General features: G+C 37.6%; 3 protein-coding genes and 3 pseudogenes across 11 annotated transcripts; 3 read left to right on the forward strand and 3 right to left on the reverse strand.

The window, feature by feature from the left end:
* Positions 1 to 548: 548 nt before the first annotated feature.
* LOC130733457 (uncharacterized) lies at positions 549 to 1,216 on the forward strand (annotated as a pseudogene).
* A 202-nt stretch (positions 1,217 to 1,418) lies between these two features.
* On the reverse strand, positions 1,419 to 4,524 carry LOC130733456 (serine/threonine protein phosphatase 2A 59 kDa regulatory subunit B' gamma isoform-like; annotated as a pseudogene).
* Positions 4,525 to 5,425: 901 nt separating this feature from the next.
* Positions 5,426 to 7,800, reverse strand: LOC130733458 (receptor-like protein EIX2). Its single transcript, XM_057585633.1, has 2 exons — positions 6,328 to 7,800; positions 5,426 to 5,704 (listed from the first exon to the last, which is right to left on the reverse strand). The coding sequence occupies exons 1-2, from the start codon at positions 6,700 to 6,702 to the stop codon at positions 5,693 to 5,695; spliced, it is 387 nt and encodes a 128-aa protein (XP_057441616.1). The 5' UTR covers positions 6,703 to 7,800; the 3' UTR covers positions 5,426 to 5,692.
* A 12,522-nt stretch (positions 7,801 to 20,322) lies between these two features.
* On the forward strand, positions 20,323 to 36,642 carry LOC130733459 (uncharacterized). 6 transcript variants are annotated; one of them, XR_009017476.1, is made up of 5 exons: positions 20,323 to 20,603; positions 20,695 to 20,923; positions 26,225 to 26,312; positions 26,434 to 26,476; positions 29,476 to 29,569. XR_009017476.1 is itself a non-coding variant. In XM_057585635.1 (5 exons), exons 3-5 carry the CDS (start codon positions 29,515 to 29,517, stop codon positions 35,426 to 35,428), a joined length of 693 nt encoding a protein of 230 aa, XP_057441618.1. In that variant the 5' UTR covers positions 26,238 to 26,312; positions 26,434 to 26,476; positions 29,476 to 29,514; the 3' UTR covers positions 35,429 to 36,642. The 6 variants fall into 6 exon arrangements, 5 of the variants coding, with proteins under 5 accessions (XP_057441620.1, XP_057441622.1, XP_057441619.1 ...); XM_057585635.1 differs by lacking the exons at positions 20,323 to 20,603; positions 20,695 to 20,923 and adding exons at positions 29,730 to 30,175; positions 35,309 to 36,642 and having other exon boundaries at positions 26,238 to 26,312; positions 29,476 to 29,641; XM_057585638.1 differs by lacking the exons at positions 20,323 to 20,603; positions 20,695 to 20,923 and adding exons at positions 29,730 to 30,175; positions 30,327 to 31,600 and having other exon boundaries at positions 26,242 to 26,312; positions 29,476 to 29,641.
* An 8,133-nt stretch (positions 36,643 to 44,775) lies between these two features.
* On the forward strand, positions 44,776 to 45,645 carry LOC130731576 (probable beta-1,4-xylosyltransferase IRX9H; annotated as a pseudogene).
* Positions 45,646 to 49,672: 4,027 nt separating this feature from the next.
* LOC130733460 (uncharacterized) lies at positions 49,673 to 58,994 on the reverse strand. 4 transcript variants are annotated; one of them, XM_057585645.1, is made up of 7 exons: positions 58,586 to 58,994; positions 53,850 to 54,167; positions 52,940 to 53,037; positions 52,406 to 52,851; positions 51,726 to 51,911; positions 50,357 to 50,464; positions 49,673 to 50,058 (listed from the first exon to the last, which is right to left on the reverse strand). In XM_057585645.1, exons 3-7 carry the CDS (start codon positions 53,013 to 53,015, stop codon positions 49,807 to 49,809), a joined length of 1,068 nt encoding a protein of 355 aa, XP_057441628.1. In that variant the 5' UTR covers positions 53,016 to 53,037; positions 53,850 to 54,167; positions 58,586 to 58,994; the 3' UTR covers positions 49,673 to 49,806. The 4 variants fall into 4 exon arrangements, with proteins under 4 accessions (XP_057441628.1, XP_057441624.1, XP_057441623.1 ...); XM_057585641.1 differs by lacking the exon at positions 53,850 to 54,167; XM_057585640.1 differs by lacking the exon at positions 53,850 to 54,167 and having other exon boundaries at positions 52,940 to 53,040.
* Between the last annotated feature and the right edge of the window lie 13,095 nt (positions 58,995 to 72,089).

The raw sequence follows: 72,089 nt of genomic DNA on the forward strand, positions 1-72,089 counted from the left end.
GCTAGCTTTTGGGATAGAGTTAGGATTTAGGCCTAACTCAAATTTTAAGATGTTGACAAAGCTTATCATAGATCCATTTATTGGAAAGCCCTTGGCATGCGTGGGTGTGTTGAGAATTCTCACATTGACTAGAAATATGGTCAAATGAGTGTTTATAAATGGTAGAGGAACTCTCACCTCTAAGCTAACTTTTGGGGTAGAGTTTGGTTTAACTCAACTTCTAAAAATTATAGTGGTATGTCAGTACGTGAAATTGCCTTATTGGCTTCTTAAAATTACAATGAAGTTGGATACTTTGACAATCCAGCAAACAAACTTACATAAGGTAATAGAGAGACTGAGCAGCTTCACTGCACTTTGCACTACAGAATGTACAGAAGGTTATGGCATAGTGAGTTTTTTTTTTGGTATATGGCAGTTAAAAAGTAAAAGGGATTACTCATTGGAATTGAGGAGGCAATTCAAATGTGTTGATTTCTTTTAGAACTTTTATTCAATGCTCGTCATTAAAGTTGGAGGTCTTTGAATTTCTTAAAATTTTCTTGCAGATTTCCGCTGTTTAGTAAGTGAAGCACATTGAGTGTGAACTGTGAACAGGCATGGCAAGCTTGATCACTGCATCAGCCTTCACCTATTCTCCTGTCAATGGTTCAAGGGGTTTCAGAAAGTAAGGTAACTCTTCTAGAGGAGGAGGGTGTTGCATAAAAGCAATGAAGTTGGAGAAATCCTTGGAGGAATTGTACAATGTGAAGGTGGAAAGAAAAGTTTCTCCTGAAAGACTAGCTCAGCTTGGAATTTCAAAATGGTCAGCGTGGAAGACTGGAAAATGCAAGTTGGCTTGGGACTGGCAGGTAGACCAACTGGTGTACGTAGAAGAAGGTGAAGTGAGAGTTGTGCCTGAAGGGAGCAAGCGATTCATGCAATTTGTGGCGGGAGACCTAGTCCGGTACCCAAAGTGGTTTGAGGCCGACCTCTGGTTCAATGGTCCATATCAAGAACGCTATAGTTTCCGAGCATATGGTGACGACTATTGATGATGATGCATGATGGTCATGAAATGTGTGCATCTTATTTGGTTGTTTAAAGCTATGTAATAGATTTTGACCACACAAAAAAAGCTATGTAATAGTTGAGTTTCAGAGTTTCCAGTTCTATATGTATTCTACCAATATATTTGATGAGTACTTATGATCGTTTGCTGTCATTTAAAAGAAAATCCTGAATGCTGTTTAGTTTTCCATGTTTTTGTCTCTATGCAAGGCAAGACTTGCCAATGAGTTCAGCTACACCACTTTTAAGTAATAAATAAGAAAAGGTCCAATGAAAAGCACCAAATTCTGAACATGTCATGGCCCCTCTACAAAAATGGATCCACTATGACAAACAGTTCAGCTAACAAAGGGACAACTAGCAACTGATAGAGAAAAGAGTATGTATAAACATGTCTTGAGACCTTTACCTGTAGAGGCTTAAAAGTAACAGAAATTACAAATGTTACAAATTACAGAAAGGTAGGTTGCTTTTCTATCACTGCATAATCTCAATGGCTAGAAAGCCTGGAATTATAAACAAGTATTGCCTGTTATAAACAAGTCCATTATGGTATATATATGCCCCATGGCTCTCAAGACCACAAAGGATGGAGCAAGATCTTGCAATTTCTGCCAAAACCACCATCTAATTTCTTAGTGGAGTAAAGCATGTTAGACTTCAACGCAATCCATTCACCTTAGTTCCTCATCATGGGGTCAGAACTTGCAATTTGGATCTTCCATGGCTCTTAGCTACTAGCAGCTGCTAGTTGATTTGCACTGGTACCCACTGTAACAGATGAGACAAACCTCACAAGGGCTGCCTCATTGCCTAAAGCTTTAGCTTCCGCAACACTTTCCAAATGTTTCCATATGGATTCTCGCTTCTCCTGCTCCTCCCTACCCTTGGTTTCATCTTCTTGGAATCTCATCAAGCATTCATCAAATAGTGTCTGATCAGCATCATAGAATATTTTCCTCACATTCAGCGTCAACCTCTGAATAGCTTGATTCCAATGGCCACTTACATTTCTCTCCAAAGCAGGGAAGATTATAGGCAGAATCACTTTTCTGTTTCGTAAGATCAAATTTCGAATATGATCATTGTTCCACAGAAACAGCGCCCGTTCAGCTACCTGCCAATAGAACCAAGTCAGCATCAAATTTAGCTCACAAAATCCCAGGTAAATTCTAATTGATCATTGCTTCCATAGTTACACTTCCATTGCTTCTTTGAATCTTTGAGCACTGATTCTTGAGAATAAAAACTTGTACTTAAGTATTGCATCACAATGCAACTCATAACACAACACAAAATCCTACAAATTCTATAATTGTCCCAAGTACAAGTTATATTGTAAAAAAGCCAACCATATATATTGTGGGGAACACAAGTTCAACTTTCAAGCAAAATTGAAGTATGATTCACATGAATCAAGATCAGATATCATAGAGATCTGAACTATTATATTTATATTATAGAGAGGCATAAATTAATAAGATACTCTCCGAGGTGATCATGAGATACAAAAAGGATAGTCACACATGTTTAGGTAAAAAGATAAAAATGGCAATGTGAACATACTACTGTTTGGTTTTCACGTATCAATACAACTCGTCATCAAAAATCTGAAAACAACAGTATTTACCCAGTTCAAACAAGCCTTTCACAGGTTATGAACTTGATATCATATAACTTCTAAACAAATGAGAGGATAAATTCAAGGTTGAACAGACCAACAAATTTGTCCACAACATAATCATGAACCAAAAACATCTAGAAAGAGAGCAAATGAAATAGTGTTCTTAAAACTGACTAACATCCAAATATCAGAGAATGAAAAGAATCTAATAGTAAAAAGAAGCAGAGATGACTGGTCACTGATGTTGGCAAATGCTAATTAAATGAATGCAGACATCATGTAAAAAAAATTATGTGGGGGAACTTTGTAAGCACCTGAAAGTGTAAGCTGTTCAGGCATCTTCTAATTTGACGAAATAATGGGATCATGCATCGCTGAAATTCCGCTGCTTAGTTGCCTCTAAAACTTCCTCCAACTCACCAAGGAACATAACCTGCTTTGCACTATTAGTTATTGGCCAATATTTCAAAAGGCCTCTTACCACAGTGTCAGCCAGCTTGACATCTTTCTCAAGAAACTGAGCAATGCAAAAAGCAAGTTGCTGGTGATAAAAAGGAACACACTTCGGCTTGTGAAGGGGGACCAGTGCGCGGGCAAGGAACAGCTTATGCTCTTCCTTTAAAGGCAAAGCAAATCCATTAATTATGCTGCCTAATATCTCTAGCAACTCTACAATCCCACTGTGTTTCTGTGTCTCAAATATGAAACTGTAAAAGATATTGTTGATCGCTTTTCGAATGAACGGCCGATGCACCATGAACTTCCCGTAAATTCGGTGGAGAATCTTCTTCAGGTAATCCCTCTCTCTGGGGTCCTCTGACTCAAAAAGGTCAAGCAGCCTCAACACAAATGAATGATCAATGTATTTTTTAGCAAGCTTACCATCTACCTCTGGTGAAGCCACAACTCTAAAGAGAAACTCATACACAAACTGCAGATGAGGCCACGCCGGTTCCATAACAGGTTCCTCTTCTTCAGGCTCACCAATTTCCACAAACTCGCCATCACGATTGGAAGACGGCAGAGCACGAAACAAATTCACCGCCACCATCTTAGTCATCTCCTGCAATGCTAACTCATTGAACTTCGAATTCACAGACGAAACGTAATCAATAAGCTCGAGTAAAGTCTGCCGCTTGATGTCCTTCTTCTTGAGATTCTTGGAAGGATCATTGAAATCAAACACAACACAACACATGTTCAACTTCCTAATAAAAAGATTATGCTTTTCTGAGATGGGAACATTCCTAAAACTTGGCAAAGCCTCATAAACTGCTGAAGCCATTGCAGAAGCTGATTTCTTAGCTTGATTGGTTTTGTGTAACACAATTACTTTCATTCCCAGAACAAAAACCCAAATAAACCACAATCTGAAGATTTTGAAGAAACTGAATTGGATTGGTTTCAAGGGGGTAATGGAATTGAAGCCTTAAGATGAGTTCAGTGATAAAACACCATTGATAAATCACATTTTTATCATATACAGAACGCCCCAGAAACCAGAACAAGAAAAAAACAACATGGGTATTCAAGAAATGAATAAAAGTTTCAACCTTTGACTAATAACATTATCGAAATCAAAGAGTGAAACATTTGAGAAGTTAAGGTTTAAGCATGCCCAGAAACCTTAATCAGAACAAAAAAAAAACTGAGTGAAAATCAGAGTGACAGCATGAAGAAGTGGAGAGCACTTACAGTGAGAGAGTAAGGTGGAGAAGAAGATCAGAGAGATGTGTGAGAAGAAAGCAAATGTTGCCCCTTTGTTTTTTCAATAAATCGATAATTTGGTATTTTATGGTTTGTTAAACTAATTATTTATATGATTTTATCAATTTAACTTTTAAATCTAGAAATGAATATTTTTTATTTACAATCTAGTTAAGTATAATTAGCCTTAAAAATATTGTGTAATGTTAAAAGATGACATAAAATATATTACTCAATCTTTTAATGAAGAGTGATATTATTTTGTTAATTTTATAGATGAGTTGAAGTTTATGAGTATATTGATATGATTTTAATGGATATCTAGCGACACTTTGATTGTAAACAATTTTACACCGATAATCAATTAATTTCATTTTAAATTTTGATTAAAATAAAAATATATTTTAAATTAATTGTTTCTCCTATAAAACTAAAAGCTTAATTGTTCACTTAGTTTAAGATTGTGATCTTGGTCTCCATAATTTTTATCAAGCTAATCAAGTTCATTTACTTTTAAAATTAAGGAAATTTTGAAGGATTTTAAAACATATGAGATTAGGGTTTAGAGATGTTGGAATTTAGGATTTTTTACTTCTATTGAAATTTAATACTCTGATTAGTAGTTTGTGTGGGAATAATGTCTACAATGACTATATTGATTCAATTTGTGAAGATTTTTCTTAAAAATGAGAATATGAAATTTTTAAGTAGAATAACAATGATGAGTAACTTGATTTCAAACAATTAAAAAGTTGATGGGCTAAATATGCTCAAAAAACTATTGGGGGAGTAAAATTACCAATAGTCAAAACCATGAGACTAAAAATACAATTAAGCCTAAATTAAATAACGAAATAATGATTTGTTAAACAAAAAAATGAAATAGTGGGTTCTATTTCTCTTTAATTGAAATAAGTGAAGATAAAAAAATTTAAGAAAAATAACTTTTAGGAACAAAAACCAAATAGAAGTATACTTTATAGCGACTAAATCATTTTTAAGGCTTGCAAAATTTAATTCCTGTCTATTTTTCAAATAACTTTCTTATAACTAGGCAACATGAAGAGGAGCATCTTATAATGATATTCCATAATTTCATAAAAAAGAACACAATTTTCTCAATAACAGAATAGAGAGTGTCCACCACATAAACTTCAACATTTGATAATCTAAACCATTGATAAATAGAACTCTGAATTCATTTATATTTGTCTGATCAGAGCTGCAATCTTTTCTGGTATCTTTCTTGAACATAGTTTAGTTGCAAATGGTTCAACCTCAGCTCAGGAGATGCTTTTAAGCTATACATACTTAATACTTTTCCTGTGGAAAGTATAAAATTATCAGAAGGTATGCTTGAGTTTAACATAAATAAAATAAACAAACAAATAAACAATTAAATATTAGGAAAAAAAACAATTAAATAAAAGATGTGTTTAAGCTTGAAAAGAAATAAGCGGATGGAAACATGGAGCTGGAAATAATTTGAAAGATAACACCATATATAAGCTATGTGTATGTTTTAGTAATGCAGACTTTTCATTATTCATTTAACTAAATATTCAAGTCTTAATTTTTTTTGTCTTACACATGTTCTAGCCATGAGCAAATATCTAGCTCTCCTAGCAGGTTTTTTATTCCATACACAACACTTGAACCTAATATATTGCTCAATGGTAATCAAACATCTACCAATACCATGTTCTTAAGTTTAATGTTATTTTTCTTAGAAATGCCAGAGATTTATATAAAATTTAGGTGGCATATCTAAGGAAATAACAATAAACTGGTTAACCTATCAACAGGAGCTTAGATCATTTGACAAATAAGTTTAAACTAATTCAAGTTCATGTCATTAGTTCATGAAGAAAACTTATTAATCTATAAGCAAATTGAGCATGGGTGCTTAAGTTCTACCCAACATATAGGAAAAGAAAAAATGTTACCATCAAGCCTTTGAGCCACCTTTGAAACTTAGCTGCACTCACTGCTGTAAAAACATAAACTGTGTCTATTATGTTGTTCAAGAACAACATGTATGTATGTCTCCAAGTATCACTGAGTAGCAAGGAACCCCATAGGCTCCAAAATCCTGTGATAAATCCCCATGCCACACTCAAATAAATTGATTTATTATCTTCTGGACTAGTTTCTTTATGTGATTTTGGTTCTTGGGGTGCTTCTTCATCTCCTGGACACTTTTTATCAAGTGGCTTCCCACAAAGATCAGCATTTCCTTCATAACTTGAGGCATCAAAACTCTGTAACTGTGTTCCAAGTGGGATTCTTCCACACAGGTTGTTATAGGACAGGTCTAACATGGCGAGGCGATCAATTTGAGCAAGAGTAGGTGGAATTGAACCAAAGAAATGGTTCCTAGACAAGTCAAGAAACTCAAGTGATGTTAACCTTCCAATCTTTGAAGTAATTTCTCCACAAAGGTTCAAGATTCTAAGAGAGGACCTGCAGTAAAGCACAGTAAAGATAAAAGACTAACTTGCATTGAGGATCACTTTTTTAAAAAAAAAATTGTAGCAAGTACTGCACTTGTCATTCTTAACTCCAAACCTACATTCATCTCACTATGGTAGCGAAACCAAACTGTGAAAAAATTCATTTGAACATGCTAACCAACAAAAACATGTTTTCATATATTGCTTTAAAATATCTCACATACAAAGTGGATCATCATTACCCGATCAAAGTACCATAATTTCACTATGTAAATGTGGGTTTCTTCCCAAGCATAAGTGATAAAAGATGTATTATGAACATGAAGGCAAGAGCTGAATGACTTATGCAATGCCATAATTTCACTTATCTTTACCTGATCTGTAGTGAGCAGTAATTTATCATTGCTCAGTAATGAACATGAAGGCAAGAGCTTAATGACTTATGCAGTTTTCAACTAAATAACACCATGACTACTAACATATAGTACATGTGATTAGGAATATGCTCCTTATGGTCTAAATTTATTTGCAGGGAAGCTGTTTTAACTTGCCAGCCAGATTTTTCTTGATACAGGATAGACAAAGTTATACTTTACATAAAAATGCACATTGACGTATAGAGGTTAAATTTTTTTGGGGAATTTAATGTTAGAAATTTGAGCACGAGTGATATGTGTTTTGGTAAATAACTTAATTAAGTGTTTATTGCCTAAGCTCTTTTCATATAAGATATTATTCATAAGCTAATCTAAGAAACTTATTGCAATAGGCCTAAAACAGCTTATAAGTGGATGTAAGTGTCAATTCATAAGCTAATCTAAGCAGCTTATAAAATAAGTTCGAAACAATTTATAGGTATATCATAATTTTCATAAGTTCACTCAAACACTTGCATTAGCGTTTATGTCAAAAGATAAGTTTCAGTAAGCTTTTCTAAACGTGGAATAACATGTAGATTGATGAGAAAAGCACCTGTTAATGGTGACAGTAGAACTTTAACACTTGGTGGCACATTAGCAGTGAAGAATGGGCCTGCAACGGTGCTTGTTACATCAATGCTTCTCTTTTGAAAATTTAAATGTGGCTTCCTCGGTGAGAAGCTTTGAAAGTGCATAAACCTTTGTGTATAGTACTAATGAGCAAGGAAAAGCATTAATTAGTTACTTACCCATCCACTTGCTTTTGTATGACACACATTGTCTGTTTGGATTTGACAACATTCATCAACAAAAGGTTTCCACTTTTCACTGCTGTCTTTTTTGCAATAATTGTAGTTATGGAAGATGTGAAAATAACCCTTTTCACAAAATTGGATTTCAAACAGGACTTGAGTAGGTTTATGGTTCCTTTGATTGCAGGGTCAATTATATTTGTTTGAATAAATGCCTCTGCAATTACAATACAGGCTCAGTTACCATTCCAAAATATCTAAAGATGCTTGTACTGCATAATCATGTCTATAGAAAACATGAATTCATGAAATTACCAGTGTTTTCTTGTAGTCAATTGCAAGAACAAAGAACAAATCTATAAAGAATCTGCTGCCAAAACACAGATTCGAGCAACCTCAACATCAATGAGCACCATCTTACTGCCAGATGGAGTGTATCACGAAGTTGTGACTGAAAAATCCATGAACTTGTAGTCAATTGCAAGGCAAATCAATGAAATTATATGTAAATTAAATTAATAAAGTTAAATGTACATAGCATTGAACCAAGGAAGGTCAAGTCAGTTCAAGTTATGCAATTTTGTGGGTGATCCACATAGCAGGAAAGTCATCCTGAATGTTGGAAAATGGATGACGCGAATATGGAAAACATCATCTAAATTCTAATTCAGAAGCATCTGGGTAAATATTGGGAAACAGACAACAGTGCCATGCATGTCATATTCCAGTGGCATATAGTTAACTTGAAAGAGCATTATTTATCAATCAATTTAGAATTTTGCTACATTACATTAAAGAGACCATATGACTGAAGGCAACAGAATAAAAAAATATTGCATACTGAATCTTTTGAAGAAAGAATGACATTAAGTAAGTATAGAGACTGTATGACTGAAAGCCACAGAATAAGAACATATTATGTACTGAATCTTTTGAAGAAAGAATCGCATTAAGTAGGTGGAGAGCTTCAGATTTCAAGGAATTGTGCAAGACAGCAAACTGCCTTGCTATTACTGCCACATGCAGGAAGACAAACCAAAGATATTGCTTTACCGAAGACATGCTATAGTTTTAAAAGTTTATTTAGCATGAACAAAGACTACCCTATTGAAATGGGAAAACATTTAACTCTGAAATATAAGAATTTAAAAAAATACACTCACAATAACTGAGAGCTCAGCTAAGTAATTATTCTGGATTGTGTCCAGAGATATCCTTCTTAGAATCAATTGCAAAAGCTTAACAGATATTTCCACCAGATGCGAACCTGCATAATTCGACTGTTGTAAATTATGATGCATAGATAAAATAATGAGAGCAGAAGTTCATAATCTCCACCTTGTAGATGTGTTTGCAACAGTAAGATGGCTAATAGAAGTTATCCTAGCAGACAAAAAGATCATACCATCTTGCACAGAAGACATCTGAGAAGCTAGTATCTTGATGCCTTTAGAACCCTGACTTTCACTCTCCACAGATCTCATGCAGGTATAAGGCTTCTGATCGAATTAATACCACCAGCCATCTCATAGATTGGAGGGGGGATTGTGTGAAATGTGGTGGAGTAATGGTTGTGTGAATGGTGATGGAGTGAGGGTTGTGTGAGAATTTATAGGCAAATGGATCTGAAGAAACATTCAAAGAAGAAAAGGTTGCGTAAAGAAATCAACCTATAACCCTAGATCTACAAAGCTAATCCCAACTTCAAATCAAAATGTAAATGACAGATGCATAAAAATTGGATGAACTGAAGATGAAAATGGGGAATGGTTGCAAACAGAGTACGAAATCTATCAAAAAAGGCACATCTAATCAATAATATCAGATAAACAATTTGAAAAAAGGACGAAATTAGGAGTAAACGTATGGAAAATGCTAAACCATGTAAAGAACTGCTATGGAGGCTTACCACGTAATGGTTGATGGAGCGACTTGATGGCCCACGTCGAAGAAGCCATGGGAAGGTGCCGAGTGACATCGAGCGCAGCTGGCACGGGGAAATCAGTGACGTTGCTACAGTAGGAAAAGCGAGAAATTTGGGAAAAAGGACGAAATTTACAGAGGAAGGGTGGCTGAAGGGACATGGGGTTGGTGCTTCCCCATGGAAACCGGGGAGCGGAGGCGGCGGCTCTGCCAACCTCACTCTGTGATTATTTTATTCAACGGACCAGATTAAAAGATGGCAAAAGCAGTAATAGATTTCAGCTAAAAAAATAAAACAAAATTTTTAAAAGTAACCAAAGAAGTACACATGTCGAAAGGGTCTGACTAAATTAGAAGTGAGACCCACATATTTTGTGAACCCTACTTAAATATCAAAAAGGCAGAGTGAGCAAGAACTTAGCCGCCTTGATGTATAAAATTAAGCCAAAATCCTAAAGGTAAGGTCCCTAAGAACTTAGCCGCCTTGATGTATAAAATTAAGCCCCTTTACAAGGCAAACACCTCCCCTTTTACGGTGGAAGTGCCCAAACTCTAAGTCACAAACCTATGCGGATTCTTGGGCCTTATAGATTCGGCCCACAAATCCTTACAAGCTAAAACCTAGATCTAACTTGCTTCTCCTTGAATCAAGTCACGAGGCCGCCCCTCTTGAACGCATGATAAGGGCGTCCTTGCCCCTCACAAGCGTGTGTTGGACAAGACCCTATTACTTGAGGGGTCCGCTAGTCCACAAGACATGTGCTTGAATTTTCATGCTTTCTTCAAAGGGCTCACCCTCAAGAGCGTGTGAGGAGCCCGCCTAACTAATCAATAAAAAAGTGGGCAATTTTAGCATTTTCTAGTGTTTTATCTTTTATGATCATGTCTAAATATTGAATGGGAAACAACCAACCAATTACTTTAATAATCATACTCAGAGATACTCAACACACTTTATTTTTCTCTCAATTTCTCTCTCTCTCTCTCTCCTTATCACATTTATCATATATCACTATTTTTTATTCTCCTCTTCATTTCTCACTCAAGCATACATGGTAGGTAGTCTTTGGAAAGAGGGGAATTGTCACTTTCCTTTGGCACAAGTTAATTAACTATAATATCCATGAGTTTATCAACCAAACTAGCTACATATATATCTGAATATATACATTTGTTTAATTCAATATACAAAAAAAATTATGGTGAACCATGTTATAAACTGGTATGTGCATGCATGAACCTTCATTGACTTGTTGTTTTAGTCTGTACTCTGTAATAGAACCGTAGAAATAAAAAGGATTGTAGTTTTTGTTATTTTTATCAATTAAAACCTTCTTCATGCCATTAATAACTGAAGGGAATAAACAAAAAGAAAAGAGAGAAGATTTGTTATGTATTGTTTGTTTATAAAGTATAAGTTGCTTTCTTCCTTATCTACTTTCTACTTAATTGGGGTGAAGTTAAGTGTACTTGACGATTAGCCAACTTGCTAAGTCTGTCATTTTGTTCTTGTCTTATGTTAATTATTAAAAGAATATCATAAACTTTTGCTATCATAAACTAGTTTATTAGAGCCTACATATGCACTTTTACATCTTTTGATTTCTACCTATATGCTAAAATAAATATGCTCTATATCTTTATTTTCCGCAAGACTTTTCACCTTACAAGGAACCTTGTTGATTGTGACTTGCAACATACAAGCTGCGGTCGATGGCTGGAAAGTAACATTATGCTGTGCTTATTAGGATGGACATCAATTGACCCAACTTGCCGTTTTCAATATTGGTGGTTAGATTCTAAATAAAAAAGGTACTCCTAAGTTCTACCTTTCCTACTTGAGAGTTGCTCTTCCTCAACTTTGGTTACCGGGAATGGAGGGAAGGGGAGGAAAAATATCTTGTTCGGTTCATGAGGGGAGGAGTGGGTTTTTAAAGATTTTATTTTAGTGAGGAATGGTATTTTAGTGAGTTTAAAAAATGAGGAAGGTTATTTTTGTCTAATGCATATCTTCCCTCCAGTTATCTCCACTTTTTAAAGCATCTCCATTCTCCAATGAGGATCGAAATCTAAGATCTTAAAATAATTAAGATTTGGACCTAATAAGATCCCCTATTAGAGTTGGTTGACATGAGTACATGACATAAGATCTTAACAGCTCATTTGCTCAACAACTCTTTTTTTTTTCGAAAAAGTAAAATATAAATTGATTGATGAGGAAATGTCAAGGATTTACAACCCTCCTCAAAAGGGATCAAAAAATAGTCAAGCCAACAACAACCCCACCCGCCCAAAGCACCAACCAAGAACAACCAAAAGCCTAAAAAGCCAGGGACAACCAAAAAGCCCTCAAGACCCCCAAAAGTCCAAAACCAACCACCTAAAGCTCTCCCTGTACAAACCTAAGAAGGCTAGCGCGCGCGCACGGATTCGAGCTGCAATCTGGTATTCAGCAACACCATCAGTGCAATCGAACGTCATGCCTAGGCGTTTACCCATAAAGATTGCACTTCGCGCCCTAGTCAAGATGTTGTAAGGCTCTGACAGCTCCGCCGGCAACACCATAAGCTCCTTCCCTATCGGTTCCGCAACTTCAGCCACATTTTCTGCTCTTGTAGTCCTGCTCGTCCAATTCTTCAGCTGCATAAAGTGAGATCTTAAATAAAATAATCATTGTTTATCTTTCATTCAATACTAGAATTTAAGTAAAAATAGCGAGGGAAAGAAGCTGGATGTGAAGAAACATCATTTTCATTAACTAATTTTTTTTATTATAGATTAGTTTCAAGAGAGGATCTAAAAGTTACTAAAAAATTATACATCAATGAAAAAAAAAACTCAAAAATCCTACATCAAACCCAAGAAATTCGGATATGCCACATGCAAACTAGCCACAACTGCGGTGGAGGAGCGATATGGATCGGTGCTTTTTGAAAATCACCACCTCTAATATGTAGTTGATTGAGAAAGAGAATAGAGAGCCATGAAAGGAGAGGAGATATAGGGCCATGGAGAGGAGATTTGGGGCCTGATGAGTAGAGAAGGTCCAAAAAGCGTGACGGTGTTAGGGTTGAAAGAGAAAGGTCGGTGCCAACGCTGCAAAGGAGAGAGAGAGAGAGAGAGAGAGCATTAGGGTTTCAGGCTTTCAATCGTTTTGAAGAAGATGAATGAAATGATTTAGGTTAGAGTGAGGCCCTTGTTGACCAGTTTGGCCGGTGTCGGCCCAGACTGTTGGGCCTGGGAGAAGTTATCTAATGGAATGTCACGTGAATTTTTTTTATGAGAATGACACGTGAAATTTTTTTTATGAGAATTAACCTGGTGCTGTCACGTCACTAAATCAACCTGATAGAAATTCTTCTTTTCTAATATATATTGATATTGATTAATTGATATTGATCACTATCTTGATAGTCTTATCAAATTTTAACAGCCTAGCCCTTTGAACTAAATAAAATTTACTAAAAGTGTGTGTCGTATTTATTTATTAATTTTGTTCGATTTGGTTTTAATTGTTTTCAGTGGTTTGATGATCACTCAGTTGAAGTTTAAAAATTAAAAGTATTAATGCCATCAACCAATATCATTCAGGACATCATTAAACTATTCAAAGCTCATTCAACAACAACAACAAAAAAACTATTCAAAGCTCACTTGTCGTATGTCATCCTAAGTTCCTAATTCTTGTAGCAATTTCCACACCATTTTTGTGTTGATTCAAAAATTTACCATTTTAAATAGCAAGTTGAATGAATGCCCCTTGAGAAGGTTCAAGAGTCCGATGTTTTCTTTTTTGTAATCTATTTTTTCGTTGAAAGTGATTAAAAAGTACTTCTGGCGTAAATGTATCATGTATATATACACTTTTTCTCTGTGAAAATTTTCCGTTTTTTTTTTCTAACTTTATTGAAGAAATTGTTGTCTAGTCGATGTTTTATTAGTTTTTTTTTACTTTGCTTATTATGAATCAAGAAAAATTTGGTTCATAAAGCAAAAGTAAAAGTAAAGTGATTTTTTTACAAATTTATTTTAACACAAATATATTATTTTATATTAAATATTAGTATATTTTATAATAAGTAAAAACATAATTCATTGGCGCGGATTAAATTTTAACACGGGATCCATTTTATTTATTTATTTATTTATTTATTTATTTATGTGTATTGCATATTTTACTATGAGTGATGTTGGATAGTAGGAAACAAAGAATAAGAAGATTTTTTTTTTGATAAGCTTTAATATGTAGAAATACTAGGAGTATTTCAATCCATGTACAAAGAAAGGAGATCTGACCACTGACGTGATCCTCTTTATTTATTTAAAAATTAAATTTATTCGTTTTAAGTGTAAAATAGCAACACAAAAAAAGATTGGTTAGAAACTCCCATTTCCATGGTGCAAGACAAAATTATCATTCCCCTCTAGTTGATGTTTTATTAGATTTTTTACTTAGCTTATTATGGATTAAGAAAAATTTAGTTGATAAGGTGGTTTTTTTGCAAATTTATTTTAGGGATAAACGTGAAAACCGTCCCTGAACTTTGACCGGGATTTGATTTTCGTCCCTCGCCGGAAAATCTTCCTAAAGACGTCCTCGAACTACATTTTTTTGTTGGAAACCACCCTTGCCGTCGATGAAGCTCCGGCCGCCGTGCCTAGATGTCACTTTGGAGCCGACGTGTAACTTTTTTTAAAATATAATAGAAAACATAATTTATTTTTAATTAACCCCCAAATCTTTCCTAATTTAATTTCTAAACCCTAAAACTAAAACTAACACTAACCTAACTTCTACTCTAAAAAAAATCAGATCAAAACCCTCATTTCATATCTTTCTCCTTCAGAATTCAAAACACAGAATTTCATCCATAATCCATCCTGAAGAACAGTCAAACCCAAATCCAGAACACACCAAGATCCCAAAAACCCCAAACCCCATCAAATATTCTCCCTTTCACCCTTCCAACAACCTAAAATTTTGGACATAATCAATTTCTGGGATGTGGGGGGTTTTGGGTCTGTAATCTGTTTAAGTTTTGAGGCTAGGGGAGGAAAGGGGTTGTTGCCTTGTTCTTGTTGAGGCTGTCGTGGAAGGGGTTGTTGGAAAGGGCATCAGCAAAGGCAAAAAGGGGAACTAAAGTTGCTAGGGTTCTTGAGATTGTTAATATGTTTTAATATTGTATTATTGTGTAATCTGTAATACTCTCTGAAATACTCTCCCACATTCCATGATTAACATATTTTTCTGAAATACTTTCCCACAATCCATGGTCAATAAACGAAGCTAACCTCAATTCCCACGAAATCCCATTTTCTTCAAATTCCAATTCAAAATCTCCATGATCCAAATCTGCTTGGTTCAGATTTCAGAACCAAAACTAGTTCAACTTTATGCTTGGAATAGCTTAGAATCACAACACTTACCACACTCACACTCACAGTTCAACTCTTGGAAAGCACATATTCCAGTTCTGGATTTGTTTCTGGATGGGATGAGAAGAAGATGAAGATCTTTGAAGGAGATAATGAGATGATGTTGATTATTAGGAGATGAAGTTAGGTTAGTGTTAGTTTTAGTTTTAGGGTTAGAGTTTTAATTAGGAAAGATTTGGGGGGTTAATTAAAATTTATTTATGTTAGTTTTTATTTTTATTTTTTTAAAATTTACACGTCATTTCATTAAATGATGTTGCATGTCCACATAGGCTTAAAACGGACACCTGAGTACGGTGGCCGGAGCTTCATCGACGGCAATGACGGTTTTCAAACAAAAAAACGTAGTTTGAGGGCGTCCTTAGAAAGATTTTCCGGCGAGGGACGAAAATCAAATCTCGGTCAAAGTTCAGGGACGGTTTTCATATTTAATCATTTATTTTAACACGAATATATTGTTCTATTCAAAATATTATATTTCAGTAAAAATTTAATGGCGCGGTCTAAATTTTAACACATTCCACCATTAAATTGTCATTTATTATTTATGTGTATGCATATTTTACTATGACCAATGTTGGGTGGTACGAAAACCAAAAGTAAAAAGAACTGACGTGACCTGTTAGAATAGAATTGGTTAAAAAAAGAATATTAGAATATTTATTTATTTTTATTTATTTTGATGTAATTACGTATGTAATCTCGCCTAGATTTATTCCCTAGTTTATTATTAACCTAGGACCTTTGTATATTTATACTGAATTGTTTATCAATTAAAAACACGGAATACAAGACCATCTTCTGTTTGTTTAGAAAGTTAATTAAGCTTATTAGTTTAAATGTAGAATAACAAAAAAAATTACTTGAGGCCTCTTGGCCTTGTGCTACGAGTCAGCTTAGAGGGGAAACTCTCATTCCATATTATCATGGACTCGACCGCCCGAAGGGAATGTGAAATTGAACTTTGATGCTTCCATGAATGAGGTGCATGTTGTTGGGTTTGGCTTGATAGCTCATGATCATGATGGCAAGGTTTTGGCAGCGACGTCAGCTTCCCCTTTTGATGTCCTATCGTTTATGATTGTTGAGACTTTGTATTTCAAATGAGTTATATCTTTGGCTACTTAACAAGGTTTTAGATGGATGTGCTTTAAAATGGACCACCTACAACTTTTCCAACAATGGCGTGCTTTTGCGACTGGTAGATCATATCTCCGTTCCATTGTTCGGTATTATAGGGGATTTTGCTCTTACCTTTGATTTTGTATATCTTTCTTTTGTTAACAGGAGAGGTAATTGTGTTGCCAACCTTTTAGTCAAAAAAGTTTTTCTTATATATTTCAATTCTGTTTGGATTGAGGAGATTCCTCTTAACTTCTTGAATCTAGTTCATCTTAATGTATTAGCCGCTATTCCGGTTTTTTTCACATTAATTGTTATCAAATTTTCTTAAGGATTAATAGTTTAAAACCAAAATTTTATATTTAATTTGATGTAAGAAATAAGACAAACCATCAACTATGTATTTTGTTGCAAAGATGACTAACACAACTGGTTGATTCTTTTTTTTTTGGTACAAGATGGAAATAATTGATTTATTCAAATGATATATGTTTGATTTCTTTTTAATGAAAACTTAAATTTAAATTTTATGAATGGAAAAGATCTCTCATTTACGACTTAAACAAAATTATCTCCCGATCTACATAATTAAAAAAAAAACACATGGAGACCCATCACAATTCACAATGACGTCTGTCGCAATTTCCCATCCACATTATTTATATTCATATTTTAATCGTGTTACTTTGTGCACTTTTTCAACCACTTTATTGCACTTTACATTAATTAAATTTCGCTTTCCCTGTGTCTCGATATAACGTGTCACTGTAATTATACCATACTTATAGTAAAAATCACAATGACTAATGTTTCATCCACACCTCTCTTTGAGGTGGAGAGAGGTGGAATGAGGAGAGAGATAAGAAGAAAAGAAAAAATAAGAAAGAGAAAGTATGAGATGTGATAAATGATAAGATGAGAGAGATAAAACTAAAAGGAGGTGGAGATGAAATGTTTAAAAAATGAGGTGTGTATATATCATTACTCAATCACAATATATATTTGGTGTGACATCTATTAACTCCATATATAGATTAATCATTTCCACTCGATCGCTTTATTATCCATAGGGATGAACAATGTGGAATCTTTTATTTTTAAACATTGCTTTGCCTTTATGAGTGATATTATGCAAGGAAATTAAAATTGAGAGCCTGAATAAGGGGTGAGGTTGATGAAGCTTAATTGAATATTATGGTTGAGTCCTTGATCAGCTTTGTTGAATTAAATAGAGAATTTTGTCACTCATAGTGACTTTTTTCCAACTATTATATATATTTACACTAAATATATATATATATATATATTTTTTTTTTTCACTCACTTTCTCTTTTAGCTTTACTTATTTTTTTTATTACATTATGCACATTTTGATATCTATATATCATTATTTATCTTCTATTTTTATCTCTTTCAAAGAGTGAAATTTGGATGTGAATAAATTATTTTCCATTTTATTCAGCAAGCATGATTGTCTGTTTAATAAGGTTACCCGTGATAGGAAATGAAAATGAAAATAAAAATACAAAGGCAAGTCCTACTTACAAATCTTTCCTAGTCACCATTAAAAAAACAGAAAAGGATATAAAGTGTTATTTACTGATATTTTACTGAATAAGTAAACATCACACGCCAACCTTCAATTAATGGCAGCTATAGTTATATGCAATGACATTGTTGATGAGTCCCTACATTGGTACTTTATTATATATAAAAACTAGTGACATTAATTTAGTGGATAAATTGATTACAAAATTACCTTTTATCCTAATTAATGCCAATGACTTTGTTCTAGCAAATATCATTGTTTTTCTCCACTTTTTACTTTATGGATAAGCACCATAATTTCAACATCAACAGTCTTGGACTTGGCAATAATTTTTTTTTTAAACAGACTTGGCAACAATTGAAAAGTTATTTGAGATGTTTTTTTTAACTGAAACTGTGCTTCAAAAGGAGAACAAAGCCTCAAACCAAAATCCAAAACATACTCAAGATCCCCAATGGCCAAAATATCGATCTTGAGACGAGTCTTATTAAAACCTTACTAGGATTAAGTATATGTCAAATTATGATATGAGCTCGTTTCTAATAGTTTTTAGGGTTAATTAAGTTTCAGGTCATTAAAAAATAGTGAATTAATAATTCTGATTTTTTATAAAGTTTTTTTAAAGACATTTTCAAATTATGAAATGCATATGTTTAGATCTCTCACAGTCACACTAATTAAGTGATGATGTGTATATGCACACTCACTCACCCATGTAGACAATTTTAATGAGGTGGATTTTTGTGCATATTCCACTGGAATTCTAATATCTTTCCCTTTCTTCTTTCTCTCTTAGCATCATGGATAAAAAAATCCTGATTATTATCTTCTAACCCATAAATTTATCCAAAACTTCAACCATAAACCCAAAACCCACAAACACCATCTTCCATTCTATAATAAGCTCAAGTGTTTTACAACTTTTTTTTCCTAGGTCTTGAAAAAAAAGGCATGAATTGCAAATGAGTTTTATAGCCTTATTTGGATGAATTATGGTTGTTATTTCTAAATTTCATCTCAAATGGTTTAAATTGTAATGAATGGCCTTGTTTTTTTTTTCCAACAAGGAAAGAAAATCATTTTCAAAATTACTTGGTTTTATTGGTTGATCATGTAGGGAATATGCTCAAAGGTAGAGAGAAGGGATCTCAAGTCCATTGTCCCTTGAATAAAAGAGATTCTCTATGTGAAAATTCTTGAGGAACCGTACTTTGAAAAGTTGCTTAGTTGTGTTACAAATTGGTTTTTATGTAGTTATTAATGTTAGGGCATAAGTGACAGATGTTATCACATAGGAAAAACTCAGTGGAACAAATGCTCATTTGCACAAACTAAAAAAGCCATTATCTCAAAGAAATGAAATTGATGTTCTTCACATGATTGTTCTTCGTTGCACTAATCTACAAATTGCATTCATTGACCACGTCAAAGATGCACTGCAAATTAATGGAAACCATGCTATCGAAGAAAACATAAGAGCCCTAGCGGAGGGAAGCTATCATCCCCTTAACTCTGTTTAATTAGAACAAACAACCTGAGCTTGAATCGCTTAATGACTAGTTTGCAAATTTTAATCATTTACCCTAAAGATTAGAGGTCAACCAGTCGATCACCTTCAAATGATCTGAACCATTCATTTTTAAAAAATTAATATATCAAACAGTTGTTAATATACACCCGTGTCGACCTTTTCTATCAAAGTTTTTGCATATGGCAGCACCGTATCCCCTTCGCCCTTCCTATGAAGATACCCTTGTCTCCACCAAAAACATCAATGATAAGGCAAATTGGAATACATGATCATTGTTTAGCTGAAAAAAATAAAGAAAGAGAGAAAATTCGCACTTGATTTCGAATGTTCCATGTTCAAGTGTAAAGTTAATAATTCCCATGTTGCATAAAGGATGGAATATGCGGATTACTGAAACCGGTTTCCAGCATAATACAGTGGATCCCATTTTGGCATATCCAACCAATGTCACGGATAAGACCATGTGACAAATAAAATTTGTTGACACATTATTTTCAGTATGTGGTTGGATTTCTATTGAACTTAACATGAATTTTTGTTGAAATTAACATGTTAGAATACAATTTTATTTTAATTTATATTAGACTTAATGTGTGGTTAATTCTAACTTATCTATCTTCGATACATGAAATCACATTTATAATGAATTTAATGTCAAAATAAATAATTAAATTAAATACTACTTGAAACTTGAAAGTGCTCACATCACACACACTCACAAGTCACAACTAACATATAAATAAAGAGCAAGGGAGGTGCACTTTGCATTCAGTAATTAATTCATACACACATACATAGACATGTATCAAGAATTCATCTCCACTATTCCGGCGGCCACTGGCTGGAGCTCCGACGAAGTCAGTTTTGCTGACACGGTTTTTGGGTTTTGGGAGGATGCTCATGTCCTTGTCCCACCGGGAAATTCATCAGATTCCAGCAATGACGAGTTAGATTATAATGATGAGGAAGAAGATGGGAGTTTTTGTAACCTGGAAAAGAATAAAGCTTTCTGGGAAGAACAAGAGCAACTTCTTAAGGTACATCATATATCATGTTTAGACATGCTTTAAATTCTGTCTCAAAATTGATGGCAAAATCACTGACTTTTTCTTGTTTCCTTTTTCATAGGCAACTTTGTGTAGGACTAGCTCGCGTGAGATGAAAATTCGGCAAGCTGTGAAGGAGGCTTTAGGGGAATTGAGCATATCGGAGGTGCTCTGCTTTTGCCGGAGACCGGTGGCGACTAGGAGCTGCCGGGATTGTTTGCGGAGGGAGATGTGTGATCGATTATTGAACCTTGGCTACAATTGTGTCATTTGCAAATCTAAATGGAGGAGTTCATCGGAAATCCCATCAGGTAGATTAACGATAAAGAAACCAATCAACAACTTTCATGATTTCCAACTTATTATAGAAAGCAAAATAAATCAATTCATCATTAAAGGAAATGGTTGCACTGTAGGAATGCAGTGGAGGTTGTTTGAATTAGATGATGATCAAGGATTTTGTTTAGGTTTTATATGCTATATATGATTAACGGTGTTATGTTGAATTAATGATTGTAAAATTTTGAGTTAAGGGTGTTTAGATGTCCGCTTGTAAACATTAGGATCGATTCTCTGCTGTTAAAATCAATTTTGAGCGTTTATAAATTAATGTTTTCTTTCATAATTTAATTTAGCTTCAAAATTAATGCTAATTAAAGTGAAAGTATAAATCATATGTCATGTGTACATGATCAATTGTAATTAGAGCAACTTATGAGTTTTTTTTATCACTAAGAAACCATATCTAATGTTTTTTTACCATTTGAGGAAGTTAAATGACACTCTAAAAGGCTTGAAAATAATGTGTCCGACTCTTCTATAGTGAGAGAGTTGGACACAATAGAGTAACACTCCTCCCATGATCATTTGTTTTTTTTTTCACCGCATGCCAATTCTTAGTGAGCATTCCAATAGAGTAAGGACTAAGGACACTCCTCCCAATTTAGAACATATATGGTTTCCTTCATAACATCCTTTATTTGAGTTCATGGGTTTCTTTTGATTGTTGTTTGATACCTTTGTTTTTGTTTCCTTTTCATTCAATGGTTTTGGTCGTCAATAATACTTTTAGAGGACGATTGGATCTAGATGGTAGGTAATATGCAGTTAAGTCAATTGATAGAAATTTCTTATCATGTTAGCACACCTCTATCCTTGTATTAGGTTTAAAATTTTAAAGATTTTCATGCCACTCAATTTAATTAAATAAAAAATCCACCTTTCCCACGTTCAAGAAATCCAATTGGATGATCGATGTGTAAAAAAACTTTACACCTCTCAGTGTATCAAACTTTTTATCATAATTTATTACTTTATTTGTATTTTTTTTTTGGTCAATGGTTTTGAATTTATAGAAAAAACAAAGCCACATACATAAAGGCCCAACGACCATCCTGACCCACACCCGTGAGAAACACATCAACATAACGCTTGCACAGAGGTCAAGGGCGGATAAAACTAAGAAGAGAATACAAATACCAGAGGAACTAGAAACAGGACACAGTCCTAATTGACGAAAATAAGGCTACGCGCTTTGCTTTGAGCAAGATCATGCGCATGGCTATTGCCTTCCCGCGGAGTCCAAATGAAGTCGACACCACCGGCTCCTGAGCGAAGAGAGTGGATATCCTGCAGAATCAGGGAAATCTCCCACCTCGATTTTCCATTCTTGATGAGGGAAATAATTTCTTTGTTGTCAGATTCCACTTGTGCTTGGTCTAATCCCAGGTTGAGGATGAGGGTGAGGGCCTCTCTAATTGCTATCGCTTCCGCCACTAAAGGGGAAGGGGCATGAATGCCCCGGGAATGGCTCATCAATTGGGCTCCAGTCTCGTCTCTGCATATTGCTACTACTGCTCTTCTGCAAGTAGTCTTATTAAAAGCCGCATCCACATTAATCTTCACTCTTCCTTGCGGAGGTGCAATCCAGTGAGACCTTCTGATTGATTGTTGCCCCCTAATTGCATTAGAAGCCTGATCCTGGACTTGAATGCTTCCCTCATAATCTTCTAGAATTGAACTGCTCAACTTGGCTACTGTAGCGCAGGGATTTGGAGGCCTCCCTTGGAAAATGCATTCACTTCTTTCCTTCCAAATTGCCCAAGTGGTAAGAGCTATGATCCTAAGCCCCATAGCATGGAAATCAGCCTGGTTTTTCAGAGAGTCTTCCATCAGTAATATCCAGTCTCCAAAACACTGGAAGTTATTTGAATCATGGTTAATTTGTAGTTGGGACGCGAACCAAACGGGCCTAGTCCAGGGGCAATGGAAAATGGCATGAGTTATGGTTTTAGGGCTTTGGTTGCACAGGGGACAGAGCTCATCGTTACTAATTCTCCTTCTATGTAGAGCTGCTGTTACTGGTAGCGCATTGGAGCAGCATTTCCATATGAACACTTTAACTTTCTCAGGGGCCTGAATATTCCAGATGATCTTCCAGAGTTTGTCATTCTCTAAATTTTGTCCTAGCTCAACATCTGGGATTGGATACATGTGGCTATGAGCTATCTGGTACCCTGATTTGACTGAGAAGGCCCCATCAGCAGTATAAGGCCAGCAGAACTGGTCCTCCAGACCAGCTATGCTGATTGGTTGTTGGTAAGCCTGAAGGGCAAGCTGTCTAGGAAGAAGGGATACCAGTTTGTAGAAATCCCAATGTTGTTGATCTGCTGAGAACAAAGAGTTAACTCTGGCATCCTGATCAGCTCCCTGGGGAGGAATGAGGGGGGGGCCTTTCAACCAAGGATCCTTCCATATCTTAATACATTTTCCGTTGCCAATCAGCCACCTACCATGCTGGAGTAGGAAATCCTTGCCAATGAGGATGCTTCTCCAACCCCACGAAGATCCTTTCTTGGTAGTTGCTTGTAGGAATTCAGAATGAGGGTAATAGAGGCCCTTAAGAACCTGGACCCAGAGAGAGTTTGGGTTAGTATGAGCACGCCATGCCTGTTTGGCAAGATGGGCGTTATTCATCAAGGAGAAATCTTTAAAGCCGAGACCACCTCTACCCTTGGCTTTGGCTATGGAAGTCCATTTTTTCCAGTGGATTCCCCTATCTTTGCCGGGGCGTCTCCACCAAAATCTTGCAATATGGGAGGATATGGAGCTGCAGAAGTTAAGAGGGAATTTTATAATTGCCATTGCATAAGAGGGTATTGCTTGTAAAACTGCTTTGATAAGAACCTCTTTACCGTCTTGATTGAGCAGCTTTTCCTTCCAGCCTTCCATTTTATCTAGGACTCTCATTTTCAACCAGCTAAGTGTTCTGTTCCTTGATCTACCCCACTCTGCGGGGAGACCCAAATACTTCCCGGGAGAGTCCCAAATGCTCATCCTCAAAATGCTCGAAATTTTGGGTTTGAGTCTAGGGTGGGTGTTCTTGCTAAAAACAATTCCACTCTTTTCAACACTGATTTTTTGACCTGAAGCCGTAGTGAAGCGGTTGAGCACACTGACCAGATTATAAGCTTCTTCCTCAGAGGCTTTGGCGAATAGCAGTGCATCGTCAGCGAACAAAATATGCGTAAGGGGAGGGCAATCTAGAGAGAGCTTTAAGCCTTGCAGAATCTCTTGTGAATGGGCTTGGAGAAGCATATAAGATAATGACTCAGCAGCTAAAACGAAGAGGTAAGGGGATAAGGGATCCCCCTGCCTTAGGCCACGGCTTGGAATAACCTTTGCGCTCATCTCCCCATTGATCTTGAATCTATATGACGCCCCCTTCACGCACTTCATAATTCTGTGGATCCATTTCCCATTGAACCCATAAGCCTCTAGGCAGGCTTCTAAAAAATCCCACTCCATGCGGTCATAGGCTTTGTTCATATCAAGTTTAATGGCCATAGTATCTTTGACTGCACTTCTTCCAGATTTGAGAGCATGAAAAACCTCATGAGCTACTAGGATATTGTCCTGGATTTGTCTTCCACTAATGAAGGCACTCTGGGCTTGGGATACTAGCTCATTCATGTGGGGTTTGAGCCTTGAGACTAGGATTTTGGTGATGATTTTATAAAGGAAGTTGCAGCAACTAATGGGTCTCAACTGACTTATGTTCTCAGGCTTGTCCACTTTAGGGATAAGGGCCACAAGAGTTTCATTGAGGGAATCTGGGAGAGAGCCAACATTAAAAAATTCCGATACAACTTGGCACACATCATCCTTGATGGTTCTCCAGTGTTGGCGGTAAAACAACCCATTGAGCCCATCTGGTCCAGGGGCTTTGAGCCCACCTAGGGAATCAACAGCAACTTTAATTTCCTCTTCCGTGACTGGCAGATCAATAGAATCATTGCATTGTGCTGTGACTATCTTAGGTATGGCACTACAGCCCTGGGAAATATCTCTGCTCCCCGAATGTGAGAAGAGGTTGACGTAGAAGGATTCCACTGCCTTCAGAATATCAGTTGTGCCTTCGACCCACGTGCCTGATTCGTATTTTAATCTGAGGAGCTTGTTTCTGTTCCTCCGTTGAATCGTTGTCGCATGAAAAAACTTGGAGTTACGGTCACCCCACCTGAGCCACTTCAACCTGGACCTTTGGCCCCAAAATTTTTCTTCTTGGCGCCAAAGGGTTTGGGCCTCGAGCTGGAGCGTTCTGATTTCAGTGGTATCTTGTTCATGTGGTGGGTGATTGGTGGCATGTTCTAATTTTTTCTTTATCTTGCGGATCTCAATATCTGCCTTTTTGAAGGTAGCTCTACTCCACTGCTTTAGGCCTTTGGTGCTGTTCTTGACTTTCTTCTCTAGATTCTTCCACACACACTCTGTATCCTCCTCACCTTGCCATTTGGATTTGACCACCTCACTACATTCCGCATTGTCTCCCCAGAAAGCCTCATATTTGAAAGGAACAGGGGAGCAGCCTTTGGGAGTGGTAGAAATCACGACAGGGCTATGATCAGAGCTGATAGGTGGCACTGCAAGGAACTCAGCATGGGGAAAAGCCTAAATTTATGGGTATTATCCTTCTTTTTTTACTTGGGCCATAGGCCCTTTTTTAAATAAAAAAAGAATTTCAGATGGGCAAAAACAAATTTGATTGACACTGCCCTTGGCCCTTGCACACAACAGTTTTCCTCCCTTCTCTTACAGATTGTTTGGTTGGAGGAGAACGGAGGGGAGGGGAGGGATTTTTAAAATTTGATTTTGTTTGGTTCGAATTTTAGGAGGGGAGGGGAGGGAAACGGAGGGGAGCAAAATCCCTCCAACCTCAATTTTTTGTTCCCCAAAAGTGGGGGAATTAGGAGGGAAAATAAATTTCAGACAAAAATAACCCTGTAAAAATCTAAAAATTCCAATATTATTTTATCCTAGGGTTTCTCTTCTTTTATTTCCTTGTTTCTTCATACCAACCGCCGGCCCCCCTCTCTGGCCTATCTCCGTCTTTTGTATTGGCCGTTATTGAGTTTTGGTGCTGTTTCGTTTGGAAGGGGACTGTTACGGGTTTTGAATTGGGGGACTTGAGTGTTCTGGTCCAGATTGCTTTTTGAGTATGTTTCTTGACACAGAATTGGGTGTGGTATATAACATGTGAAATCATGTTAACTTGAAGCTTCTTTTCCAATTGCTTCATTATGAAGATGATTTTATTTCTGGAAATGATACAGGTTGGTTGTCTGGTCTTTAAAAATCAAATATAAGGTGGGAGAAGCGGATCATGGAGAGGCACATATTGAATTATCATTTTGTTTCTAGGTGAGTTCTCTTGTACTTCGTCCTCTTCATTTCCTCCTCCGCCGCCGTCTCCCTCTTCGGGGTTAGCTCCATCGTGCTTGTTCCGGCATTTCATTTTCTTTTCTTGTTTTTTATATTGCAGTGCGTGCTGTGGTTTTGGATTGCTTTTGATTTTGCATCTTGAGGTTAGTTCTCTTTATTGAGACCTAGGTTTTTGTTGTTTGCAATGTTAGGGATTTGGGGATCAAAATTGAGTTTCTTGTGTTAGAGGTAGTATCATTGTTGACAGAATCGCGATTCACCTCGTTCTTTACACTATTCTATGATATGGAGCAATGTAATTCTAATTTTAACTTTCTTGTGTTAGAAGTAGTATCATTGTTAACAGAATCGTGATTCACCACGCACGATTCTATGATCCCACAAGGCCTCCCCGTGTCGAATCGGAAGCAGAATTGCAGCTTGGTGGCATCGCCGTCAAAGCGCGAAGAACCGTGGAATCGGCGTCGCATTGCCGATTCTGTTTGCTGGAAATCGGGTCACGCTGACCTGGTTTAGACTCGGTTTTTTTAGAGTGAAAACCCTAGAAATTAAAACTTCAAATTTCGCGCCTTCAGTTCTATTCGCCGCTGCTCTTCGACGACTAAGAGTCTGAGACCCTACGCACTCTTCCTCTCCTTTTTCGTCACTCTCGTGCCCCATCACCATGCTCCTCCATGCGCACTCTTCCTCTCCTTCGCGGTGTTCCCTTCCCTCCTTCGTGTATGCTCCCTCTTGTCTCTTGCTTTTAACCAATTGAGTTTATCTACTTTTAACCTTATACGGTTATACCCTGTGTTTGTCCTTTTCCTTTTTACCATGAAGTTTTCTGACGAGCCAATTTTCTTGATATTATCTGGAGATATTTATAACCTTCTTTTATTATTTGCCACCTTAATATTTAATTGTTATCCTAAAGAACATTTCAAAGAGATCAATCCTTTTTTCTCTTTATCATCTTCTACACTTTCTATATAATCAGTGACTTTCACCATTTGATACTCTTTCTCTCTGTTTTGGGTGAGTGAAGAAGAGCTTTAGCGGAAGCTTGATTTGTGTTTCCTGGAGGAATTGCCTTCAAAACGCACACGCGGTGTTTGATTTATGTCGTCTATGTTTACTCTTGGGGCTTCAGTTTCATTCTTCCAGACTCTCTTTTCCTGTATGCTACTCTGCATTCTCAGGCAGAAACTCGTTAACTCAGCTGTTTCAATGCGATTGAGGCCTAAGAGGACTTGTTCTGGAGTCGAGTGTTTGTGAGGCTTTCACATACAAAGATTTTCTCATCTTTTCTTATTCTTAAGAGGGGATCTCACCTGAAATCTTAAGAGATTTTCTTACCTTTTTAATTTTGTTGGTGTCGCTTCGATTGATTTCTCTGGAAATTTTGAGGGGGTTTTGGGAGGGTTTTTCCCCAATTTTTTATTCACCATGTCCAAGTTTCAAAAACAACCTGCAAGTAGAAGGCTAAGGCCTCAACCCTTGCCTGAGTTCAAGATGGGGAGAAAATTGCTGGTGATTTACGACGACCCTCATGCAACTGAATCATCTGATGATGAGTCTCAGTCAGTGCCAACTGAGAAGAAGCTGGGGAAAATCAAAAGATGCATCACTGAGATTCCGCTTCCTCCTCTTGTTCCTGTCATCTCTGGCTCTGCTGGAACTAGCTCCTTTGCTGAGAAGGAATCAACATGAGCAGCAAAAATGTTGAGGATCACAACAAGAAGAGGGTTTCAACCCAGAACCCTTCAACAAGTTGGCAACCCTATTGAAAACTCAGAGGTGTTCGACTTAGGAAGTCAGGGAAATGGGGTGCAGAGATTCATAGCTCGTTCTTGAAAGGTGGTCGTTCTTGGTCAGGCACTTACAACACTGCTGAAGAGGCTTCCCAAGCCTATGAGTCCACGAGGCTCAAAATTGAAGCCATGACAAAGGCTCGGGTTCCCAACAATGGATCCTCTGATAAGGGTCCTGCTGATGCTGCAGCTGCTGAAGGTTTTGCATCAGAGAAACCTTCTGCTGAGGCCAATGATATGGTTGCTGAATTGGCTGGTCTAGAAATACCAGACTTGAGTCTTCTGAACTTTCCTCCAACACCACCTGCTGCTGCTGTTGTTCCAACTGGCTCTAAGCCATACCCTGTGCTTGATATTGATTTCTTAGCTGATTATGCAGGACAGGGCTTTGATGATGATACCAACCTTGGTGGTGGCCTGGAGGATATCCCAATTTTTGGGGTTGATAACAACGAGCCTCGTCAGCTTCCTGATTTCAATTTTGGTGATTTTGATTCTGATGGGTTTGCTGGTTGATTGAGGAACCCCTCCATATACCCTGCACCTAAAGTTTTGCAGCTATTACATAGGAATAAAGATCAATAGTAATACATTGTAATTATAAGTTTAAGTTATGTTGCTTCTATTGTACTAGTTTTGTGAGATTTCAGGAACTGCAAAACCAGTTCCTGAGTGAGTAGTGGCAAGTTTATATTTATTTTGTTTTTGTTGAGAGTTGTTAATGTTATATCAGTTCGATGTACGAGAGAATCTTTCGGGTTTTCCCATGCTATTAGAGCCGTTCAGAGGGTTCAACCATTATAGCAGTATCTTGTAATTTTGAAGTTCTATTGCGGTGTATGAAATGAACTTCAAGTTTTTCTTGCAAAAAAAAAACATTTCAAAGAGATTAATGTCCATCATATGCCTAATTGGCATCAGATTTAGGTTACCAACCATGTCTGCATAATTATTATGTAAAGCTTTACTTTGGTACTTTGGATGTAAAGCTTTCTTTTGGTACATTGGGGATGTAAATCTTTCATTGGGTACATTGGGATGTAAAACTTTATTTTGGTTTTTGAGTACTTTATATATGATAATAACAATATTATGGATTATGCAAGTCTATTAAGGTGCTTGTTATTATTTAAAGTTTTTCTTTCTTATTTATGTTATGGTATTTTGTATGCATATATATATGAATTAATATATATTCGTAGAGTCGTAGCATCCGTGTTACGTTACGTTTACACGATTTTTATGATTCTGCACCCTGTCTCCGTTCTACATCGTGATTCTGTCAACCTTGGGTGGTATGCTACATATTCAGTTTTCTATGTATTGAGACGGAGCAATGAATCTGTTAGGGAGCTTGTGGAGCGCTTTTAAGGGAATCTGCTTAAATCATGGAGCTCAATTATCTCTTGCCAGCAGTTCTAGGCATAAGGGAATCTACCATGGAACCAACTTGTGCTGCTTGTGCCATGGAATGGAGCATCCAACTTGAGAAGGGCCTCCGTTCTAGTAAACCAGGTCACATAGCCATTTCTTTCTTATTTCTTATTCATTTCTTATGTTTTTTTTTATGTTTGTGTTTTCACTGAGTCTCATCTTTCATCAGGTGTACCTGTCAAAACCATATTGAAATTGGGGCCCCACCTTCAGCTATGGAGTAGAGAGTTCGAGTATGGTATTGATTCCAATGCCATATTTGGCCTTGTTCCAGGAGAAGATAGGCTGTTTGCCAATGCCATCCTCTTACGCCTTGCTGATGCCTTTAGAGGAGGTGACAAAGAAATCAGGCTTTCTATTGTCAGGGTTTTCTTGTTTGAACGAAAGCACCGTGATAATGGGAAACACAAGCAGTGTAAGGGCTTGCTATCAAAGGCCAGAGTAGCTAACCACTTGGAGATGTTGAAGAGAGTGAAATCTGTCTTCCAAAATGGAGATTCAGAGTCCAAGGCACTGGCTTTGGTTCTGTTTGGTTGCTGGGCTGATTTTGCCAATGACAACGCTCAAATACGATACTTGATACTTTCCAGCCTCGTTTCAACTCATGATTGTGAGGTAACATAAGTGTAATTTACTGTTGCTGTGGTTCTGGTGGTCCAATTCTAATTTCATAAATAACATCTGTCATTTATGGAGTATTATATGTGAATATATCATTCTGATACTTTAGCACCTAGTCATTTTTTCCTTGTGAATACACCTGCAGTATCTTTGCCTATAAAGTTGGCTGCCGTACGAGTTTTTGCAAAATTTAAGTGCTCATATTCAGTTGCGAGTAAAGCATACAAGGATGGGGATAGGCACCAATGAACGAAAACAGGATTTGCCACAAACAACCATATATTTTTCCATAAGTGTGCCAAAAGAAACACCTAAAGATCCAATTACATGTATTTTTCTGGGCCAGCCCAAAATAAAAAGTTAACGGGCCCAGGCCAATAAGCAGCTTCGTAAGCATTACGAGCCAAAAGTGTTAAGCAGGTTCAGAAGCACCAAGATCCACAACATTACAAACCATTAACTAGGTTCATACACATTACAAACCAAAAGTACGAGGGGAACATACACAGTACCAAAAACCTCGTCTAGTTCTCAAAAAATCTTAAGCTACTATGTGCATGACCTACTACCACCCAACATCAACTCAGCTTTGTCAGAGTATCCCAGAAGGCCTCACTGCTTGTTTGTAGCTTCCTCCTCTCCTCATTGTACCATCCAGTCAGCAAAGAAAAAGTCAACCTCATCCTCAAAGGGCTTGGCATCATCTGAAAGTAAAATAGGGTAAAATAATCAACCCAATCTATTAAGCTTCTTTTTGAGTTTAGCTATTGTATTCAACAAAAAAGCAGTGAGAGTGAGAGTGCGCTTACACTGACAATAAGATTTGGATTGAATGCATCCTCCATCTCCATCCAATGCATTGTCCAAATGCCAGAGTGTTTGCTTCAATACATGAAGATATTGTTACGTTAAACAGTCAATGGATTACCAACTATCCAGTAACAAAATATTATTGGCAACTACAGACTACAATGATGTGGCCAACCTGTTTCCCCAGTTCGGTGTGCCCGTAGCCTCTTTGATTTTCCAGGACGGGAACTTCGCAGCAAGCTTTGTCAACAATGGTGGGTACACCCCCATTGTGACAATGTCCGATAAAGCACAAATGTGAAGACAACTTCTAATACATTTTCCAGATTTAATTCACAATTATACAAAGGTTAATATGTTGTACCAAAGTAGAGATCATGTCAGACCGTTGTAGAACATCCATCCGATTCAAATATGAGTCTAGATGGAAAACCTTTTGATGAACTAGGGAGATGACCATTAAGAACCAATGGCCATATTCATTTCTTATGGGAAGGTAAACATGTGTCACAAAGAAGAAATTGTAGTCAACACGTGGGAATTCCAAAGACAATTTGACATTGACATTGATATTGAATTAAAGTTGACAACATGTGATGAGCGATTACATATTTCAGTCTTTCAAAAGGTTTCATCCAGACTTCAGCATATGTCTCTGTTAGTTGTTTAATTGAATGTCCCTTGAAAACATCATCCTGATCATTGCAAAAAGCAGCAATTCAATGAAATTTTCCATTTTGACCAATATTGTACTACTATATTATAAACACTATAATCGTTCACGTAACACACCACGAAAGCTGGTGGAAGTGACCACACCGTTGGAGTTATTGCATCATGTTGCACGCATGTGCTCTTCATGCTCATTAAGGTTACCATCTGGAATTAATGGAGAAAAGTGTCATGCATACAATTATGATTGTAATACATTCAGATATTAGTGATTTTACTGCTAGTAATGTCTACATTACCTCTTGTCTGATGTCTATCTCTGGGCACATGCAGTGAAAATCTAGCCTGGTCAATGACATGTCTCCCAAACGCATCAACACTTCCCTGTATCCAAATTTCATCCAATTATGTTTTTATGTGACAATTAAGATAATGTTCACGCCGATAATGTTTAGTAAAAAGATGCTCACCCTGCCTCCAGAGCTGGATGAAACACATAGCAAGCAAGCTTCACTTCAGTCATCCCCAGGAGCATTTCCTCTGTTGGGGGAAAATAGCATAGAATCCCCTATGTCAAAACAAACATAAACATGTCATTTTCATCATAAACTGTTGCATCAAAGGAAAATGCAAGAAAAAGGAACTAAACCAACCTGAGGCAATGTGTGACCCTTAGGATCTTTCATCTCTTTGAGGATAGCTTCAACTGGTTTCAGAGCAGTATCAATCTCCTTTCCTTTCTTTTTAGGTGTTTCAGCAACTGAAGAAGGTGGTTTTTCTTTACCCCTTTTCCCATTTTTTAGAGTACTTGCAGCAGACAATTTGCCCTTTCCCTTTTTGTCAGGCTTTGGGGGATCTGATGAAGGTAACATTTCAGTGCTATCGCTAACAAGGTCTTCATCTTCATCGGCTTTGGAATCTTTGCCCTTGCGTTTGGTTGGTGTTGGTGAATGAAAAAGTTTTTTCCCTGTTAGTCCATCATCTACGTTGAATGCACGAATCAGACTCTGTCGATGCACAACAAAGATATTACACCATCAGCAAGCATACTACAGTACACATACGATTCATAAAAAAATAATTTGGTAATGAACCACCACCTGAGTAGGGCTAGGCTGTTCTGGTGTCTTGCGTGCTTTGTTGACTGATTGGTTAACGAATCTTTGACCCCATGTGATAGAAAAGGCACCACTCTTGTGTTGTTCATGGCTAAGCATAACCTCGTCATTGTCATCAGCCACGTATTCATCATCTGAAATATATGTCAGCAAGTCAAGGTCTTCATCCTCAATAAGGTCCACCTCGTGTTTCTTGTTTACAGATTTAGCAGCAGTCGTGTTTGGTGTTACGTTCTCACTTGTAGCTACTGGGGTGCAGCTTTGACTTCCATCAGTTTGTGTTGTTTGTTTTGGAGTGTGCTTCAGATGTGTTACATTACTTGCAGATATTGATTTCCCCATCAGCTGAATGGAGTGTTGTATGGTGGTCATTGTCAAGCTCAACTCGTCAACACGAGTGTTCATCACCTGTTATTAGTAAAAAATACAATTTATTAGAGCTTTTACACCACATCAGACTTGATTTATGAATAGCAACTGGAAAAGATAAACTTACCTTGTTCTGCACAAGTGATTTTGTCACCGTTTCAGTAAGGGCTTTAATGGCCATTTTAATTTGTGAGATATCGTCCTTAACATCCATTCCGTTTCCGCGCCCTTTGTCCTCTATGTGAGCCTTCTCCAACCTTCAGTAAAGAGGACAGAAGAATTAGTTTGAGCTGAGGGTTTAGGGTTTAAGGGAAAAATAACAAATAGGGTGTATGGTTTAAGTGAACTTACATGTTGTTGTTTGCTTCAACACCGGCAGAGTTCATTGATGCAATCTCTTCCATAGGATCTTCAGTAAAGGACATTCCGGTTGGGACAGAAAAAAGGTTGACACTTTGGTTGTTGGATTGTTTAAACAGAGGTGCAGTTCATAGAAGTGTCAAGTGTGTAGAATGTGAATGAAGCACTTCAGACCTTTGTTGAACATAAAGTAGGTGAGCTTACGTGTCATGATTTCATTCGGCCAACCGATTACATTGGGATGCTCTCGTTCCTGAAACCTAATTTCCTTCAAAAGTAAACGCGTTACGTGTCCATATGGTGATTGGTTGTTTCTCTTATTTTGGACCACATTGGGAAGAAGCTTGTCAGACCAAAAAATTTCCCTCTAAAACCAGTCTGGTTACGTGTCACCGCATAATTGGTTTGAACTACTTATGTCGTACGACGATGTTTGTTTTTAATTTTGTCTTAAACTAAACGGCACGCAACTCAACGCTTACTAACTAGTTCAACTATTTAGTTCAATCTAAACAAAGTTGGTTCAGCACATAAATTCTTTATCCAGTGGATATGTAGTTGGATCTCCATGTGAGGGGGCACAAATATTAAGAGGCATAAATTGAAATGCAAATGAAATTATAGGATTAGGCTCAAACATTGATGGGGTATATATACCCAAATTAGCATAATTAACAACAAGGTCCTAACAACAATTTGGTGGATCAGGCAACAACACTTTAAAATGTGAGCTGCCATATCTTCAATAGGATTACACCCACGAATATTCCAAAAAGAATGGCACCACCAGTTGTTAATTTGCCTTCAACAATTTCTTCGTTGACAGTTGGAGCTTCATGTGGATGAGAACTCTTGATTGGTTCTTGAATGTCCATAAGTTGTGGCATGCACTCATCTCTAGGAAGTGATTTAGTTTGCACATCTCCAGCAATTGACATGTCCACATGAGTCATTTCATATTTCGTTGACATTGCTTTGGCCCAGTACAGGTTCCATGCTGACAAAGCTTCTTCCTCACTGTTATATGCCTTGTACAAATTGCCTGAGAATCCAGAAACCTGATTGTTACACTCACCCCATGAAGAGTATATCCTTGGCTCCCTACCCTTGAAAACCACATATCTTTTGGATCTTTGACGCTGGTGGATCATTGGAGCCTCCATACCACACAACAGAAGCTAATTTGCAAGGGAAGAACTTGTTTGTCTATGTGAATGTGATTAAATAAATGGATAAAAGTAAAGGTCCATATATATAGGCAATGTGCCTTTACTAGCCGTTGTGATTGTTTAAATGTGACACAACCTACAGGATAAACAAAGTTTGCTTTAATTGCAGTTTTCATAGAAGTAACATCACATCTCTGTACTTGGTCCCCATTTCCTCATTACTACATTCCACTCCACACGTATAATGACCCTATTGTCCTTGTTCGACAAATGAGGAAGATTCCAAAATATAATTGATTTAAATTTTTGAAAACAAATTTTGTAAGAAACAAAATTTACTAAACATAAGGTTTCTTTTTATGTGCTTCTTAATATGGCTTATATGGGTCCAATAATTAAGTTTTAGTTCATTGGGTTACCCTAGTTCATATACACCATAAGTTAATGAGGGGTCATTTATGTAATTCAGTAACCACAATCCAATTGATAAAACCCTCCATCCACATGTGAGGTCTCCACTTATTACTTTTTGTCTCATATAAACCTTGACCTGATTGGCTGATTTCAACTTCTTTCACATTTTAGTGGTGCTGCAATGACTGACTTTGTACCGTGATTGATTGTCATAGGGTTCCGTAAAGATCAATCAAGCAACTCTGTCGCTGGCGCTGCTACGTCTGACGCAGCTGAACCTATCGCAGGCCTACGTCACCTACGATTTCAAGCTGGCTCCATCTACTTTGATTTGAATTGATTTGACATTTTCAGCGAGAGAGAGGAAAGGCGGTTTCCATTGCCGATAACTGTATTATCTGAATAAATTAGGACGTTCTAAATTAATTAGGGTCATGATCTTAATCAACAAGTCCTAATGAACACTATACGTCATAATCTTAGTCAAATAGATCTAATCACACATTAATTAACCTAATCAACTACAATGTGAAACACCCTTAATTATAATAATCTTACATAACAAGTGCTACTCAAACCTAAATTATCCTAATCATAAAATCCTAATCAACAGAAATCACACTTAACTTATCATATTGATGAATTTCTAATAATTGATATTTTGAAAAAAATAATTTTTTATTTTCAAAATATCAATTATCAGACATTTTGTCAGCAACCCATAATCACACATGCACTATCCTAGTCAACAAACCCTAATCACTCTCATAAGGTCATCATCCTGGTCAACAACTCCTAATCACACCTCTAGTGCTACAAACCCTAGTCAACAACCCTAATCACACATGCACTATCCTAGTCAACAAACCCTAATCACTCTCATAAGGTCATCATCCTCGTCAACAACTCCTAATCACACCTCTAGTGCTACAATGCCTAGTCAGCAACCCATAATCACACATGCACTATCCTATTCAACAAACCCTAATCACTCTCATAAGGTCATCATCCTGGTCAACAACTCCTAATCACACCTCTAGTGCAGACATTTTGTCAGCAACCCATAATCACACATGCACTATCCTAGTCAACAAACCCTAATCACTCTCATAAGGTCATCATCCTGGTCAACAACTCCTAATCACACCTCTAGTGCTACAATGCCTATTCAGCAACCCATAATCACACATGCACTATCCTAGTTAACAAACCCTAATCACTCTCATAAGGTCATCATAATCCTATTAACACAACCTTTGCTAATGCGCCTTAATTATCATAATCCTATTAACACACAACCTTTGCTAATGGGACTTAATTATCATAATCATATTAACACACAACCTTTGCTAATGGGCCTTAATTATCATAATCCTATTAACACACAACCTTTGTTAATTGGCCTTAATCTTTCATAAACACAAAACTTTTACCTAAAATCCTAACTAATTTGTAACTTCATTACGTAATTGTATAATTAGCTAATAAACAATCATTATTTCACTAAAGGCTTAATTACAACTTTGGTCCCCGACGTTTATCAATGCCACGATTTTGGTCCCCCACCTAATTTAATTACATGGATGGTCCCCAACGTTGTAGGCCGTGTGCAACGTTAGTCCTACCGTTTATTTCTTAATGGAGGAGGCTTACGTGGACGTCTAGTTGGAGAGAAAAAGGAGATCTGAGGAGAGAGGGAAGCACGTGAGTATCATGTGAACTCACATGAACCTTATATGAACCCATTATACCCAAATCTGAAACCCTAGGGATCTAAATCGCGTTACCTTCTTCGTTCCAGGGAGGTCAGGGGTTTGGGTATAATGGGTTTAGATAAGGGTCACGTGATACTCACGTGCTTCCCTCTCTCCTCATACCTCATTTCTCTCTCCAACTGGACGTCCACGTAAGCCTCCTCCATTAAGAAATAAACGGTAGGACTAACGTTGCACACGACCTACAACGTCAGGGACCATCCACGTAATTAAATTAGGTGGGGGACCAAAATCGTGGCATTGGTAAACGTCGAGGACCAAAGTTGCAATTAAGCCTTCACTAAATAAAAATATGTGTGATTTTTTAAATAAAAACCCACATATATTATTAACATTAAATTTTGTTTCGGAGGTCATTATTAGGAGATTTTTCCGAAAATTTTTTTTACTCCATCTCACTATCCAAAGTTAGAATACTGGTTATCTACGCTCAGTTGTACTTCGAATTAGTGCAACCGTGCATTCTCCACCATTGATTAAGATTCCAAAGGATTCCATTTAAATATATTAAATCAACGTCAAAGCCTGGCCGCGTCCAAACCGTAGGATTAAATGAAAGGTTGGATCCAAAGGGCAAAACGATTCAAATCACTCCGGGAAAATGAACCATTGCGGAACACGAAGTAGTGGGGTAATCAATGAACACGTTTTATTAAACCTTCACAATCGCACTCACCACCTTTCCACAACTATATAAACACTTCCATGAGGCAAATAAGGAAAACTCACAAACCCTAAACACTACACTAGATCTTCTCCTTTCTCGTCTTCAACTTTCCCATAACACTCCACTACCAGATTCATGGAACCTTCCGTCTGGGGATTCAACTGAAGAGCTTTCACGATCCAGTGGGATCGGGAAGATGTAAGTGTGCAACACTACACTACACTAGATCTTTACCCTTGTTGCTTTCTGTTTGATTTTTTCAAGTTTGTTTACTTACGTCTTTGTTTCTGTTTTTGTTTTCTGCAGCAACGTTCTTTCTTCATCCCAAAAAACTTCTGGAATGACTGGGCAGACGAGATCGACGATGAAGTCACCATCATCGACCCTGTGGGCAACTCCTTCTCCTGTCGTCTTCGCCGCTGGGGCAAACATGCTTACTTTTGGAAAGACTTCAGTAAAGAGGTGATCCGCCTCTACCATCCAAACGACCCGGTCCGATTGCACTTCCAGATGCTAGCCTCTGGCATTTTCATGATGAGGATCACGGTGGATGGTGAAGGCGAAATCTCCTACCCCTGGCACAACAATGGCCACCAGGGGCGTTTTGTTCAGGGGGCTTATGGGAGTAGGCTTCCATGCCCCCCCCCCTTTTTTTTTTAATATGAAAATGTAATCCCCCATCCCCTTCCTCTTCCCCTTCCCCTTCCCTCTTCCCCTTTGTCATCAATGAAATTATGTTATTTTCTAATTTTTGTTTTTTTGTGTTTTTTTATCTCCACTCTTTCCTTTCTTCAAACTGTTTTTTTATTACTATTTTTGAGCACAAATAAATCTTAATAAACAATGGGAAAAACCATAATAAAAAAAATGAAGTTAACAAAAACCCACCAAAAGGATTGGGCTATACTAAAACTTTTTTGTTTAAAAACCCTTGTGGAAATTTAATTTAAAGTTAAAACCCACTAAAATATATGGTAATTTAAATTGAAATTTAGGTACAAATTTTGTACACATTTTTTGCTAAATCTTTAACGTGGAAATTTAAGTAAGTAATAATAATAAATTACATGACACTAGTTGTGTTTTTTTCACTTAAGATTTTCCCAAAATGGTGGTTCTTTGTGATAAGACGCGTGGAAAGGTGAAAAGCCTTCTTCCTGCAATTAATTTTTTAAACTGCGAACCGTCATCATCATATCTACTCAACCATCATTTTTTTCTCTTACCATTCACTCAATCTCTCCCTCATAAAGTTCGAAGTTATCCCATCCCACAAGAAGTAAAAATCAAAAACCAAACGTTGTCTACCTCTTGTCGATCCAATCAACCCAGAAAACATAAGGTAAATTTTCGTTAGATCTTGCTTACCTATTACTGGAAAAATGGTAACTATATGGTGTTAAAACGATTTTTATCATGCACAATGAATATATGCTCTTCTTTGTTTACCATATCTGACAAAAAAAATTGTTGGGACCCATGAATGTTTTTTTTTTAACTTATCCTCCAAAGCCCCAGATTCACATTGTTGAAAATTTGTTTTTATTTGAGTAACTATCGTTTTTTACATACACTGTCACCTTCTTGACATGTTATGGGTTACCCTATTGAGAACCTTTTTTATGTCTTTGTCTTCATGCAGTGACAAAATGGACTCTTTTGGGACTGAATCCAACATGCTTACTTTCGCTGTCAGAATCCGTTCTGACCGTGTAAGTTTTACTCTCTAACTTACATGACACTAGTTGTGTTTTTTTTTCTTTAGCAATTACTTGCAATTTTAGCCATTCAGTAACCTATTTTGTTGATGATTTTGACAAAATATTCTTAATAGATTACTAGCCATAACTGACACTTAACTTATCTGTTTTATGATTAGAATTTTGTTTATTTGAACAAGACTTTTTATGAACTACATAAGGAAGAGATTCTCAACAGAGAAGTTCAATTAAAAGACCCTAAAGGTAATGTCTCTAGGTTGATGGTAAGAGAGATGCAGCAAAATTTAGTGACTATAGGTTATTTAGAGGAGACAGGCAAACTAGTCGATCTTTATGGTCTTAGGGGTCTCAAATGGTTAAGAATGGAGTACAGAGGAGCGTGTATGTTTGACATAACAATAGTGAATGAGAAGTTGGAAGAAATTCAGTACCCAGACCCTGTCCCCCAACCAGATGTTGATGTTGCTGTTCCAGAACAAGTGCTGCCTGTTGTAAATCCCATAATCGAACAACCTGTGGAGAACCCACAGCCACAACCACAACAAATTCTATTGTGGGATAGAGATGTGACCACAGAATTTGCTAGGGGTAAAAACCCTTTGGTGAGTGTATCTAAATTTTATTGTTCCTAGCATTTCATTTGTTTGCTGAAATAGTTATTGGGGCTCTAGTTATTGCTCGTTTATTTTAGGACCCTTGAATTTATTCTAAATCAGTTTTTTTCTATTTCTCTTTTTTTTAAGCATATACCTGCTGAAATTGTCCGTGACTATCTCCTACCTGGACAAAGCACCATTGATTTGCTTTGCAACGGAATGCCTGATGTACGTGGTGCTAAGCTTAAGGTTTATAAGCGGGGTGGGGGAAAGGAAGTATATGTTGGACCAGGATGGTACACCTTGTGCAAAGCCCTGAACATGAAGGACGGTGATACAATCTCCTTCTAGAATGCTGGAAACCCACAAGAATTGCACGTTCAACTCGTTCGTTTCATGGATGGCAATGGGAACTAAAATGTACTCTGCTTATTTTTTTGGAACCCTCATGTGAGGATTTAACTTTGTCTAATATCATCAAATACTCTGTTAAATGTGTGCTTTAACTATGTCTGTAATTACTTACTATTTAAGTGTATTAGAAAAATACTCTATGCATAATTTCTATTTACTTTGTGCTTTAACTTTGTTCAACTCTTTCATTGGTACTTTTTCACAAATTTGTTACGATGTGTGTGCAATGAGCTGAGTAATTAGAAAAACAAGGATAAGCACACCGACAAAAATAAAATTTCTTTAAAACACTTCATTTGTGTACAATAAACACTTGAACAAGATCAACCAAAACAAGTAAAGAACATAGCACACAGTGTTTTACTGGCTAGGGCCTCCCTCCCCTCTTTCTTTTCCTTGTTATGAGTATGGTTGCACTAGTGCAGTTACCATTATCACCATCCAACATGAAAGTCACACGATCACCACAGCATAGTTTCTTGTCGTGGCAGAATTCATACCAGCCACCCGCAAAACAGCTTTCCCTGGGTCTATTGTCCCACCACTTCAATTCAAAAGTTATTATGGGTTCCCTAACAAGCTCGCCATCGGTGTCAACCCAGATCTGAAGTGTTTTTGACTTGTGGCTCAGGAAGCGTTTCACAATACGTGTCGGGATACCCTGAAATCAAAATCATACAAGGTACTATATGTCAAAATGAACAAGGCAAACAAATATACATGAATGTAAAGGGTTAGGATAAAAAAGAATAAGCCCAAACCAGTGTTTGTCCCCCTGATGCCTGGTGCTTAGTTAGCACAACATCCAATTTCGGCAGGAACTCTTCATACTCCTCCTCCGATGAATCGCTAGAGATCTCAATAACATCAGCCATTACACTGTGAAAGAAAATGCTTGTAAGTTCAACTAATGGTGTAAGTTCCATATATATGCATGCAATGCTACGTTTCGTAAAATGTGCTCAGTCAAGGGAACACATTTTCTTTTTCACATCTGCTACTGGAAGCATATTAACTGGCAGTTTTGGGATGGTCCACTAAAGTCCCACTAGGCTCTTGACCATGACCATGGAAAACAATAATAGAAACACTAGTTGGGGTCTGGTCATATGTGACGGTTACTGGGGTTAGTGGGGACATGTGTCAACATCTGAATCTACTTTTCCATGCAATGGAATGGAGATGATAGTGGATACAAAACTTGTCTGTTGAATGATTTCAATTTTGAGTCACTGTGTCACTGTGTTCGTGTTCTTGTGTTGGATTTGTTCTTCATTTGTTCTTCTTCTTCACAGGTGGGGTCCTTTCAGTATTCACCACTTTTATTACTTTTAACTTCTTTTTTTGACAAATTACTTTTAACTTTTAACAGACCTAGTAAAAAAAACGGGTTCGGGCCTCTGCAAGCCCAAATAAATTTAATATCTACAGCCGAATAAATTGGGCCTCAAATTAACAAAAATACGGGTCCGGGGCCTCTTCCAGCCCAACCTACCTTAACACATCAAAAATCCTACCAAAAAAACTTCTAATATTCGTTTGATTGTCATCTCAGAAGATCTGAGCCTGTACTCGACTGAGATAACACATAGAACATATAGAACATCATGGATACAACATATAGAACATCATTGCCGGGAGATTCAAAGTTTGTACAGTACCGCAATTCACGAGGTGAGCATGGAGTAGGTAGATCCACGATGCCCGTTGCCGGAAATTCCTCCATCACAGACAACTTCACCGTCGCGGTCAACCTTCAGCGGCGGCCGTTGCGGTTAAGCTTCAACGGCGGCCAACGAGATGGGGCAGGTCCATGATGCTCGATCCCGGACCCAATTACAGTTGAAATTGGATACCCATTACCTCAACAAAACCTAATATTCGATTATAGTAGGGTCAGATTATTTATTTCAAAACACTTTTTAATTAAAACATAATGGCAATTAGGAAGAAAAAAAAAATAAGCAACCTGTGATCACCGGTCAAACACAGGGCTCCAAAATTGGAGCCCGAAAATCGGGCTCCATGTTAGCCGAACCCATTAATATATTATAAAAATACAAAAATTGAAATAATTTTAATTGGGTGATGGTGAAAAATGGAATTGAAATTCCTTATACTATAATGAAGGGTTCCAACCCAACTCCCACTTAATATGACTTTTACACAAGAGAGACATGATATGATAAGAGACAATATTGCATTATCCTACGTGTTGACACATTAAACAACAAACTACAACACGATATGATTATGTTATGTCTTCCTTATCTAGCCTACCAAATGGGTCCTTCATCAATCAGAAAAGAAAAGAAAATTAGAAAAATCTTTTCAATGATGATATATATGTACTATGTTTTGAGTGGACAATGAACATACAATATAGTGGCGGTTTTTAATTAACCACCTCAAACATTTAAGGAAGTTAAAACTATCGTTAAGATGTATATCTCTTGAATGTCGCTCAAATTCATATGTACAAGCAACATTTTCAAATTTTTTTCACTTCAGAAAGTTTGATTGATCTGGTAAAGGGAAGAAGCATCGACGATTTTTCGCAAAATTCAGGACCATGCAAGGGGTTGTGGATTAGCTGGTAAAGGAAGGTTTAATCCTGTGTTAACAACCTATTCCAATGTAACTACCTATATTCCTTAAAGTCAAAGAAAAAAAAAGACTATTCCTCATCGATTTCATGATGACAATTGTGGAAATTTCTAATGGAGTATTAAGTTTAAATATTTACTTTGATTACGAATTCGTGGAAGATTATGACCAATATGGAAGTATTTTCCTAGAAAGGAAAGGCACGCATGCCTTTATTATATAATAAAATCTTAAATCTACAATGAGGGTGGCGGCAGCTTCCACTAAAATTCATCGTGCGGAGACCCAGGGCTTCTTTAATAGAAAGTAGAAGTTTACAACTTTCTCCTCATGAGTAGATAGATGTTGTGAATCTTATACTAGTGTAGTTTAATTAGGAAAGAAAATGCGTTGGTTAAGATAGCATTTTATATAAGTATTTTATAAAATTTATTTATATTGTCAACTTGAGTCGGCATAATTGGTCACAAGTTTTAAGTTTAACTCTCGCATCTCTATAGGTCGAGGGTCTGAATCTCACTCTTAGAAGTGAGTCTCTGTCGGCCTCCCCAGAATGCCACTGACACCCTGTCGAGTAGTCTGGAGGTGCTTTCTCTCAGTTCTACGATTTTTTGCATTAAGAAAACTTATTTATATTCTTGAGAGTGAGGTGTCTCATCGGCATAGTTATGCTTCGCTTGTTTGGGATATCAAGGATTTGTTTGCATCATCCGTGGCTTGTGGAGGTGAAGCATACCTTCCACCCGGAGGAGAATGTGTGTGTTGATTTTCTTGCCAAGTTTGGAGCACGCCAAGAAGATCTGTTTGTTGTCATGTCCTCTCCGCTTGAGGGGATGGGTGCTCTCATGTTTGCAGATGTGATGGGTGTCTCGTTTGTGAGGACTTAGTTCGGGGCTGATCTCGTTTCTTTCCTTTTGTCCTTTCTTGCTTTATTTCGTGTACCAAAAAAAATGATTGAGAGGGTCAATTCAGAGCGATAACCTAATGAGTTTTCTAGTTTCATGTGTTAGACCCCTTCGACTGCAGATGCGGTCAAATTGAATATTGATTGGAGCTTCATAGAAGCGTGTGATTGTATGAGCTTTGGTTGCTTACTCTGTGATGCCTTTGGTGGTTGGCTCTTCAGTATTGAGGGCTTAGAGCTTGGTGGTAATCCCTTTTTTGATGAGGCCCTAGCTCTTTGCCAGGGTCTTTCTCACGCTTGGGGCCGAGACTTTAGACTAATGAAGTGTGAGACAGAGTTTGCGGAGCTCGCACCTACGATTGATAAAGCGAACTCCGACTGTTTTGAAGCAAATCTATAAGAGATAAAGGCCATGCTGCGGCGTGATTGGGAGGTCTTCATCAATTGGATCCTTAGAGAGTGTAATACAGTTGTTGATTGGCTTGCTAAAGCAGGGACTAGATACTTATACGTGTGCGTTAAAGTTTTAGAGGTTCCCCATATTAAGCTGAGAACTCTCTTGTTGAGAGATTTTTTTCTTGTTCCTTAGTGCTTTCGTTTCTTATCTTGTTTTCAATGTACCAAAGAAAAGTCAATTGAACCACAATTTTTTATTAAAATAATTATTTTAATTTATCATTAGGCTTAATCCTCAAATTAGTCCTTGTCTTTGTGTCGCCGTCTGAACCAGGTCCCTAACCGGAAAAATTTGTGGAAAACGTCCTCATCAATACAAAACGTGTGGAGCCAGTCCTCGCCGGAGCCCGGAGCTCCGGCGAGTGATGAAATAGCATGATGACTGTATTAATAAAGCTGACATGACATTAAAAAAACATTAAAAATTAAAAAAAATTACACATCATATAATTAACCTAATTAAACCTATTTCTAATTGTAACCCAAATTTAATTAATCAAATTTAATTCTCCTCCAAACTTATCCCAATTTCCCCAAATTAACCCAATTCCCAATTGAATCAATTGAAATTAGGGTTCATGTGTTCTTCCTCTTCTTCTCTTCTCCTCTCCTGATCTTCTTCTTCTTCTTCTTCTCCTTTGCTGTTCTTCTTCTTCTTCTCAATCGATTTCCCACAGTTGGAAGGGGCAGTGGAGAAGGGCCGCGTACAGGTGCGTGCTGTGTTTCTTCGTAGGGATGAAGCATTTTGTGATTGATCCGGTGGTGAGCTTGAGCGCTGAGAAGCAGAGCCAGAGTTTGGTGGCGGTTGAGCGATTCGATTTTGTGCTGAGGAAGCTGTTGGTTGTGGTGACGCCTACCTATAACTGTGGGTCTCAGTCCTACTTTTTGAATCGGTTGGGTCAGGTGCTGCGGTTGGTGTCGCCGCCAGTTCTGTGGGTTGTGGTGGAAACGAAGGCGGCTTCGTTGGAGACTGCAGAGGTGCTGAGGAAAACGAGTGGATGTGTAGGTATTTGGTGTGCACTGAGAACTCTACGGATGTGAAGGACAGAGGGGTTCATCAGAGGAACACAGCGTTGGAGCACATTGAACACCATAGGCTTGATGGGATTGTTTACTTTGCGGATGATGATAATGTGTATTCCCTGGACTTGTTTGAGTCATTGCTACAGAATTCTGGCTTGGATCTTATTGTTGCTGTAGCATGACCTCTGATTTTGTCTCTGGCTTTGTTTTTTGTTGCGTAATGCTTTCTGTTGTGGCCTCCCTGTTTGTGGGAGGAAAGTTTGATGAGAGAAAGTAAATTTGTTGGGCTGTTTTGGAGATTTCGTGCCAGGGAGAACTGGCAGCTTGGTGATTAGGTGTTATTATCAACAGTGGAGGCGCCTTGTTAGAAATATACGCAGAGTTTCTTACTTTTTGTTTTAATCTTTTTGCTGGTTTTGTTCTTGGTACTTGTTACCTTATTCTATTCTCTTTTGTACCACGGGTTGGAAGATTGAGAAGAAGAAGGAGAACACCAGAGGAGAAGAAGAAGAAGAAGAAGATCGAGAGAGGAGAAGAAGAGGAAGAACACATGAACCCTAGTTTTTTTAGTTTCAATTGATGCAATTGGGAATTGGGTTAATTTTTTTTTTTTTGAGCAAAAAGCGGGTTAATTTGGGGGGAATTAAATTTGGTTAGTTAAATTTGGGTTACAATTAGAAATAGGTTTAATTAGGTTAATTACATGATGGGTAAATTAATTTAAATTTTTTTTAGTGCTATGTCACCTTCATTTACACAGTCAGCACACCATTTCATCACTCGCCGGAGCCCAGAGCTCCGGCGAGGACTGACTCCATACGTTTTTCAAAGATAGGGATTTATTCCACAAATTTTTTCGGTCAGGGATCTGGTTCAGACGGCGACACAAAGACAGAGACTAATTTGAAGATTAAGCCTTATCATTATATTAAAGTAAAAATTACATGAAATCAGTTTTTGGGAGAACTTTGGGCCTTCAATTTGTTTTTTTGGGTCAAAAGCTTTTGTTGGGGAGAGTTACGGCGAGGACCTCAAGGCTAAGGGGAGATACCGAGAAGATGTTGGACACCAACAGCCTTCAAGTCTTAAATTACCTTACTATGGTTTACCATGCAGTTCAACAAATTACAAAGTGTTTCTAATCCATCATTTATATTTTAATTTTGATTTCTTAATCTCGAATCACAAGAAACAATACTATCTTCTTTTTTCTCATGAAGCATGTGTAGTATGGATTTCTATGTTTTTTTTTATAAACATCCGGTACTCGGTCACCCTTTGAATGACGCCAGATTTGAGATTTAGTCACAGTTAAGACTCTTCATCCCTTCCCCGAAGTGTATTGTGTGGGGATCGAACCCGTGAGTTCTTCCCACACACTCAGCCTGTGTTGTCAACTGAGTTACCCCTCTTGGGTATGGATTTCTATGTTTAACTATGAATTAAGTTGTTAGCAAAAAAAAACTATGAATTAAATTAGTTACTTTTACAAATAGAATTTCAACCAAAATATCTAATTTTTTATTTTAATTAACAATTAAGTTTGTTAGATCAACCAACATTATTCATATGTATTATTTTAAAAAATGTTTATTCAATCAATTAATACTACATATTTTTTAATAATCAATATTAAATAAATTAATATATTTATAAATAATCATTAAAATAATTTTCTATCAATAAATAATTTAACATGACATGAGTTAACTTGGATTTTCATCAAACTTAATTTCTCATAGGTTGTTTTGTTTGTAAAAAAATTAGTTATTAAGTTTTGGTTTGAATAATTGTGAGCTAGTGGCTGTGCATTCTACCTACTTCTTAGTTTAATATTTTCACCTGCCACATGTCGTACTATAGACTAAGGTCCTGTTTGGAAGAACTTATTTGAGCTTATCTGATAGCATAAGTTATTAGTGTTTGGAAGAGCTTATGCAAACAACATATGACCTACCATAAGCTGTTTTCAACTTATTTTCATAAGCTATTCAGGATAGCTTATGAAAAAGAGTTTATGCTTATATATAACTTATTTTCAATTTATTTCAATAAATTTTTTAAAATAGCTTATGAATAAGCGCTTATGTCATAAGCGCTTATGACCATAAACGCTTAATTAAGCTATGTTTCCAAACGGGACCTAAGTACGTAAAGAGCTTGATTATCTACCAATTATGTCATACATTGTTTGTATTTATTCATTTATTCTTTTTCCGTTTACAATTAAAATAACATAATTACTCGTATTATATCCATTGTAAGAATTATATTATTATAAGTGATTTTATATTATTATTTTATTCAAACGATATATATTTTTTGTAACTAGATGTATACTATGGACCTAAAAGATAACAAACTTAACATTAAATTTTAACAAACTTACTTTAAAAAAAAATTAACAAACTCAAATTTTCAAACTTAATTTTATCTGACCCAGTTTTATCAAACTTTAAATCCCCCTAGAGGAGAGAGGCAGAAAACAAGAATGGCCTGAAAGAAGAAGGAAAAGAAAATAGAAGTAGGAAAGCCCATAAAAGAAGAAAGGAATTCCGGAGCCGTTTAATATGGACCACTTTTTTGTGGTCTATAGTTGCACCACTTGCTTTTGACCTGCTACTGCAGGTTTTGCAGGTAATTTGTAATTTTTCAAAAATAAAATAATTAATATATCATAGTATAATTAGTTATATAATTAGTGAATGTTAATGTATGATTTAAGCTAATTGGATCAGTTCATCTTCTTCTTTACTTCCTCCCACCCAACAACCACTACCCCCCACAACCTTCTTGAATCTCAATTACAGAAACCATTATTGCATCAAATTTATGATTTCAACCTAGATCATCAAAAAATCTTCTTCACCCAGAAACCCACCACCATCAAACCCCCCCTCTCTCTCTCACCACCACCACCGAAACCCCACCAAATCCATATAACGATTCCAACTTGGTTCAGACTATGGGTAGATTCAGAAAGAAGAGCAATTCAATTCCCTGTTATATCTCGATGTTGTTATGGACAAGAGACAAAATATCCAACCCCAAAAACCGACCCAAATGTTCAGTTTCTCGTGCTTTGCGAGCTGCTTCGGTTCCTTGCAGGTCTACTTCGATCACCGACTCAGAACTGCTTCTATTTGAAACCCATGTCAAAGCAGACCAAAAAATCCCTAAACTATAAATACCCATAACCTAGAAGAAACCAGATCTTACATAAACAAAGATCTTTTGCAAAAATAGCAAAAGATCTATTCAGAAACAGGTGGACTCCGCCATCATCAACGCGCGTTGGACTAGTAGAAGAGCTCTGCACCGCCGTTGTCGAAGGAGGAGACAACGTTTCAATCGATCCAGAAATCAACCAAACCCAAAACCCTATGCACGATGCTTGCTAACCTGGGTGGTGTTCAAGTTTCGACCTTGCTCCAGCTTCGAAACCCAAAAGCAATGAAAACCCAGGTTGAAGAAGGAGAAGGAGCATGGTGGGACTGTGGGAGATCGGATTCGCGGTGGGGATGGGGAATTGGAGTTGCCACACGGGAGGTTGAGTGTTGTTGATATGGGTCTGTTGGGGATGGAGATTGAGCTTAGGTCTGTGATGGAGAAGCATCGGCGGCGGGGTAGGGGGTGGCAGCCGCGGAGGATGAGGCGAGGTCGGAATCGGAGGGGCAGATCTGGTGGGATGGTGGATTTCTTGGCGTTTGGGTGGAGGCTCGTGAGTTGGTTGGTGGAGGATGAGTCTGGGTTCTTATGTTATTTCTTGGAAATCAATTTTGTTTTGTTAAAAAGTTGATGAATAAAATCAATTTTTGATTTTGTAGCTGTCTCTATGTGTGTTACTGGGTTTGTTGTTGTTGATATTTTCATGGATCCATGATAATGATGATGAAAAAGAAGAAGATGAAGTGATGAATATCATGGATTTCTGGTGAGGGAGATGAACTATATTAGCTTAAATCATAAATTAACATTCACTAATCATTCTATTTTATATTAACTATTTGTTTTTTCAAAATTTCAAAAAATACAAAATTACCTCCAATACCAGGTCAACAGGTAGTGGTGTAAGTTTAGACCACCAAAAACTGGTCCATAATAAATTTTTCCAGGAATTCCTGTGGGAGGACTTGACTCCGCTAAAATGAGAGTGACTTTTAAGGGTAAATGATAAAGTAAATCATCATATTCATTAAAATTAATTATCTACTTTAAAAAGTCAATAAAACAGCTTAAATAATTGTAAGAATGTCTTACCATACCCTTTAAAGTGAGTCTCTCACTTTACAACTTAGAAGAACAGGCAGGGATGGAAAAATGGTGCGTTTTTGGAGTTCATGTTTATTGCAGAACTATCAATTGTCATTAGCCCGGATTTTTCAAGCTAAACGTCTTTCATAAGTAAATTTGATATTGTTGGCCAAGAATAAAAGTAAATTTGACATTTACCTTGAATTAAATTTCTCGCATGGATAAAATATACAAAAATAAGAATATTTAAATATTTAAATTTCATGTTAAAACAATTGAACTAATATTTTTCCTATTTATAAAGGTGCTTCCAAATCCGAAAACAAATTCTTCAGTTCTACTATTTCATCATTTCTCCAATCATCTTTCCAAGCTTGATCTTCAGAGGGTGGGTGTTGTAGGGTCTGTCCATCTGGGAGCTCAAAGGACGCATTACAATAAAGCTTTAGAGCAGGATTATTTTTTAATAGATAATGTATGCATTTTGATGCTGTTTCTTGTACATGTGAAGCTACTTCTCGCTTGACAAATGATAGTAGAAAGTCCACCTGAATCCAAAATCCAAATGATACAAAAAAAATAAAAATTGAGAAAGCATTCAAATAAATATTACGCTTAAATGCACTTTTAGTTCTGGTTGAATGAGCAATTCTAGTCTCCCTTGATTTTTGTTTGAATGGAGTTCCCCCATTTTATTCATTCAACAATATGATTTTACCATTAACTTGTCATCCAATTAAATTAATAATGTTAGTGAGAAACGATCTTCCAGTTGAAGGTAACATAGACCACCTTGGGCAAATGTTCACACAATCTTTCAAATAGGAGAATAAAAATGGCTCGTACCTCATTGGAGGCTAGAACTGTAGAAACAGAAGCCAGTTTTGAAAGTGAGAATAGCATAGCTACCAAAAGATCTTCATTTGAAGAATTTAATATCAACTGTAGACCTATCTGCACCCAATCAATGATCACATAAGATAAGAAAATACAGATAATTTCAAGAAAGAAACAGACAACAAAGACAGTTAAAAGTTTACATAAGTTGAACCCTATAACAATCGTTATGCTATTTTACACCAATGTTAAATCTGAAAACTAGTCGTAAGAACACATATTGAGGAGTAGGGAACTAGCTAATGGGATGGAAAAAATATGGAAGGTATACACTAGAAGAAACAAAAAGGACAGTGGGTAGTTAAGAGGGAAGACACACAACTAGGGGAATAGAGCATTCAGGTAGCAAAATTCTTTATACCTAGTACGCTTTGGTGTGAAAGGGGTGACCCTTTGAAGGAGTTACACTCCTGGTTTCATAATCAGTCATAACAACAGTCACTCTTTCTTTGTCTCTTTCTCTCAAAACTTACTTTTTTTCTGAGGTCTATCGATTTGGTTCGACCTGCTAGATTCTAAAGAGGGAGCAATGGAATCTCGCATGGAAGCATTGGAGGAATCGGTGGAGATGTTGAAGAAAGTAACTTGGGATCAAGGTTCCCAATTAGCTAAGATAAAGACACGGCAAGAGGTGCTTGATGAAACTAAAAACATGGAGATCCTCCTGGGAAAGCTGCACAGAAACAAGGGCCATATGAGGAGGAAGGAACCAGCAAACAGCCAAATTTTGAAGGATCGAAGATAAGTGAAGAACGTGTGGAACAGCCAAATCCTGAAGGATCGAAGATAAACGAAGAACATGTAGAAGGTAAACGTTTGACGTGAAGGATGACGAAATCCATTCATGGAGAAAGAAGCTGGAGTCCCGAGGGAGATATAACTCGCTTTTATCAGCATGGACAGAGTGGCTTTGCATTAGTTTCGTTTCCTGGGGTAGATGGGTCCAGAACTATCGTGGGAGAACTTCACAGCAGCAATAACTCAGATTTGGGGGAAGAAGCATGGGAAATTTACATGAGCATGCTTCTACCTTATGACAAGGAGGCACCATTGAAGATTATATGCAAGAGTTCAAAGTCTTGGCTCAAGCAATTGCACTCCCAGATAACCAGTTACTTGATTTTTCCTTGGGTGGGTTAAAACCAGAAATAAGATTACCAGCTTCTTTCTAAATGGTCACACAAAATGCTCCAAAACAAGAACAGCCAGAAAGTCACGAAATGAAGTGCATAATATGATAATAATATATATCAATAGAAAATTTATGTCAAAGAAAAATAAGTGTAGTAATCTCACAGACTAAAATATGGTAAAATACCTTGTATGCTTTACTCGCCACTGAATCTGAGCACTTAAATTTTGCAAAAACTCGTACGGCAGCCAACTTTATAGGCAAAGATACTGCAGGTGTATTCACCATGTTAAACAGCATCTCCAATGTAATACATGCGAAATCATCTGATATCTCACAGAAGCATCCAGCAGCAAATAATGATGCTATTACCTGTAAAAAACCGACCCAATATAACATAAAAAAGTATATACAAGGAAGTTTGACTAAAATAATAAGAGCTCAAAAGAAAAGACAACTAGGGGAATGCCACAATGTAATCAAACTACATTATAATGTGAAAAAAGCAATACATTGTCCAATAATTGTCAATTCACCCAAGTATAATCTCACACATAATGATGTGTTTGGGTAAATAGCTTAGTTAAGTGTTTAAGGTAAGCTATATTCATAAGTTTACCAAACACGTGCATAAGTGCTTATGCTACGAGATAACCTCAAATAAGCTCTTTCAAATGCAGCCTAAATTTAGTATGCAGTTTTCGGTTGCCATACAATTGCAGAGTTTACACAAGGAAAAAATGACTAGGTGCTAAAGTATCAGAATGATATATTCACATATAATACTCCATAAATGACAGATGTTAATTATGAAATTAGAATTGGATCACCAGAACCACAGCAACAGTAAATTACACTTATGTTACCTCACAATCATGAGTTGAAACGAGGCTGGAAAGTATCAAGTATCGTATTTGAGCGTTGTCATTGGCAAAATCAGCCCAGCAACCAAACAGAACCAAAGCCAGTGCCTTGCACTCTGAATCTCCATTTTGAAAGACAGATTTCACTCTCTTCAACATCTCCAAGTGGTTAGCTACTCTGGCCTTTGATAGCAAGCCCTTACACTGCTTGTGTTTCCCATTATCACGGTGCTTTCGTTCAAACAAGAAAACCCTGACAATAGAAAGCCTGATTTCTTTGTCACCTCCTCTAAAGGCATCAGCAAGGCGTAAGAGGATGGCATTGGCAAACAACCTATCTTCTCCTGGAACAAGGCCAAATATGGCATTGGAATCAATACCAGACTCGAACTCTCTACTCCATAGCTGAAGGTGGGGCCCCAATTTCAATATGGTTTTGACAGGTACACCTGATGAAAGATGAGACTCAGTGAAAACACAGACATAAAAAAAAACATAAGAAATGAATAAGAAATAAGAAAGAAATGGCTATGTGACCTGGTTTACTAGAACGGAGGCCCTTCTCAAGTTGGATGCTCCATTCCATGGCACAAGCAGCACAAGTTGGTTCCATGGTAGATTCCTTATGCCTAGAACTGCTGGCAAGAGATAATTGAGCTCAATGATTTAAGCAGACCCAACTTTACAATTAATTAAAGGCTCAATACATTAGAAGGCTCCTGTAATTGTAAAGAGAATCAGTTCCAGGGCCTGTAAAATTTTCGCATCAAATTTGATCCCTAAGAATTTTTTTTAATTCAATTAAGGCCAAATGCTGCCAGGCGGTAATGTGGCTTCAATTTTAACCTACTCAGCTTTTCCATGTGGCATTTTAATTTTTTTTTAATTGAAAATTTTTAAAACTTAATTTTTTAATTCCAACTCATATATTAAAGCCTAAATTAAAAATAAAACTTTATAAAATCTTAATACAAAACCTAAACTTTTAGGGATTAAAAAATAGGGGAATAAGAACAAGAGAGAGGACCAGTAACTAATTCACTGCATTCAGATTTATCACGAACCCAGTATTGAAATGGATATATATACCAGTAATCATAAAAGATGGGGAAAAAATAGAACTTGCGAGGTTATTGCACATGGGAAAGTACATGGTTGGCGAGTAACACTATCAGAACAGTGAAATCGCTACTTGCTAGTTCATTTTCTTTGAAAAATGGGGAAAAATCTTCACTGGGCTCTATGCTTGTTTGTTCACTTTGTACACAGGGGAAGAAAACCCCTCCATATCCCAGACAGCACAATCAAGCTTATAAGCCATAACAGTGTGCTCCATAATCCACAAATTGAACCGAATCAGCAACGTAATTTGGAGTCAGTTACAGTAACCCTAACATGGAATCGAAGAATTGAAACAAAAAAATTGAAGTGAATTTTGAGATCGAACCTCGAGAGAACGGTGAGAGTGAGGAAGGGTTTTTTGGACAAAATAAACAAAGGGGGTAAATTGATGGCGACAAAATCCCCAAGCACCACCACTGAACCTCCTCTGTCTTCCTCCGCCGGAACACCTCCACCACCTCTTCCTCCTCCTCCTCTTCGCCAACCACAGCCAGCGAAACCCGATGCCCCACCGTCAGAACCCAACCCCTCCGCCACTCCAGACCCTAACGTAATCCTGGTCCCCAGCCACTCCAGATGGTTCTCATGGGATTCAATTCACCAATGCGAGGTTCGTCACCTCCCTGAGTTCTTCGATTCTGCTCTGTCATGAAACAGAAGCTTATTCTTCAATTTGGGGAATTAGGGTTTCCAATTCCAAACTCAAACACTCAAATAAATGGTAAAGTTACAATTTTTTTTCTACTTTTCACAAATCTAAGGCAAAAGAAACATAACCCAACAATTAGATTGACTTTTTTTCTTCCTAATTTTCTAAGAAACCCAGAAGAAATCACGGATGATGATATGGGTTCATAGATGATGAGAAACAGAGGCAGTGGACTGTGGTGGGAAGGGGATAGAGAGAGGGAGAGAAGGAATGGCTGTGATTACTTTCAGAAGATTAGGTTTTAATTAGGGATTGTTTATAATTAGATTATGTTAGATTAGTTTATTAGTTAGATTATTAGATTGTTTAGTTAAAGGATTATTGGATTAGGTTTTTATTAAGTTTTTTTAAAAAAAATTCTGATTAAATAATTGAGTTGGAATTAAAAATTATTTTTTTTTTTAAATTAAAAAAAATTATAAAAGCCACGTGTAATTGATAACTAGGATAAAATTGAGGTTTGATAGCATTTGACCTTAATTGAATTAAAAAAAAATTCTTAGGGACCCAATTTGATGCGAAAATTTTACAGGCCCTGGAACTGATTCCCTTTACAATTTCAGGGGTCTTCTGATGTATTAAGCCTTAATTAAAACTTAAAAGCGCTCCACAAGCTCCCTAATAGATTCATTGCTTCGTCTCAATACATAGAAAACTGAATATGTAGCATACCACCCAAGGTTGACAGAACCACGATGTAGAACGGAGACGAGGTGCAGAATCGTAAAAATCGTGTAAACGTAACGTAACATGGATGCTACGACTCTACGAATATATATTAATTCATATATATGCATACAAAATACCATAACATAAATAGAAAAGAAAAACTTTAAATAATAACAAGCACCTTAATAGACTTGCATAATCCATAATCCATCATATATAAAGTACTAAAAAAACCAAAATAAAGTTTTACATCCCAATGTACCCAATGAAAGATTTACATCCCCAATGTACCAAAAGAAAGCTTTACATCCAAACAGTGGCGGAGCCAGGACTTTTAGAGAGCCTGGGCAAGATTAAGTCGCCTAACTACCCCACATCTAGTTTACATTGTGGTTGCGGTGACAGATATTGCGGTGTTTCAACGTAAATAGTTTGTTGTAATAACAAATATGTCTCATTCTCAATTGAACACTCAACTCAAATATATAGTTAACAGATTCAAAATTAATATCACCTTAATTTTATCAATATTAAATATATTAGCAGACTTTATATATATAACTTCCTCTTGTAAAAAAATTGATTATTAGGTGCTAGAAAATAAAGGAAAAATGGTTATCTGAAATCAAGGTCCTAATGGTGTAAGTAATCAGGGGAGGGGATACGTTATGGTGGTGAGAGTGCTAGGTGGCTCAGGGACTAGTGATTCAATTTCAGAAGCTTTGAAAAAGTTGAGAAAAATGTCACATGATAAGCTATGGTTTGTTTGGATGGGTCACGCTTGTGTTAGAGTTTGAGGTTTTTTCTTTCTCCTTCTATGCTCTTCTCTTTCTCTCCTCATTTCAATTTCAATCTCAAGTCAAGTAAGTGTTTGGGGGCATTGGAACTGAATCAGAAGATGACGATCACCGTGCAATCAACGCTCGGAAGCTATGGGTATTTGGAGAAATCTCTAGTGAAAGAAACTTCACACCAGCCCCAAATACAAGTAGCCACTCTCCTCATCTCAAGGTGCAAGAGTTGTGCTCTCTGGCCTCTCACCTCTGCTACTGCTACTGTTATTCTACTCCAATAATTCATTCACAGACTCACTCACCCACTCACCCTGACCCACCGCCTCGCTCCCTCAGGCCTCACCCACAGCGACACAACACAATCCTCTTCCCTCACAATCGATCAACATAGGACACTCTTTACAATTTTGCCCTTTCTTTCTTCTTCTTTTTTTCCCCAAGACCTTACCTGGTCCAAAGAAATAAATTTTTTTTTCCTCAGAGCCTGGGCAAAGGCCCAGGCAAGCCAGGCGGTAAATCCGCCCCTGCATCCAAAGTACCAAAATAAAGCTTTACATAATAATTACGCAGACATAGTTGGTAACCTAAATCTGATGCCAATTAGGCATATGATGGACATTAATCTCTTTGAAATGTTTTTTTTTTGCAAGAAAAACTTGAAGTTCATTTCATACTCCGCAATAGAACTTCAAAATTACAAGATACTGCTATAATGGTTGAACCCTCTGAACGACTCTAATAGCAATGGCTGACCACGGCGGAGGTTACAGTAGCTTGATTTGTGTTTCCTGGAGGAATTGCCTTCAAAACGCACACGCGGTGTTTGATTTATGTCGTCTGTGTTTACTCTTGGGGCTTCAGTTTCATTCTTCCAGACTCTCTTTTCCTGGATGCTACTATGCATTCTCAGGCAGAAACTCGTTAACCCAGCTGTTTCAATGCGATTGAGGCCTAAGAGGACTTGTTCTGGAGTCGAGTGTTTGTGAGGCTTTCACATACAAAGATTTTCTCATCTTTGTGAGTGTTTTCCCCCAATTTTTTATTCACCATGTCCAAGTTTAAAAAACAACCTGCAAGTAGAAGGCTAAGGCCTCAACCCTTGCCTGAGTTCAAGATGGGGAGAAAATTGCTGGTGATTTACGACGACCCTCATGCAACTGAATCATCTGATGATGAGTATCAGTCAGTGCCAACTGAGAAGAAGAAGCTGGGGAAAATCAAAAGATGCATCACTGAGATTCCGCTTCCTCCTCTTGTTCCTGTCATCTCTGGCTCTGCTGAAACTAGCTCCTTTGCTGAGAAGAGAATCAACATGAGCAGCAAAAATGTTGAGGGTCACAACAAGAAGAGGGTTTCAACCCAGAACCCTTCAACAAGTAGGCAACCCTCTTGCAAACTCAGAGGTGTTCGACTTAGGAAGTCTGGGAAATGGGGTGCAGAGATTCATAGCACGTTCTTGAAAGGTGGTCGTTCTTGGTTAGGCACTTACAACACTGCTGAAGAGGCTTCCCAAGCCTATGAGTCCACGAGGCTCGAAATTGAAGCCATGACAAAGGCTCGGGTTCCCAACAATGGATCCTCTGATAAGGGTCCTGCTTCAAACTCTTCCTCTGCTGATGCTACAGTGGCTGAAGGTTCTGCATCAGAGAAACCTTCTGCTGAGGCCAATGATATGGTTGCTGAATTGGCTGGTCTAGAAATACCAGACTTGAGTCTTCTGAACTTGCCTCCGACACCACCTGCTGCTGCCGCTGTTGTTCCAATTGGCTCTAAGCCAAACCCTGTGCTTGATATTGATTTCTTAGCTGATTATGCAGGACAGGGCTTTGATGATGATACCAACCTTGGTGGTGGCCTGGAGGATATCCCAATTTTCGGGGTTGATAACAATGAGCCTAGTCAGCTTCTTGATTTCAATTTTGGTGATTTTGATTCTGATGGGTTTGCTGGTTGATTGAGGAACCCCTCCATATACCCTGCGCCTACAGTTTTGCAGCTATTACATAGGAATAAAGATCAAGAGTAATACATTGTAATTATAAGTTTAAGTTATGTTGCTTCTATTGTACTAGTTTTGTGAGATTTCAGGAACTGCAAAACCAGTTCCTGAGTGAGTAGTGGCGAGTTTATATTTATTTTGTTTTTGTTGAGAGTTGTTAATGTTATACTCTGCCTTTATCAATAAAAAAAACTTCAAAGTTCAAACCCCCCACTTGAACACTTGAACTTTATTCTTATAACGTGAAGCTTTGTCTTCAGATATTGCTTTTCGCCTAATAAACCATGTTCTGATGTTCATGTTTGTAAATATTTCTAAAATTGATTCTCAAGCTAGAATTAGGTAAGTTTCTGTGAGTAGCTTTTAGATTTCAAAATTGATTCTGATGAAAGTAAAGTTGATCTAAACATGCTACATGTAGTAGATTTACAATTTGCTCTTATAAGATAGATAACTTTAGTTTTGATATTTTACTGCACAATGTGTAAATTTGTTAATCCAAACTTAGAATTGATAGATTTTACAGAAGCTCATGCTGCAAAATTCAAAATTCAAATGAATAGAGAGTAACATAGGAGAATTCAAACAGAAACTCAAAGAAACAAAAACATAGTAAGATAGAGAGTGATTATCATATATGAATACAGAAGCTCATGCTGCAAAATTCAAATGCATATTTTGACCAGAAATTGAATTCAAATGCTGTAAACGTGTAACTGATTCAGGTTCAGCAATGTTGACTCAGTTGAAACGAAACGAAGTTCTCATTCTCATTCACATTCTAACAAAATGGAAACGAAATTGAAAGAGGAACTGGTAAACGAACTTCTATTTCTCAATCTGACCTAGCTGAGGATCTAATACGAGAGAGAAAGAGAGAGAGAGCTTACCAGAAGTTGAACGACATAGTTCGATTGAAGCAGAATGAGACGTGAGTCAGTGCGATTGAAGCAGGTGCGGTTGAAGCAAAGAGAGGAAGATTCAGTGCGATTGAAGCAGCTGCGATTGAAGCAAAGAGAGGAAGATTCAGTGCGATTGAAGCAGCTGCGATTGAAGCAAAGAGAGGAAGATTCAGTGCGATTGAAGCAGGTTCGATTGAAGCACGAACAGAGCTTTGTCGAGGAGGATTCGATCGCGCAGAGAGAGCTTCACGACCCAGAGGAAGCAGATTTGATCAGAGAATCCATTTTCGCGCAGAGAGAGCTTAACGAGAGAGCTTCGATCAGGGGAAGGGGAAGACGATTTTCACGGCGCAGAGAAGAGATAGGGTTTTGTCTTTTTTTTTCATGTCAAAGGTTTTTAACTTAAATCATTGAAATTAACTCTTTTCTCTTTTCTTCAAATAACATTAGATAGAAATTACAAGATTCCGCAACAGTTATAATCTCGTAGAAAAAGAAAAGTGTAGAAAAACGTTCTCTTTGACCTTAGGGTACACTTATTGGGGCGTTGCTGATGGATGATGTTATTGTTTAACAACCAGAGCTACGTATTTTAGAATTGTTCTCTAATGTCATCTATGGCAACGCTTTTCCGTCCGTAGCAAGGAGAGCTGTTGCCGTAGACCCAAAATGTTGTAGTGTGCCATATGCAAAAACTGTGATAGAAAAGGTCGACACAAGTGTATATTAACAACTGTTTGATATATTAATTTTTAAAAAATGAATGGTTCAGATCATTTGAAGGTGATCGACTGATCAGTTAAACTACAGTCCTCTAAAGTTGATCCTTTGACCTCTAATCTTTAGGGTAAATGATTAAAATTTGCAAACTAGTCCTCAAGTGATTCAAGCTCAGGTTGTTTGTTCTAATTAAACAGAGTTAAGGGGATGATAGCTTCCCTCCGCTAGGGCTCTTATGTTTTCTTCGATAGCATGGTTTCCATTAATTTGCATTGCATCTTTGACGTGGTCAATGAATGCAATTTGTAGATTAGTGCAACAAAGAACAATCATGTGAAGAACATCAATTTCATTTCTTTGAGATAATGGCTTTTTTAGTTTGTGCAAATGAGCATTTGTTCCACTGAGTTTTTCCTATGTGATAACATCTATCACTTACGCCCTAACATTAATAACTACATAAAAACCAATTTGTAACACAACTAAGCAACTTTTCAAAGTACGGTTCCTCAAGAATTTTCACATAGAGAATCTCTTTTATTCAAAGGACAATGTGTTGGGAATATTAGGAAGGAAGACTGCGCCGTGGACGAACCACTGCCTTGAAAGCAAAATTTCGGCAGACCTCCGGTGCAATCTATTGCCGGGTTTGCTCCCCAAGGTTAACACAGTCGCATGTAAGGTATTGTGCACTCAAAACCTACACATTCTGGAGTCTCTACAACAATGCTCAGAATCAGAAATGAAAAAGAAAGGCTCGATCATGAAGAAAGGCTCGATCATGATCATATGTTTAAACTCTTTCTTACAATATGGCCGTATATCTTGTACCATAATCCTACAAAGCATTTCCTTCCAATAGCTTTATATATAAAATGATAGTTTTAAAACCATTGAACACTTAGTAACGTAGCCAAGGAGTAACGTAGCCAAGGAGGTTAAAAGGATATCAATGGCCATTAACACAAAGATTTCTAACGTTGGAGAAACACAAAACCGTTAGTAAAAATCATTTAAATGTCATTATTCTATCAATCCCCCACTAATAGTAAGTAAATGATTTTTAAGAGTTCTGAGCAAAGAAAGTTAATTTTTTTTTGCTTAAGTGTTAATGTCCAAAGGATTGAATTAACACGTAGTGAAGTGAGGCAACAACTTTTGTCAAAAAAGTGAACGAATCTTGAACTAGTTTGACTTGGTTGGAACCCCCACTGCACACACCATAACTTTAAAATATAGAGACTCCGCGATAGAATATTAAAGCCATTTTCCGAACCTTGGGATACATGTGAGTGTTTTAGAAAGATTTCTCAAGTCTTTCATAGACAGCGGCTTTTACCATCTCCACTCACATATTTATTCACATAGATTTCAAATGTGTCTTATAAGCATTTAAGTGCATCTCACATAGCACTTTCGCAGCTGTGAATAAACTTTATTTATAATCTATTTCAAAATATATCAAGTGCGTCTCAAAAGCACTTTATCACATAGATATAACAGGTGCTTCTCAATAGCAGATCGAAGATCCCTATGTATCTCTTCAAACACATCAAGTGTATCTCAAAAAGACTTTATCACAGACACATCCAGTGCGTCTCAAAAGCACTTTGTCTTTATACATCAAGTGCGTCTCAATAACACTTTGTCATGATGCATCTAGTGCGTCTCAATAGCACCACCACAAATGGCTATGTATCTTTATAATTATATCAAGTGCGTCTCTAAAGCACTTTATCTCGAATACATCAAGTGCGTCTCAATAGCACCACCAAAATTGGCTATGTATTTCTTTTAAAAACCATCAAGTGCATCTAAAAAGCACTTTATAATAGATACATTAGATGCATCTCAAAAGAACTGTCGTGGTTAGCTATGTGTCTATAAAAAATAGCATTACCTCTCGTCATAAGGATGAAAATGTAATGCATACGAGTAATCATACGGCTTAGTTTGACCAACAAATGGGTATCCACCATATTTTCCTCTTTGTCAGGGCTTAAGGTTCATCCTCCTCGACTTATCCAAGACAACTTTCTTGTCAATCCTTTAGCAAGACGATCAACAAGACTTCGTTCACTTCTGACATACTCAAAGAAAACCAAACGATTTTTAATCAATTTCTTAACAACAAAAATCTGACATGTAATCATACTCTCTATTGTAAGTATTGTTGCTAGTAACTCAAATTGCTTCTTGTGAACCACAAACACAAGCACGAATATATCATTCATAAAACTGAAGATCTCTAGATTCAAAAATAATATCATCTTCAATCTCAAAAATTTATAGGCAACACCATCATGAGCATAACCAATACAACAATATACCTTACCTCCAAAATTCTTTAAGATATGGTATTTCTACTTTCGTCAAATACCCCCACAGTTTAATGAATTTTAAGTATGAGAAAACCATTGTACACAGTGGCGGACCTTCGAAAATTCTAGAATTTTTTTTAAAAATGTATACTGGTTAAAAAATTATTCAATATATCATATATATAAATAAAAGGAGCGTTCCTAAACACAAGTTCTACGATGGTCTAGTGGTTGTGACTTGTGAACTTTATCTATGACTACCTTGTGGGAGGTTCGATTCCTACCTTTTGTCAGTTTTGTAATTTTTTTACATTTTCCCCTTCCTGCATTTCTTTCCTTTTTTTTGAGGGTCGCATTTCTTTCCTTATCATTGAATTTAATAGTAAATTTTATATTATTAATTACTAGTACATCTATGAAACAATCACAAAATAAATTTCGATGATATTTTTTTTCTTTTCACAAACAAATGAGAATTTGAAGTATAAAAATTTAGAATATATATATTATATGTATGTATCAATAAAAATAATATACAAACCTCAAATTTTTCTCATGAAACAAATCATTAAAGAAAAAAATCAATTTAAAAATAAAATATTTAATTTATGTATTGAAATCTTATTTGAGCTCCCCCAAACTTTTTCTCCAAGTTCCGCCACTGATTGTACACTCCTTAGTGAATTTTCACAAATTTTATTAGAAACTATATTAGGAATATAATAAACATTCAAAATAGTTTTCATTCACATATTATCATACATGTCAGAACTGAGCAATATGACATCAATCAAATTTTTTTTATTATTGGGAAAAAAAGGCATAAAGAATATAGATACTTATCTTTTAAGCGATTTGCCTCTCTTTTCCTAACTTTTTTTAGCAGTAGCATCATCGCCATCGGCACGAACAAAATTTTGCTTTCAAATTGTTGGAAATATTAGGAAGGAAGACTGCGCCGTGGACGAACCACTGCCTTGAAAGCAAAATTCCGGCAGACCTCCGGTGCAATCTATTGTCGGGTTTGCTCCTCAAGGTTAACACAGTCGCATGTAAGGTATTGTGCACTCAGAACCTACACATGATGGAGTCTCTACAACAATGCTCAGAATGAGAAGGGTGAAGGTATGAAAAACGGTAGAAAGGGGGGGTTTGAATAACGTTTTCAAGATAAAGCTTCCACCTTAAAGATTTTGACAAATCTTTCGAGAACTTAAGTGCTAAAGATAAGAGATAGAAAAGCACACAAGGATTTTATCCTGGTTCACTTGATAAATCACTCAAGCTACTCCAGTCCACCCGTTAAGGTGATTTCTTCCTTCTTAGAATGAAGGCAATCCACTAATCAGGTAAGAGTTACAACTGCACTTGAAACCTACAAGTGACTAACAATTACACTGACTTAGCTCACACTAAGATTCACTCTCTTAGTCTTCTCTAGGATCCGATCAACCTTGATCTCCTAAAGGAACTAAACAAACTGTTTATCAAAGAATTGTTTACAAGAGATTTGCTTCTAAAAAGCTAATAGTAAACTCAATGAATTTCAGATGAAAGAAAGCTTAGAAGAATTTGAATTTGTCTTGCGCGTATGTGAATGCTTCTAGCCGCTTCTTTCAGTCTTCAGCCTCTTTATATACTCCAAGGATTAGGGTTGAGCGTTGCATGGGAAATGCTACCGTTGGAGGGCAGTTCTGGAAAATCCAGCTTCTGCTGTGTTGGAGACTGTTAGGTAGGTCGTCAGGAAGGTACAGTTGCTTTTGTACTTGGATAGCGACTTGACCTTTAAACCTAGGAGACTTCTGATCAGGAGAAAGCTTCATGTTGGAACTTGTGAAGCCGGTTGATCAGAGTCAGAGGGAAAGCCCAGATCCTCTGACCATTGTTTCTTCTGATTCTGAACTCAGAGGGAAGTACATGGTCTTCAGAGTATCTTGCTTCTGGACATCAGAATTTCACTAATCAGCTTCTGGATCTTCAGAGTCTTCTACACCATCAGAATATCTGAGCCTTCAGTGTTTCTTGGTTATCAGACTTTCTGGATCTTCAGAACTTCTAGTGACTGAGTCCACATCAGAGTTTGTATAACTTCAGAACTTCTGAAGCTTTTCCACTGTTCATACTGAACATGGTGAATGCGAAAGCGTTGCTTGGGTCGCTCTTTATACACAGTGCTTCTGATTTGTGTGAGATTGAGTTGAGGTCAGAGCCTGTAAATAGCACACTCAAAAAAACACGTTAGAGTACCACAATTGTTCATATCAAAAGGTTAACTTGTAATCATCAAAACATAGAGTTGTACTACTAGATCAAAACTTGATCTTACAATCTCCCCCTTTTTGATGATGACAAAACTAAGATTTTTGATGAACAATTCTTAACATTAAACTGAATTCACTCAGAGTTTAGAGATATAGAATAAGACTTATCCTGATGTGAATAGTTTATCTTGCTCATTCTGAATTCAAGTCACTGCTTGATTCTGAGCTTAGCTCCCCCTGAATCTAATACTTGATGAAAACATTAGTAAAGTCTAGATTCTGAGCTAAATGATATAAGAGTTCAGAGTGAAAAACTTATGACATAGATGAAAATAGAGTAATCAGAGCGCATAAGTAATTAGAGTCACGGACAAGGTATCAGAGTCTTGGGTATCAGAGTCAAATTAGAATCACTTCAGAAGAAGTGAAATGTATTCCTTGTATTTGCCCAGTGACACATCTATGGTCATAAAGGTGGAACTCTTAAAGTCTCCAAAAGAAAAATAAATCACACTAACACATCTTACACATCAAAAAATGGGTTTACTCCCCCTTTTTGTCATAAGCAAAAAGCTTGGGGTGTGAAAAACTTAGCTTGAAGTACAAGGTACTCCCCCTTAGAGAAGGTCTAAGTTTAAAGAAAATGAAAACGATGCATGAATCAGAGTTAGGCGAAATAAATAGAAGAGTTAATGCAAGATAAGAACGTTTACCACCGGCCAAGGGAGTAAAGAGGAGGGTCAGTTACCAAGAACTTAACCTCGAGAAACTGTAGGAGCATTAACTTTCAGAGAGAAAGTGAAGCCTATATAAAGCGTTGGAGAGAGAGGTAAGCTTCACAACTCGAGCAATTTTCAGTAAAAAAATGGCATCATACATCGTAGCACTAGAAGAGCTGAGAAAGAAGGCCTTTGAGGAGGACTTGTTCCTTAACATTAGGCATCCAGAGGGTACAAAGACCATCTCAGAGCTAACACGGACACTGCTGGAGGAGGACCTGCGTCCAGAGTTGAAGAGAGACTTGAGGGAATTTCTTGCCTTCGTGGAGGAGGTGCAAGAACTCAGCCAGCTTGAACTAAAGCTGCTGGAAGAAAAAGAGATTTTGGAAAAGAAGCTCAAGACTTCAGAAGAAATTCTGGAGAGGGATGAGCAGATCATCAATCTCAACAACATCCAGTATGCACTGGAGCGTCTGGAGAAGGAGAGGTCAGAGCAGCGCCAGGAATGCAGAAGAATGAGGAGGGATCCTCCATTCTAGGATTTTAGGAAAAAGAAAGAAAATGTATGATGTAAAAGCGTTTATGATGAATAATATTAAAAAATAATTTGCAAACATAATGTCAGATAGATATATATATATGCATAGATAATCACAAACGAACAAAGTAAAGATTAACAAGAAAGAGCTAGAGGTTAACGAAATAAAACATAGATAAAGGAAAAGAAATCAAAACGAAGAGATCCTAAAGCTAGGGTTTATCAGATCGACGCAGAAGTTCCATCATCATTTGCTTCATTTCAATCAGCAGAGACTCATGAGTGTCAAGACGTTGTTCCACAATGTCGAGTCTGGACGAGTTTGGCTGGGTAGAACTAGAAGGAACATTCTGAGCAGCATGAGGAGCTGGAGTGGAAGCAGAAGCAGCAGGAGTAAAAACTACGGGTGCAAGTGCTTGGCATCTAAGAGCTTCAGCCTCAGCTTCAAGTCGTTCTGTCTCTAATCTGGCTTGTTCAGCTTGAGCTGCTGCTTGACGTGCAGCTTCTTCTGCTTGTTCTTTCTTTCTTTTGGCTTCTTCAATAGCTTCAAGTAGCTTATGTCTCTGTTCTTGTTCATGAAGAGCCACCCTTCTAGCAAACCTTTGCTTTGCAGCCTCGATCCTCTGACTTCCCTTTGCATGCAGGAGCTGCATCATAACTGGAACTTGAGCCACTAGCCAAGTGCTCAGATTGTTCCACTCTTCAGCCACATGTTCATCATTCTCGCTTAGGTCAGTCTGACCTTGCACATTGCGTAGCATCAATGAGGCTTCATGATAGAAAATATTGATGCACTCAGAGAGAGATGTGGGTCGGAGGTGAGTGTAAGGAATTATAGAGAGGTTGGTTTCAGGAGAGGCTGGGTGATTGCTGCTGTGAGCTTCAGAGGCACCTTGTGGAGAGCCAATGTTAAACATTTGAGCATTTGGTTCAGAGGTTCCAAGGTGAGGTTCTGAAGTTTCAACCAGAGGATGGGGTGATCTAACTGAGGATTGGTTAGACACAGATTGTTCTGGTTCAGGTTCTGGTTGAACAGGCTCTTGTTGGTCAGGGGCAGGGTGAGCTTGTTGAGCCAAAGGGTCTGCCTCATGTAAAGGATTGGCCAAGATAGGTTCATCTGGGTCAACTAGACGTTCAGGTCTAGGGCCAGGATATCTCCTAGGGCTTGGACAAGTGAGATAATATTCTTCTAAGGTAGACACCTTTTCTTTTCTAACTTCCATGAATTTTCGAAGGGATTCAGAGTTGTTGGAAGGAGAAGAATCAGCAACATTTGTTGGGAAGGATACAGGTGTAAGGTCTGTGGAAGAGTCTGTATCCGTGGTTCTGGGAGCCAGACGTTCTGATGCTCTTGGGACAGAGTGATCAGAGGTTCTGGGTCCAGGTTCTGTTTGGTTAGGCTCTGGTTGCTCATGAATGATGGGTTCAGAAGTTAATGGGTTGTACGGGATGGTAATGGGAGAGGTTGGTTCATCTGGCCTAGAGGGTTGGTTCTGGAGCAAATTCCAGAGAGGTGCTTCAGTAGGAGAAGGTTGAAAAAATGAAGACCTTGGGGAATGTGGTGGAAAGGTGGTTTGTGCAGCTGGTTGGGACTCAGGAATAGGAGTGAGTGGATTTGAAGATTGTTTGAGCATGGCTGATATGGGGAGTGCATCAAATAAATTCAAATCATCATCAGAAGCAACTGCAGACTTACTTGATTGTGCTGATGATCTTGTCACTCTGGCAGGAGTTTCAATCCTTCTGATCACTTCAGCAGCTGGTTCCACCCGAGTAGGCTTCACCACAATTCTGACCTGCTTCTTCTTCTTCTTAGGAGAAGGAGGACCATCCTCATTATCACCATCATCACCATCATCGGGCTTGCTGGTTTCATCATGTTTTCTCTTGGATTGACCAGTCTTCTTCTTTTTGGTCAGAGGGACATCTGATTCCTCAGAAGATTCTTCTAGGATCATCTTCCTCTGAACTTTCTTCTTGATAGGAGAAGGAAACTCTGGAGCTGGCGGCAGTCTGCTGAAGAATTCATCGAGATCAATTTCATAGCCTTGAGCCCTTAGGTCTTCAACATAGCACCTAGTGGCTTCAGGATTGTCTGCCTGTGTCCACAGAGGGTAGTCATTCAGAGGCACCCTTCTACTTCTGATCTCAGAAGAAGTGTCTTCATGGGCAGGAGCAATCTTCTTCTTGACTAGGCCCATTTTCTTTAGAGAATTCGCAGTGAAGACATCACTGACAATGGTGGTCAGATCCTCTGTGCATCCAGCATTTACCAGATCTTGAATGAGGCCACTCTCAATGAAGAGATCAGACAACAGTCTCCCAAAGGGAATATACTTGATTGCTGACTTGATGGAGGCAGTGGTACGAGACTTCCGGATACACTCCTTCAAGTAGGAGAACAGGAAGTAGGGAAGGCAGATCTTCTTCTTGTCTTGGATGAAGAACAACATCGCCTTCTGGTTGAAGTTGATGTAGTCTGGGGAACTGCCCTTTGGTCTCTGGTTTATGCAGTGGAGCAAAATCTTGTGCCAGATCCTGAGCTTGGGATGAAGGTCCATCACTTTGTAATTAGTCTTGCCCGGTTTGTAATTGGTGTACAGGGCCTTGTTGGTCTCATCCTTCGTCTTGGGTTTCAGCTTCGATTCAGTGAATTGGAAACGATACCCAAGAGCAGTTTCTGCACCCAGCAGGTTCACGAAAGACTTCTCTGTAATGATGATCTTTCTTCCAAGAATGTGAGATACCACCTGAGTATCATCGCAGTCGGCGTGCTTCCAGAATTCCTTGATCAGTTTGTCATACACCGGTCCTCGAAGCCTGTTGAAGTAATTTCCCCAACCTTGAACTTGGACTTCAGGACGAAGATCATACCCATTTGTAGCAAGGTTGTCGAGGTCGAATCTCCATTCTGCCAGTACTTGAAGTTCCTCAGGAGCATATACGCAGTGAACGGCACAGCCCCGTTCTGCAATCGGAATAATCTGCTCTTGAGCTTGACCTTGATCTTGATTCGGATTCTCAGGACCCCTTTGACCTGTTGCTAGACCAACTACCATATGAGGGAACTGGGTTGCATCTGCAGTAGCTCTTCTGGTTTGACTCACCATTTTTGGAGCGGTTGAAGGTTTAGGTAGAAGATGAAGGTTGAAAGATGAAGAGAGATCGAGAGAGAAATCGAGGATAAGCGGTTTTGAAATAGCAAGAGAGAGAGAGAGTAAAAACCGAAAGTGAAGGAGATCGTGTGTGTATAGTGGGTTTTGACAAATAACCGTTGTTGATTCAAAAAGCAATTTAAAATCAACGGTTGAAAATTAAAGATAGATAGTAACAGTAAATACACATATCACACACAGGAGAGAAGCACATCTACACGCAACATGACAGACTGTCACACGGGCACAAGGAACTATGCATCAGAAATACTGACACACGTGTTGCTGTCTCAGCTTCAGAGTCAGTACCAATGGGTACACACACTCTGATTGAGTTACCTTCTGGACTAGACATCTTCTGATCAAGAAGTATCATAGTCAGAGGTTCTGATCCATCTTTACTCTGGACAAAAGTCCATGTTCAGATTTTTCAGAATAAAATTAAATCTATCCTCTGCTAAGGGCTTTGTAAAGATATCTGCCCATTGATGGTCAGTATCAACAAACTTCAGAAGAAGTACGCCCTTCTGTACATAATCTCTAATAAAGTGATACTTTACCTCAATGTGCTTTGCCCTTGAATGCAAGATAGGATTCTTACTCAATGAGATTGCAGCAGTGTTATCACAATAGATTGAGATATTGCTCTCAAGGATCTGATAATCCTCCAGCTGATGTTTCATCCAGAGCATCTGAGTGCTGCATATTGCTGCTGAGATATATTCTGCCTCTGCAGTTGATAGTGCAATGGTTGATTGCCTCTTGCTTGCCCATGAGACTAGATTGCTTCCCAGAAATTGACAATTTCCAGAAGTACTTTTTCTCTCTGTTCTATCTCCAGCATAATCAGCATCACAATAACCTGAAAGCTTATACTCTGATGTTTTCTTATACATCAAGCCAAGGTTAGTGGTGCCTTTCAGATACCTTAGGATCCTCTTAACAGCAGTTAAGTGGGTTTCCCTTGGATCTGATTGGAAACGAGCACATAAATGAACACTAAATAGTATGTCTGGCCTAGATGCAGTTAAGTATAGAAGTGAACCTATCATGCCACGATAGAGCTTCTGACATACTTTACCACTTTTATCTTCTTTCTCCAGAATGCATGTAGGATGCATTGGAGTCTTGGCCACTGTAGATTCCAGCATATTGAACTTCTTCAGAAGTTCTTTAGTGTACTTGCTCTGATGGATATATGTTCCTTCTGGTGTCTGATCAACTTGTATTCCCAGAAAGTACTTTAATTCTCCCATCATACTCATCTCAAATTCAGCCTGCATCATCTCAGAAAATTCTTTGCATAGAGATTGATTAGCAGAACCAAATATAATATCATCAACATAAATTTGCACAATTAAGATATCATCTTTATAAGTCTTACAAAAAAGAGTTGTATCTACTTTACCCCTTACAAACTCATTCTCCAGAAGGAATGAGCTGAGTCTCTCATACCATGCTCTGGGAGCTTGCTTCAGACCATAGAGTGATTTCTTCAATTTGAACACATGGTCTGGTTTCTTCTCATCTTCAAAACCTGGGGGTTGATGAACATAGACTTCCTCTGAAATATAACCATTTAGGAAGGCACTCTTCACGTCCATCTGATGTAGAACTATGTTGTGATTTACTGAGAAAGAGATCAACAGTCTGATTGCCTCCAGTCTTGCTACTGGAGCAAATGTTTCAGTGTAGTCTATTCCTTCCTGCTGGCTGTAGCCTTGAGCAACTAGCCTTGCTTTGTTTCTGACTACATCTCCTTTCTCATTCAGCTTGTTTCTGAATACCCATTTCGTTCCAATAACATGGACACTCTCAGGCTTCTTCACTAAGCTCCAAACATCGTTCTTGGAGAATTGATTCAATTCTTCTTCCATAGCCAGAATCCAATCCTTGTCCTGAAGAGCTTCATCTATGGACTTGGGTTCAATTAAGGACACCAATCCTTTCAGACTGAGCAAGGTCTCTTCAGAGGGTCTGAAGGCTGATCTGGTTCTGACTGGTTCGTCTTTGTTGCCCAGAATCAATTCCTTAGGGTGAGCTGCAGTGATTCTGCTCTTCTTCAGAGTTTGTGAGTTAGAGGGACCAGCTTCTTCCTCTGGTTCATCTTCCTCTGGCTCAGCTTCCTCTGGAGCCTTGCCTTTGTCAGAAACATTAATGCTTAAATCTGCAAACTTCTCAACTAGCTTTGACTGGTCAGAGTCAAGCTTATCGTCAAATCTAACATGAATAGATTCTTCAATAGTCTTAGCATCAGTATTATAAAATCTAAAACCTTTAGATCTCTCAGAATAACCAAGTAATAGACACTTAGAAGACTTAGCATCAAATTTATGCAATCTATCCTTAGTATTGAGAACATAACAAACACAGCCAAAAGGATGAAAAATAAGAAATGTTGGGTTTTATGTTCTTCCACAATTCATAGGTAGTCTTATTCAGAATTGGTCTCACAGAGATTCTGTTCTGAATGTAACATGCTGTATTTACTGCCTCTGCCCAAAAGTGCTTAGCCATGCCAGTTTCTTGGAGCATGGTTCTAGCCATCTCCTGAAGAGTTCTGTTCTTCCTCTCAACAACACCATTTTGTTGAGGAATTCTGGGACAAGAGAAATCATGTGCAATTCCATAGGAATCAAACAGACTCTCAAACTTGTCATTCTCAAACTCTCCACCATGGTCACTTCTGACACGCACAATCCTACAAGCCTTCTCGTTTTGCACTTGGGCAATGAAGGTAGAGAACACAGCATGAGACTCATCCTTGCGGGTTAGAAACTTTACCCATGTCCAGCGGCTATAGTCATCAACGATAACCATCCCATATCTCTTGCCACCTATAGACTCAGTTTTCACTGGTCCAAAAAGGTCGATATGCAGAAGTTCCAACGGCCTTGAGGTTGAGACAACATTCTTTGCCTTGAAAGGGACTTTTGTGAATTTGCCTTTCTGACATGCTTCACAAAGAGCGTCTGAAGCAAACTTCAGATTGGGTAAGCCCCTGACAAGGTTTAGCTTGCTCAGCTGAGAAATCTTTCTCATACTGGCATGCCCTAACCGTCTATGCCATACCCACTGCTCTTCATTAACAGACAGAACGCACTTCACATTCTGAGCCTCCAACTCAGATAATCTGATCTTATAAATGTTGTTCTTCCTCTTGCTGTTAAACAGAACAGAGCCATCGATTTGACTTACAGCCCGGCAGGACTTTTGATTGAATATAACATCATAACCCTTGTCAGCTAATTGACTTATAGACAATAAGTTATGTGTTAAGCCGTCTACCAATAACACATTATCAATGCATGGACTATTATCTACACAAATAGTACCAGTACCAACAATTTTACCCTTTTCATTTCCTGCAAAGCCAACTTCGCCTCCAGGCTTAAGTTTTAGCTCTTGGAACATACGCCTTTCTCCCGTCATGTGACGCGAGCATCCACTGTCCAGATACCATGATTGGTGTTTCAGTGGAGCTATCAAGGATATCTGCAACATAGATAATCTTGTCCTTAGGTACCCACTTTCTGGGTCCTCTCTTGTTAGTTACCCCAGAGGTTCTGATCACCTTGGGTGTCTCAACATGATATTTTAAAGGAATATTTGCATGATATTTAGACATAGAGAAGGATCCCTTTTTAAAAGGGTTTTTAGCAACTTTAGCAGGTAAAGGATCAAGCAATATGGTACCAGAGGGAACAAAGCATTCATACAAGGATTTAGCTTTAGACACAGAGGGCTCATTTCTAATTGGTTTAGAATAGCCAATGCC

Source organism: Lotus japonicus, chromosome 1 (genome assembly GCF_012489685.1).
Source record: "Lotus japonicus ecotype B-129 chromosome 1, LjGifu_v1.2".
Taxonomy (NCBI): domain Eukaryota; kingdom Viridiplantae; phylum Streptophyta; class Magnoliopsida; order Fabales; family Fabaceae; genus Lotus; species Lotus japonicus.

What these genes read in the sequence shown, in the direction of transcription:
- LOC130733458 (XM_057585633.1), bottom strand. Translation starts at nt 6,702, where the DNA reads ATGTTAGACCTGTCCTATAACAACCTGTGTGGAAGAATCCCACTTGGA.
- LOC130733459 (XM_057585635.1), top strand. Translation starts at nt 29,515, where the DNA reads ATGGAGCTCAATTATCTCTTGCCAGCAGTTCTAGGCATAAGGGAATCT. An exon ending in CCTCCGTTCTAGTAAACCAG is followed by an intron (nt 29,642 to 29,729) that starts GTCACATAGCCA and finishes ATCTTTCATCAG; the next exon opens with GTGTACCTGTCAAAACCATA. An exon ending in TTTCAACTCATGATTGTGAG is followed by an intron (nt 30,176 to 35,308) that starts GTAACATAAGTG and finishes TGATTGTCATAG; the next exon opens with GGTTCCGTAAAGATCAATCA.
- LOC130733460 (XM_057585640.1), bottom strand. An exon ending in CCTCCGTTCTAGTAAACCAG is followed by an intron (nt 52,852 to 52,939) that starts GTCACATAGCCA and finishes ATCTTTCATCAG; the next exon opens with GTGTACCTGTCAAAACCATA. An exon ending in TGGCGAGTAAAGCATACAAG is followed by an intron (nt 50,465 to 51,725) that starts GTATTTTACCAT and finishes GATTGGGTGCAG; the next exon opens with ATAGGTCTACAGTTGATATT.